Source organism: Paramisgurnus dabryanus, chromosome 18 (assembly GCF_030506205.2).
Source record: "Paramisgurnus dabryanus chromosome 18, PD_genome_1.1, whole genome shotgun sequence".
NCBI lineage: Eukaryota > Metazoa > Chordata > Actinopteri > Cypriniformes > Cobitidae > Paramisgurnus > Paramisgurnus dabryanus.
The window spans coordinates 6448868-6520956 of record NC_133354.1 but is presented as its reverse complement, the minus strand read 5'-3'; the positions used below and the strand labels follow the sequence as shown (position 1 = coordinate 6520956).

The following is a 72089-nucleotide window of genomic DNA, read 5'->3' as shown; positions in this document are numbered from 1 at the left end:
ATATGAAAATAAAAACAGAGATTGTTAAAATGATCTTCAGGTATGCATATTATAGATTGTATAAAAATAAAACATAGAAAATGTTAAAATAACCTTCAGGTATGCATATATTGGGTCATGTGAAAATAAAAAATTACAAACCAAAAGGTGTTAAAATAACATTCAGGTATTGGGTCAAGTGAAAATAAAAAACTGAAAATGTAAAATTTGGTTATGCATACTATAGGGTGTATCTATAACAGTGATAGTATTATACTGCTATAATAGATTTAGGTATGGACATTGTAGTCCATATATAATAATAATAATAATAATAATAGTAGACACATAGAGTTGTAATCATAACCTGCACACATCTATAATTAATTTTTTCAAAAATACTCTCAATTTTCTCACATAAACAACTTGTAGGCCTAAGATAAACTTAGAATATGTTCAGAACATGTTGAGTTCATGAGTACAAGTGAAGATTCAGAATCTGTTAGATTTCTATGTGTATGTGTACAGGTATGTGCCTTTGTGTAGATGTATATGTATGCGTGTAATGTATAGGCATGTGTATGAGTATGTGTAGTCCATAAATTTAAAGATTCAGAATCTCGGACTTCTATGTGTTTGTGTATGGGCAGGTGTAGAGATATGTAAATATGTGTATAGGTGTATGTGATCTGTTGACTAAGTCACATTTAAATATTTAGGAGTGGAGTAAATTGTTTGATTGATCAGTAGAAATGCCCGCACTTCAAGTTCAATCATTTTGACAATGTTTGTGCTGTTGTTAGTGATAGGTTGAAAATCATGGGCCCTGATTTACAAGTATCCCAACAACAGTAAGATTATTGTTTAGGTATTTGATGTTTTAATAGTAAGTATGTGTTGTGTGGTGTGTTGCATGGTGTTTAGGTCTGGATAGTCTTTACGTCTATACCAGATATGTTGCAAGATTGCGTTGGAAAATGTGTGTGTGTGTATATACGTATGCATGTATGTATGTGTGTGACTGTGTGACTGGGAGATGGGTGGATTTTATCTCTAACAATTAGTGTTGCAAATTTCGAGGCCATCGCTATTCATGATGGTATAGTGTAGTGAGGTGTAAAATGGCCTTTGAATTTTCTTCACACCCAGATCCCAGACTTTTAGGTTGTGTTTCTGCAAAGTTTGTTGTCCTTGATGTGGCCAGACATCTCTGGCCAGGATTTACAGCTTTCAACCTGATAAAGGACAAACAGAGAAGCAATTTAGTTTTTAACCCTTTATGCAATTTGCATTAAGACATGTGGTACAATTTCTTCTTTTGGTGATCAGTCATTAGGGAATAGATGTACCATTGTCATATTACTTTGCAAATTTATTTTCAGAGATTAAATTAGTTTTAAATCCTTTGGTCAGAGTTTTTTTTTTATTGACTACTGCTATTGCAGTGTAGTCCGACAGCATATTACTTTAAGCTGTGATAGCATTTAAACCCTTGCTGTCTGCTGTGAGCATTCAAACTCCATTTCTGCTGGAGAACTTCCATAAGCTCAAATGGCTTCATTTTAAGTTGCTCAGTTCAGTCAGACCTGTGGGCAATTCATCAGCTCATCACACCTTTGACTGCTTCAGATCTCTGACCCAAAAGGACTCTTTTGTTTGATGTGTTCAGCATTTATCATAGGTTTAGTTACCAAATGATTAAAATAGACCTCTGTATCGGATTAAAAAATGGGTTAAAGATTTCCAGTGAAGGAGATTTGGTTCACTATCATGAGTGTCACATTAATTTTTTGTGTTAAAACATGGCAGCACGTGACAGCGTACCCCGCTCCTTGACAAACTGGGTGGTGGACCAATTCTGTGAGTTTGGCCTGTGCAAGTTACTCCATATAGTACATGTAATACACCACATTTTACCATCTGAGGCCTGTTTGGCCATGACAATATAATGGATATTGCAACTTGATCACAATGTAGATTATATTATATTAAAAACAGTATTAATTAAAAATACATTCGTTACTGATCTCTTAAGGATTACCAGACTGATGTTTGTGTGTCTGAATTTGCAAGATGTTCCTGTATCAATATATTTGAATGTGAAAAGGTGTCAGCCCTGGACAGACTGGTGTGAGGCACAGATTTTCATTGGTCCATGCTAATGTATTCCTTCAACAGTTTCAAGACTAAAAATTGTGTGGCCTTTCACATCTCTATAAAGCTGTACAAAACTGTCTTTAAACAATTTTCACAGACTCATAGGGAAAGACTAAACCAAGAACTTTTAACAGTCCTGGTGTTTATCAAGTTCTTAAATAACACTGAGATTGATTTACAGAAGGAAAAATATGGTTACAGACAATTGTCTCTCTTAAAAACAATGTGCTCTCTTGGGAACAATGGATAGCCCGTTATCTGAGTGGGGGTAAGCCCTTTCATCTCAGTTGGGTGTCTCACAGTGAGAGATAAGACCATTTGTGTTGGCCTAGAAAAACATTATATTTTCCTGCAACAATTTTAGGTTTTGCTTAATTGTATCTCATCAATGGAGAACTACATTGAATTAGAGGTTTGTAATTGTAATATGACCTACTGAGTCCATTCTATTCTCATTCAATCCAGAGTGATCTTTTAGAAGGCTCACTCACAACAACTCATTTAAAATAATTTCCCTACTTGCTTAATGTCCAGCATTCAGTTACATTTCTCTATGCATTGGGGATTTTTAAATCCAACAACGCTGCCTTCAATCATTCATACATTTCCTTCATTTCCTTCATTCTCCAGCTTGATTACAATATTACCTTAATTCATCAAATATAGATTGTACACTGATGTTTGCAGCATTTAAAAATCTTACTATCTGTGTGCTTTTCACATATCAATTGTCCAAGTCCTCCCTTCACATGCAAACACATTCATTGCATTGTAGTTTAAATCATCCAACATCATTTCCCAATTGTTAAAAGTTATTTTGGCACTCTTTCCAGGTTGTGCATTAACTGTCACAACATAAACAATTGTGTAGAATTTGGTGATTTAAATTTAGATTCTAGATGTTTTCCTTGTTTGAGAATCAGAACAAATTTTGGATGATTTAACTCCAATGTGAGACGATCTTTTGTTTTCCGTAGGCACGTAAACAAAAGATCTTAACAGAGCAAAGCAATTCATTCTTCATATAGCGTTACACAGCATTTCCTAATAATGTGGTTTCATTTCATTCTTAAAGCCCCACCGGATTTGATTTCCAGTCTAACATTAGGTATATTTACAACCTATTTTATAAATGTGGGATGTTTAAAACATTCCCTCAAACATTTTAAAAGGCAAAGAAAAGATTGACTTACCACATCAGCTGAAGAAATAGAAGAAGTTCAAACCTTTAGCTCCATGAAAAGACTCTTATTCTCCAGGGATCAAATCAGTCGTACTTTGTACATTTTGATAAGATTTTCTCACTGGTTGAATATCACGTCGGGATCACCACTTTGTAAGGGGGTCTAAATTTTATCCCCCATCCATCCGTTTGGCCCAATGGCGAAGTCCAAACCGCATGGGAAGGATTAATAGCGCGTTCGGTCTTTTCCGGAGCTTTGCAGATGACGTTTTGGCGTTACGTAATTTAGGTATATTTATCTCTAATCTGACTCCAAAGACAAAGATTTAGTTTATATTATATTACAAATCGGATTATTACTTTTAAAACTTACAGAATTTAGATGGATGTTTGTTTGTTTATTCTGATAAAGCTCTGGTATTACACTCGTTCATTCGGTTCTCACAGTCGCACATGATCCTAGTACGGGCCTCATAATTAATATACTGGTCAACGGTCGTAAGCGAATCAGTGTTGGTCGCTGCCAGAGGTTGGACTATACGCTTAAGCGGCCGCTTTCTGCGTGCTCAACTTTAAACATACTTTATTTAGTCCCCTTAGAGGTGACACTTAATTATTACAATTATTATTTCTAATCAAGATTAATGAATAGAATAACATTGAAATAAACAGAGGTTGAGGCTGACCCTATTTAGAGTAATCAGAAATGTTACTCTAAACGGAAACACAGCCTCCACGCTTCTAAGTACACTTAAACTAACGCCAATTGCTATTCGTATCTCACAAATCCTCAGCTGATGTATTATTCACTATCTAGCTGGGATTGGGCCGATCCTAGCCTGATTTCAGTCCTTACGGTAACTACGGATACAACGATATTACTTGCAGTGTCAACATTTACCGAGCAACACAGAATAAAATCAAATATAACAATTTATTAACCAGGTAGGTAAAACATAATTCAGAAGCCAATTCACATTCCAATTCAAATACGAGAAAACAAATATAATCAAATGAGAATAATGCATACCTGGCAAGTGATGAATATCTGGTTACAGATTTCTCAAAGTAAAATAAAATACATGATGCTGTATCAAAGATACAGCATCATGGGGGTGAATTTCCATGAACAGAAAGACCCGCCGAACCATTTTACATCATTCCCTTAAATATCCAGAGAGACAAAGCATATAGGAGTTTGCTTCTGATTGGTTGTTGTAAAATTCAGGGGTGTTGCCTAATATACATACAGTGGGTGATTGGTCAACATCTCTAAGGTAGGAGTTGTCTCCCAACATTAGGTTACGTTTACTTGTTTATTGTCACAGATTAACATTGAATCCTGTTGTTGTATGGAGATGTGGTGTTTGAAAATCAAGTGTAACTCTCCAGGGAGTCTCCTGTATTCGAGATAAAGTTCTGGTTCCCGAGAGGGGTGTTTTGGGGGTCTTGGTCCCCTGCCGTGAGTCCTGGAGGAAAACTTGTTGTGTTGCAAAAAAGTTCTCTTTTGATGTCCTTGCTGCCTCAGGCACCTACAGGGCACACACACTGCACTCTCGGGCATCCATGCTGTGTTCCCAGGAAGGGCTGACCTTTTGGTCAGGATCAATCAAAATTCTTACAAGTTCATATCATACACCATATGACTTCTGTAACTTTCACCAGCAAAATAAAGAAAATATAAAAAAGTGCGGTGATGACGATGATGAACTCAGCACCGCGGTTGGCATCTCATTACTGCGGTGATGCGGTGACGCGGTTATCGTCACAGCCCTACATATTAGTACTTCAAAGGTACATATTTGTACCTAAATGATTCACAAGGACATTTTTTTATAAGGTACTGCCCCAGTGACAGCTTTTGTATCTGTATTTTTGATAGTGAAGATTCAAAGTGAAATTTCCGTTTGTTGTTACTGTGATTAGAAGTGAAAAAAGGTCCTAAAATTAACTAACCCTAGTAGATCTTTTGTTCTTGCAGTGTGTGTATATAGTGGGTGAGGCATTAAACCTAGTGATGCTCCGATCGATCGGCCGCCGATCGTAATCGGCCGATAACGGCATTAAATGACGCGATCGGCACTTGCTAAATTTGCCGATCTCATGAGCCGATTTTTCTGTTTACTTTTGTCATCATAGCGTTCCTGATGCGGCTGCAATTAGAGACCATTTTACACAGTGCAAGCATTTTGTAACCCGTTGCTCATGTGTGACGTGCAGATTTGGATTTCCCTCTCTGCCTTTACAGAGATATGCGTATTTTCTATGAGGACTCGCAACACACACATCTCTGCTACAAATGAGCAGCGTATACAACACATATCTATCGCGGACAATTGCATCCTCGTGCCGAAAGTTTATTACTTGCATTCGTTTTAAAGTTTTGAAGGTTTAAACATCCCTTTTCCTCACAGCTGCTCTTGTTTGCGGACTATGAGGACGCGCTCTGGTCCTCAGCGCAATGCGTCTTCACATCCCTATCAAACAGCGTATACAACACATATCTATCGCAGACAATTGCATCCTCATGCCGAAAGTTTATTACTTGCATTCGTTTTAAAGTTTTGAAGGTTTAAACTTCCATTTTCCTCACAGCTGCTCTTGTTTGCGGACACCCGCCGCACGCATACACAGTAGTGATATTAGGTTCTCGAATGAATCGTTCTTTTGAGCCGGTTCTCAGGAAGTAACCGGTCGAGCCGGTTCACAAATCGAACTGAATCGAACTTTAGTTTTGGGCATAGGTTCCGGGTTGATGACGCAGGACGCACAGCCGAAATAGCACGTCGAACTAAAAAAGAACCGAACGAAGATTGTCGATGATTGCCGAGGCGAGGATTGCCGATGATTCTGACGGATGAGTTGCTGACACTGCGTGTGAATCACAGAGGATTTGAACGAGCCATTCTTGTTTTATTAGTTTCTTGATATGCTTGTTTTATTAAAAAGCTTTAGTTTTAGTACGATTTATTGTGCATGCAAATCATATTGTAGTTGTTTAAGGAAGACCAATGAGTTTAAAAGACAAGTTTATTTATTCTTTATACTTACACATCCGCAATTGTGCACAAGTGTCTTTTTCTTATTCAAGTTGTAGGCTAGTCAAAACTGGTATCTGGCATTTACAATCCGCGATTGAAACTGTGAACACAAACATTACTAACTTATGAATGAAAGGCAATAAATCAGCTATGCCTTCACAAAAAACTACTTTTTATTTGAATGCTTTAATGTGTTGACACAAACGACTTTATTTGAATGTTTCATTGATACAAGTAATTAGAAAATAAATGCGTAGCAATGTCATTTCTTGATGACATCAGCAACCGTTGAATCGGCTTTTAAAACCGGTTCAATGAGCCGAACTGTCCGAAAAGAGCCGGTTCGCGGAAATGAATCGGACTTTGCATCACTAATACACAGCAGCCTGTCATCAGTGCACGTGAAGAGAACGATCTCTCCCACGTCTTAAAGCTACAGTATCCTAATTCATTTCTCAATAAAATGACTCTCTGCTCATCAGTGAAAAACTGTTGTACTTCATACGAATGCGTGTGTATTTAATTCATACAGTAAAGACTGTGAAGTGTTTTATTTTAATTACTTTTAACAGACATAAACCTTTTTAAAGGCATATTACATTTCTCTTTGCAAGAAGAAATATTTGTTCTGCTTATTTATTTGATTCTCTATTAAAACAATAATATACCTAATTTATAGTTAGTTTCATTTCTACAAATGGTGTAAACTCTGTTAGATTATAGATAAAAGATTCCCATTCCACTGCCATTCTGTGATCGGCACTGATCGGCGATCGGCAGATCATGATCTTGGTGATCGGTAATCAGTGATCGGCCCCAAAAATGCTGATCGGAGCATCTCTAATTAAACCTATTAACTTTATTATAACTATTGTTTATATTTATTGTCAAACAGCTCAAATGTCAAGCTATGCCTATGGACTTGAGAGTAAATTATTAAACCCAAAGGTTTTAAGGCAGCTGAACACACCAAGTTGTACTCTAAAATAGAGTCACCAATTTAAATACGACTTGAGTTTAAGTCTTAACGTAACCCATTTTAAAAGTACTTAAGGATTTTACTCGTACTGAATGTTGGCTCAAAGGTGCACTAATTCTCAACACAAAGAGATATTGTAGGTCAGTAAAAAACAAGAACGTTTATTTATGAGGTTTTACTTCCTAATATAGAAAAGAAATTAAACACCTCAATATTTCGACATGGCAGAACAAACACAGATTAAACATAGTCATAGTCTTTTGACTAAAATTTAATTTAGTTTCATTCATATTTTAGTCATATGAATTGATTTAGTTTTAGTCTTGTTTTAGTCAACTAAATATCCCGAGAGATTTTAGTTGACGAAATCTACATTAAATTTAATTTAAACCCATTTAATTTTAGTCTAGTCAGGCTGATTTAAGATCTAGAGGAACGGTGATGTAATGTAGTCCAATGCAGTTTTAGCAATGCATTAACAGGCGTCATATTAAACGCTTTTTTCCTATCGTTATCCATAAAGGTGCATCAATGATATGTTTTAATATAATTTTATTGCCCAGTCCTACACACAAGAATCAGAGTATGAATCTCAACAATGGTGGTAAATAAAATGGTAAAATGTTCATTATTTATCCATGCAGCAGTGCATGCTGGGAGTCATGGATGAGATTTGTAATTTGGTAATACCCAGAAATTTTTCATTTAATTGTCACAATTGTTGTTCAAGTCAATATTTCAACTAAAACAAACACTGATCACCATAATGGTGACTTTTAAATGGAACAAAACATCAACATCTAAGCCTAATAAGTGAATTGTGTTTTCTACAGTAATAGTTTTACTGAACATCCTCTGTATTCAGGAGAGAGTATCAGCGTGTACGCACTTTTCTTAGTGACGCATGACAAAAATATGGAGGGCGGGAGCATCTAAGGATGGATGCACATTTTTTGGACTTGAAGGAGCAGACCCTGTAACTTTACATTTAACACCTGAAAGATCTAAGACATGTTCTAAAATAAATGAAAATATTTGTCTAAAAAAATGGAGATGATGATGGACATCTCGGATGGCTTGGGAATGAGTAAATCATGGGTTTAATATAATTTTTGGCCGAACTTTCACTTTAAAGAAAAAAATTTTCTGGAAGGCATTAAACTTTTGTGAAAATAATAAAAAATGCTGCCGCTGGCGGGAAACTTTTAAAAAAAAAGGCTGGCGGGGAAAGAGTTAACATTTATCAAAACTACTTAAATGTCCTCAAATAATTAAGAGCTGGTCCTTGATGAATCTAAACCTAGTCTCAGACATCCGCTACGCTTAGATGGTAAAACAGATGTAAATTCTACGTCTAGACAAATCTTATGACCAGGTGTACAGAAACTTTAACTGGTACAGTAAATGAATTGACTCTCCTGATGTAAGATGTTTTTATTATTGTGTTCCTTACAGATGAGAGGAATGATTCATGTTCTGGAGGAGAAATAACGTCCTCAACATCAAAAGAAAGAAAACACACAGAACAGAAACTCTTCACCTGCAGGACATCTGAGATCAACTTTACTACCTTACAAGAGGAGAAACTTCCTTCAGAAGATCACAGAGAGAAGAAGAAGAGAAAGAAAAAGAAAAAGTTTGACTGTCAGCAGTGTGGGAAGAATTTTGACTTCTTATCTCAGCTAAAAATTCACATGAGGACACACAGTGGTGAAAAGTCTTTCCACTGCAGTGAATGTGGCAAATATTTCGGCAGCAAACAAACTCTTGATACTCATCAGAGAATTCACACTGGAGAGAAACCTTATCACTGTAGTGTTTGTGGAAAGAGTTTCAGTCGACATGATAGTTTAGTGTTACACCAGAGAACTCATACAGGTGAAAAACCTTACAAATGCTCTCGGTGTGAGAGGACGTTTACTAAGTCAGGCAACTTAAATGCCCATGAGAGAATTCATAATGGAGAGAAACCTAATCTCTGTAGTGTTTGTGGGAAGAGTTTCAGTCGACATGATAGTTTAGTGTCACACCAGAGAATTCATACAGGGGAAAAACCTTACAAATGCTCTCAGTGTGAGAAGATGTTTACTAAGTCAGGCAACTTAAAAGCCCATGAGAGAGTTCATACTGGAGAGAAACCTTACAAATGCTCTCAGTGTGAGAAGAGGTTTCCTAAGTCAGGTCCCTTAAAAATCCATCAAAGAATTCACACCGGAGAGAAACCTTATCACTGTAGTGTTTGTGGCAAGAGTTTCAGTCGACATGATGGTTTAATAACACACCAGAGAACTCATACAGGTGAAAAACCTTACAAATGCTCTCGGTGTGAGAAGACGTTTACTCGTTTACGTTCCTTAAAATCCCATGAGGGTGGTAAGAGATTTTGTGGTAAGAGCTCCTCTGATCCATTTCATGTCAGAGTTCATACTGGAGAGATATCTCATCACTCTAGTGTTTGTGAGAAGAGTTTAAAAGGCAGGGTGCACGATCTCTGAAAGTCAATGTTGACATTTGAAATCCCCTAAACAATTACCCCAATAGAATCTGGACCTTCTTTTGACAGACCCGCCCCACACATACGCAACCCAGGCAACAATGTCGGTTAGTAGACACGCTAACTGCAGCTTGGCTACAAGTGTGCTGTGCTTTGGTACTCGCCCAAATCCTTTTTCTTTTTATTGTGCACCCTGCCTTTCAACTACACTCACCTAAAGGATTTTAAGGAACACTGTTTGACCCCCTTTTGCCTTCAGAACTGCCTTAATTCTACGTGGCACTGATTCAACAAGGTGCTGAAAGCACTCTTTACAAATGTTGGCCCATATTGATAGGATAGAATCTTGCAGTTGATGGAGATTTGTGGGATGCACATCCAGGGCACGAAGCTCCCGTTCCACCACATCCCAAAGATGCTCTATTGGGTTGAGATCTGTTGACTGTGGGGGTCATTGTGATGTACAAGAAACCAATTTGAAATAATTCAAGCTTTGTGACATGGTGCATTATCCTGCTGAAGTAGCCATCAGAGGGTACATGGTGGTCATAAAGGCATGGACATGGTCAGAAACAATGCTCAGGTAGGCCGTGGCATTTAAACGATGCTCAATTGGCACTAAGGGGCCTAAAGTGTGCCAAGAAAACCATCTGAATGTCTCAACAGAAATCGAGACTCATCAGACTAGGCAATATTTTTCCAGTCTTCAACTGTCCAATTTTGATGATCTTGTGCAAATGTAGCCTCTTTTTCCTATTTTTAGTGGAGATGAGTGGTACCCGGTGGGGTCTTCTGCTTTTGTAGCTCATCCGCCTCAAGGTTGTGCGTGTTGTGGCTTCACAAATGCTTTGCTGCATACCTCGGTTGTAACGAGTGGTTATTTCAGTCAAAGTTGCTCTTCTATCAGCTTGCTGTTCTATCAGCTTGAATCAGTCGGCCCATTCTCCTCTGACCTCTAGCATCAACAAGGCATTTTCGCCCACATGACTGCCGCATACTGGATGTTTTTCCCTTTTCACACCATTCTTTGTAAACCCTAGAAATGGTTGTGCGTGAAAATCGCAGTAGTGAGAAGATTGTGAAATACTCAGACCGGCCCGTCTGGCACCAACAACCATGCCACGCTCAAAATTGCTTAAATCACCTTCAGTTTGAAGTTCAGGAGATTGTCTTGACCAGGACCACACCCCTAAATGCATTGAAGCAACTGCCATGTGATTGGTTGATTAGATAATTGCATTAATGAGAAATTAAACCGGTGTTCCTAATAATCTTTTAGGTACCTGGATGTCAGTTTAGTGTCACACCAGAGAACTTATAAAGGGGAAAACCTTATGCTTCGATATGATTACAACTGATTGATTATGAACTTTATTTATGCTTATCGTTTTGAATTGGCTTTTGTATTATGATGCTCTTAACTTGCTAATGAATTTTTATTTTGGATTTATTCTGCATAAATCTGAATTATTGACTACAAATACATTTGATGTATCCTTTGTTACAGCAAATCTATGACCAGGATTAAGTTGGTGGTGACAAACCTCTTGATCAAAAGGGTTAAGTTTGGGGCATCATCTGCCTTTATCAGTTCACATGGTCTGACGAACCACTTTTTTCTAAAAATCCTTTCTTTCTATTGGTATTAAGTAATATTCTTATTTTCTGAGATACAGAATTTTGGATTTCCCTTAGTTGTCAATTGTAATCATCAAACTTAAAAAAATAAACACTTGAAATTAGGGGTGTAACGGTTCGTGTATTCGAACCGGACCGTTTCGGTTCAGGGCTTTCGGCACGGTGCGCACGTGCACCGAAAGTATTAAGAGTTTAAGAGAAGGTTAAGATAAGAGTTACCTTCTGTTATAAAATAATGTAAAAAATAACTTTGCAGTAGTATTTTATTTATTATTTTTTTCATTTTATATATATTTTATACTTTAATAAAGTGTTTAAAAAAGTGTAAACAAATTGTAAAAAAAAAGTTTAAAGTAATAAACAACCTGCAGTTTAATGTTTGCATTTCTCCCTTACTGTACCGAAAATGAACCGAACCGTGGCTTCAAAACCGGGGTTCGCACCGAACCGTGATTTTTGCGTACCGTTACACCCCTACTTGAAATATATCAGTGTGTGAAATGAATGACTGCACGTCTATTAGTACATCCCATGCTGTGTTTTTATCTATCATATCTATCTAAAATAAGTAAAACACATTTCCATATAAGGAGGAATAAAATAATGTATTTAATAAAAAATCTATAATAATTAAATTATGCTATTACTGAAAAAAAATGTCTATTAAAATATTATACCATTATATAACACAGGTTATTTTATATAAAAATACCTCAACACATCACATATTATGTATTTAGATAACATTCTATTTTATCAAATATATAAATAACCAGTGACTTCAACACAATAAAGAAGACTTAAAACAGATATTTATTGAAAATATATAAACATTTAATTCACTTTAGTTTAACAGACCTTACAGCAGCCGCCTCTCCATTATTAAGTAACAACAATCAGCATCTCTCTCTTAGTTTTTATAATAATCAAAAGCTTCTAACTTCATATTCTCTTCATAGAAATAATTAAAATATATTTTCGTTTTCACATATTTAAGCTACTAATGAAGAAACAAAAAAGAAATCGCTAGAATGTTATACTCTGAAGTTAAAAAGCAATGACAAATAAATCAGTCACTTTAGGTTAAAAGATCTTACCACAGTTAGTCGGCTATCCGTTTTTACAACAATAAAAAGTTTCTAACATTATATTCTCCTCAAATTCTCCTCAAATCGATTGGAAATCACTCGTATATATATATATTTATTCTCACATATTTAAGTTACTAAATCAAGAAAAAGACAAAAGAACCGCTAAAATTATGTTAGTCTCTGAGGTAAAAACGAAAGGACCGTTTTTTTTAAATTAACGACTATTTCTGAGCACAAAATAAAGCGGGTACTCGTGAAGAAGGCGGTAAGCTCGTGCAGACTAAAGGAATAATGGGTTTAATCAGATGCTGAGTCCCAATTCGCATACTATCCGTCCTAAATAGTATTCGAAACTAGAATTAGTACGTCCCAAAACGTAGTATGTTGAAATGAGTATCCCAAAGATACCCGGATGGTCTACTATTTCCGGTTAGATTTCGAAGTGCAGATCGATCCCAGGGGGGCAGGGTTTCATATTTTATTGAAGCTTCCCTGGACGCCGCCATTGCTTAGCGAACACCCATCTGCTGTTAGCATCCCATTGACTCCCATTCATTTTGGCGTCACTTTGACAGCGAATAACTTTACATCTGAGGCGTTTAAAGACTCCATTTGTCCATTAATTATTTCTAAAGAAACACGAAAATGTATAAAAGGCTCCATTACCATGTATCTTACGTTAGGTCCCAGTAGAAGCAGTTTTTGTAAAAATAGGCTAACGATTGCGTCATAACCTGCGACTTTCTGTCGCACAGTAGAGAAATTACTGTATGGACTGGTAGAGAAGCTCACAGGCAATCTTTTACTGACTATGAGGCAATCGGGTGGACGTGAAGGCATAAAGTCAAGGGAGATTATTAATCAGAATACTAACCAAAATGTGCTCCTGTTCACGCTCGCCGTCTCTGCAAGATTCAGTAGGTGATTCAGATTTCCCGTGGCACGGCTATTAGAAGACTTACAATTGCCAGACAGGTTGCTCACGTGACATCCACGTCATTGAGCTCAGTTTGAGTCTGCGCAGTACGCTCGACACCCAGGAAGTGCGTGCTTCTAATTGTCTTCACTTGTCTCCGTTGAATCCAATGGGGTCGCTGTGTCCATTTCTTTTACTGTCTATGATCGATCCACACTCTAACGGCTAATATTGCCCACAACCCATTGCGTGCGGGAGGGAGGAGCTTTGTGGTGATGTAAACATAGATATGTATATAAAGGCTAGATGGCTCGTCCGCGCTGATGGCCAATTGAGTGGAACGTCCGCATTTTGGCGGCCATCTTAGGACAGGGCGCTCGCTCACTCGTAGCATTGAGTTTTAATGATGCAGGTACTTTTAAATGACCATAACTTGCTTAATTTTTTACCGATTTTCAAACGGATTGGTTTGTTATAAACGTCAAAGATGTACCTATGACACTGAATACGTATACTAAAAATAAATAAAAAATTCATGAAACATGTTAAAGCATCCAGAATTATAGCCACGTTAATAACGTTTGTAAAAAACCAAACCGTTTGTAAATCCGTCAAGAATTCAGCAAGTTACGAGCATTTTAGTTGGCGTATGTCACTCACCTTCCGTCCACAGCAGCAGGGAGCAGCACTATGGCAGCACTGACCTAAGATGGCCGCCAAGTGACGACACAGCTGACTCCGCCTTGAGCCATCTAGCCTTTATATACATATCTATGGATGTAAATATGGCAGCCAGACGCAGCAGCGGAGATGCGCCCTCAGCTTTTAAGTGTAAGAATGTAAATGTTTAACCCTAATTAAAGTTATCTTTCATTGTCTCGTAATATTCGGTTGATGTTGTGAAAATAAAGTACCATGGCTGTAGTACTGTGTCATGCATGTGTCTTTTTTTATGTATTTCTTTTTATGTTTCTGTCTTAGATTTATACCTTACTATAAACCCTTATGAAAAAAACACCTTTTACTACACTAATCATAGTTTAACCACACTGACTTATTTGTAGTAATACTGTGGCTGTACAAATGTTAACTTTATTAAGAAATATGGTTACTAAACTTTTACTATAGTAAAAGCATGGTTCATTTTCATCGCGGTATTTCTGATTTGCAAACATAAGTATAAAATAAGCCTAAAATACGTTAAACAATAGTTATACTATAAACTTTAACTATTTTGACTTTAAAATAAGACGCTTTCATTACACACATTGTTGCACATGAACATCATAACCAGCCGCCTCACAAACTACCTGCGTTTGGTGTGCGTAACTAGGCAACCACGTTGTCGTTCACTTTGCATGACGTCATCGAAGTACGTCCCAGAACGTGCATACTCTTTTGCTACACACTCAAAAGTACGTACATTTTCCTCACAAAAACAGTACATACTTTTAGGTCGTAGTATAAGTAGGCGAATTGGGACCCAGCAAGAGTCGTATAATAACAGAGTTACGAAACGCTTTGATCTCGCCGCCGCGCGGTCACGTGATTCATGTAACGTTCTACAGTTCCAAACCAAGCAGGGCTGTCAATCTGTTTGCATAGGTTTTCAGCTATTTTAGGTAAATATTTGCTTGTAATGGGAACTGATCACTATACTTACTATGTTTATAAGGTTTTTTTTTTACTAGGGAGTGATGGAAATACAGTAAATCAGTTAATAAAGATAAACAGTTAATTGTGACCCAAAGATAACTGTGGTTATCTATACCAACTACAGCAACACAGTTTATCTTTTATTTTTGTAGCAAAATATGGCTATATAAATGGCTATCAATCTGCTAAAAACATAATTCCTACACTTTTACTATATTAAAATCACAAAAAAAAAAAGATCGCCAACGTGGTTATTTGTAACAGTGAAGCATAACAGAAACACACTAAATTCATATTTAATTGTATTTATAGTACACACTAAATGTTAATCATACGTGATTTTCGAGGATACATCACTCGTATTACTTACCAAACACAATGAAACACACAGCAGCATTGTGAAGCAGTGTGACTTTCTTATAAGGCATTTAGCTTGTCGCTGTTGCCCCCTAGTGTTACTCGTAATATATAAAAAAAGATAAGTATAAAGTAGATGGCCACCAGTAATAAAATATTAAACCATTAAATCTATATTATTCACACATTATACACAACTCATTAAAATATACAATTTTTACTAGTTATTATTAACGATAATCATTACCTACAGCAGAGTTCATAAAATATCACTGTTGACTATATTAAAGAAATGTCCGAAAATGTAAAGAGAAACGGTAATTTCATCGATTTACCAGCAGGTGCCATTGAAATGAATGGGCTTCAGTGCTGCGTTTGGAACTATGCGTCACTACCGGTCACTACATGAAACCATAGACATCATATAGGTAGACGCCCTATCGACCGCTACTGCCTACTGGCGCGGCGAGACATGGGGCCGCCATCTTAGATCGGTCACCCGCTCCACTCAGTGTAATCTGTATGACTGGTGGAATGAGCTATCCGCGCATTTAATTAATCATATCTCAGTGAATACCGAACTGATTTTCACGCGGGTTTTTTTGCTGCAAAGGTCATTCATGGAGCTATGATACAGTACACATGGTTCGGCGTATTTTAACCCCTTATGTGCCGCAAATCCCGTTTGAGTGGAGGGTGACAATGTGATGTACATCTTTAAATGAATATTTCTCTGGGATTCTTTGGGCTAGAAACCTAATCTTGGTCTGGTTTTAAAGAAGAGAATTTAGGGTTTTTCACAAAAGAGTTAGAAAGTAAAAAATATTAAATATAAATATTTTTATAGCCGTTTACCTTTATTTTAATATATAAAATAATGCAGTAACATATTAATTTATAAATAAAATTACATAAAAGTTAATGTTTCACACAATAAATAATGTTAACATTAAGCAATATGTCTCAAGTAGTTGTGATCCAAATTTCAAGTTAAAATCACAAAAAATTATGTTTGTGTCACAATTTTAATGGTTTTACCAACAACTGCCACTATTTGCCACATACTCTTGTACTCTTGTATACTCACAAACTAATAAATTACTGTCACCGCATTATTATTCATGCAAAAAGGTTTTGAAATATTAAAACTACATTCTGAGAGCTTTCAGATGATATATAGCTTGTCATGATTTTTTAGGTTTAGAGTAGGGTTTTAGTGTTATATGCAAAAACAAATTTGGCCTACCTGTGGGCCCGTAACATTTTGGAAACTGACTCTCACTATGTCATAATTTTCCCCAAATTGTAATAAAATATGAAAATTATACTCTTTGAGCTTTCCAACAATATATAGTTTGTCAAGATTTAGGTTTAGAATCTTAGTGTTACAAACACTAATGTGGACAGCGCCACTTAATGTTCATAGTAGGAATGAATGAATATTCACTAAACAGTAATAAAATATTCTAATATAAGATATGAAGTGAGCAGACGTCAAAATATGTGATGTAGGATATAAGATATTTTATAAATCACACACTATAAATATGACAAAGATGCAGAAACAGTTAGTTGCAGTACAATAAGACTTTTTAATAAGGTGAAGAAACAATTTAAAATGATTTGTAACCTCCCTCCCTCTCCCCCCACACACACGCACATACACACACACACCCCTGAAAGAGGACTGTTTTGCAGAGCTTCTTTCCCGTGCTCCCTTTCTGTAGTTCAAGAGAGGTGAGTTTGGCAACATGGTGGAGCCTTATCTTTAAAAACACAGACACAACCAATGACAACGAGTCAGACTGATAGTTGTCGATTCCAAACCGAGTCTCCTCAATGTCCTCCCTACGAAGGAAAACATCCTCTGTTCCAGATCCTCCCGCACAACGTGCATGTCTGTTGACATCTTAGCTTTTTAAAGCTCGGCGGATCACGCAGCTCACAGCACCTTATAATAATAATACACATGTATATAGCGCCTTACACAATACTCACAACAGAGAAACTCTTGTAATTATTACTTTACTTTACCCCACCTCTCCTTGCAGGGTGAACAACGGCTGGTGCAGTAAACATAGCCTAGCGAACGTTAGCTGGCTGCGATTTCAGTACAGTAAAATCAATAATCTTTGCTCTTTCTCAATTTTCTGGTAATATTCTATTCACAAAATACAACCAGTAGTACCGCAATGTTAAAAAGTACTTGTGAAAATAATCCTCCGGGCTCTATTTGCGATGGTCTGCCGATTAGAACAGGAAAATGCTCCACGGTGCTCTGGCATCTTATCTGCTGCCATTCAACGAAACTAGGAGTACGACCGGTTTAAGATGGCGGCCGTATTTCTCAGTCCCCAGCAGCCAATAGGGCATCTAGTCTTCTATATGATATCTATGCATGAAACCATAGATATGTATATAAAGGCTAGATGGCTCAAGGCGGAGTCAGCTGTGTCGTCACTTGGCGGCCATCTTAGGTCAGTGCTGCCATAGTGCTGCTCCCTGCTGCTGTGGACGGAAGGTGAGTGACATACGCCAACTAAAATGCTCGTAACTTGCTGAATTCTTGACGGATTTACAAACGGTTTGGTTTTTTACAAACGTTATTAACGTGGCTATAATTCTGGATGCTTTAACATGTTTCATGAATTTTTTATTTATTTTTAGTATACGTATTCAGTGTCATAGGTACATCTTTGACGTTTATAACAAACCAATCCGTTTGAAAATCGGTAAAAAATTAACCCACCCAGCAAAATCTGGTTGAAAAGACGTCGAAACGACGACTTCTCCAGACGTCTTAATGACGTGAAATTCTGGTTGAAAAGTGAAAGGTGAAAAGACGTCTTTTCATGGTCGTTGAAAAGACGTCTATAAATCGACGTCTAGAAAAAGGCTAAATTTGGTTGAAAAGTGAAAGGCTAAAAGACGTCTTTTCATGGTCGTTGAAAAGACGTCTATAAATCGACGTCTAGAAAAAGGCTAAATTTGGTTGAAAAGTGAAAGGCTAAAAGACGTCTTTTCATGGTCGTTGAAAAGACGTCTATAAATGGGCTAAATTTCGATATTATTTCCTATGTCTTTCCAAGGGTTTAACCTCGTTTCAAGAATGTATTATATAATATTAATTATACTATTATTATTATTAGGCTAATAATTATCTCAAAATAGGACAGCTAACAAAAAGGTAATACGAATTTATATGTCAAACACACATATGACATGAATATTTCATTAATTGGTTTATTGTTTTTTCAGCCATAATATATCCCTCACCTGGCATGGTTAAGATTCTTACCTTCATGATCTATTTATACCAGAAACTGCCTTTCACATGCATATGATCTGAGATAGCCATACATACATGGAATTGTTTTAAAATTCAAATTACTATCACAAATTCAGATATCACAAATACAAAATACTGTGTGGAAAAATTTATTTAAATACAAATACGTGGGAAAAATGTGGGCATACTGCGGGAAAATTGTGGGACACCACTGGGCATTCTATGGGCAAACTGTGAGCATATATCTGTGTCTTAAAACCCATAAAAGCTGTTAATTTCTTAAAGTACAAAATAAGCTTGGCTGAATAATTAGTCTTGTTAAAAGTAGCAGTAACAAAAAAAGACAAACTAAAAATGTTTAACATACATTTCTTTTACCCCTGGGTAGGGATGTGACCGAAGCCGAATACGTTATTCGGAAGGGCACGGATAATAGCTTCAAAACGAACAACGAATTCATCCGAATAACAGAGAAAATATTCGGCCAGACATAATCACATGTTTACTGGAACAGCTCTAAATTATAAACCCCTTAAAGCAAGAATAATATGTGTGTAAAGTGAATGAGTGCAATCTATAAAATGACATTTTCGGCGCAACCCTTCCCACTGAGCAAAAGTATGTCCAAAAGACGTCTTTTCAACATCTTTGTCGGACGTTGAAAAGACGTCCCCATCAGGGTGCAGAATGAAAGGTTTTCCGACGTCTTTTTCTGACGTCTTTTGGACGTCCAATAAAGACGTTGAAAAGACGTCCCCATCAGGGTGCAGAATGAAAGGTTTTCCGACGTCTTTTTCTGACGTCTTTTGGACGTCCAATAAAGACGTTGAAAAGACGTCCCCATCAGGGTGCAGAATGAAAGGTTTTCCGACGTCTTTTTCTGACGTCTTTTGGACGTCCAATAATGACATCCATAGGACGTCTTTTTAAGGTCCAAATTTAGTTGAAATGTGGTCATTGTGGACATATTTTCAACGTCTTATAACGTCAACTGCAGACTCATTGTAGACATCATTTAGCTAAATAAAGACTCACACTTTGCACTCCATTAAACGTATTTATTCAAAACTTATTTTGTATAAATGTGGTTGTGTGTTTGTGTGTGTTCAAATGCATAAAAGCTAAATACAACAAATAAAAACAATACAATTATAACATTTAAAAACAACATAAATAAACAATATATATACTTTAAAAAAAAATTTAAAAAGTGCATCTATTCAAAAAGTAATGTTAAAAATTTTTTTTATTGTGTACCCCTCCCTTTCTTGATGGTGCACGTTTAAGATGGTCTTAAGCATGTTTTCTTATCAGCTGCTCCGTTGCATCTTTACTCCATTACTCCACCTGTAAAAATGGAAAGACAAAAAATATAAATATGCAAAAGCAGCCTGTAGTCATACACCAAGTACACATACATGTTATAAGAAAACAGCAAGGTTTAAATCCTTTGTACACCCTTACTTCATAGCTTTTGCAGCACTGTACCAACTGTCCTCTAGGTGTAAATTTTCACCTCATGATTTATCATCTTTAACAATTTCCCTGTATTTTTACAGTACTGGCAGCACGTCTATTTCTTGTTTATTTTTAGTGTATTTTACTGTAATGCCTATATTGACAGATTAATTTTTTTACTTATTACAGTAATTACAAATAATATTACATACTATATAGCTAATTTAGATATAAATCTATAGTTATTAATATTGTAAAACGCTATTCTTGACATGACATTATGAATTAAAAGGCAATTCAAGCCATGTTTGTATTAAAAATATTTTTTTTGAATCATTTCATTGAAACAAAAAATATTTAAAACATTTTAAACATTAAGTAAAGAGCCAGTAAGATGACAATTTTAAGCGTCCTATCACTGTTTATTAGTCCCGGACAACAGGTTTAAACGCATGCAAGGTCAAAACACACTGTAATTTTCTCAAAATATACATTTAAAATTAACCCATTTCTCAGAGATCCCCCAACTATTCGTGTGAAGCCATTCAACGACTTAGTCTGCTTACACCCCACCTTTCAGTAGCCTACACTGCTTTGATTGGACAACTGACAGAGTCTCCGCGCAGACCACAGATCAGTGGCACAGACCAACAATAGTGCAACATGTATTGACCTAGTGCTAACATGATTTACTGAGAAGACATTATCGACATTAGGGATGCAGCGATTATAGATTTTGATGGTGCGGTTATAGTCTGATAAATAATCACGGTTTTACGGTTATTAAGAATTCATTTCTTTTACAACATTAATGTATAAAATCACATGAATAAATTTTTTAACAATTGCTAAATTCTTCTGTATTTTCAGTTTGTGTATTTTTCTACAATTCTTGGACAAATGATAATAATAATAACTTAGCTGGCTTTGACTTAAACATTATAGGTGTCTTTTGAAACCTATAGGCTATTCATTTTAATGATCTTTTGAATAAATGTAATTTTACATTTGGACTGAATAAATGTATATTATTTTGGTTTGTTTGAAGTAAAACGAATTCATTAAGTCGTTCTCAAAACGAATAATAACACAGGGTCATCCTGGACCAGGTACTGCGAGTCATTTTGACAGGTGTAGCTTTATATTACACAAAAATAAAATATAAATATTAGGGGTGGCAAGATTAACATGTTAACTCAAGCTATTCATTAATTAATCATAAACGCGTTAAAAGAATTCAACCTAAGGAAATGCAGTCAGACCACCAGGAGCCCCGCCCAAGGTTTGATCCACGAGCAGGAGGTTTTTAATGCTGTACAGACATGGAGTGTGGCTCTTTCACGTACTCATGTAGGTGCGCGCACGCACGCACGCACGCACGCACGCACGCACGCACACTCACACACACACACACACACACAAACCAGATGCACGAACAACCAAGAGACACGTCACGCGGCCACATATTCTTTTGAACGCGGAGCTTTGTCATACAGTGCATCATGATGCATGTGCCTCTTGGTGGTTCGTGGATCTGGTTTGTCTGTGCGTGCCTGAAACAAAAACACGCAGTGTAGTGAAAACTTTACGGTTACTTAACCCTGACATTTTAAAGTGCGGTTAATAGTGAAACCGGTTAATCGCTGCATCCCTAATCGACATTAATACACATCATTCATCATTAATCCAAGCAATAAAAACGACAACAAAAACTAACATTTTACACCCATTTAAGCATTTATGTTAGCTAACCGGGTCATATCAAAACCTAAGTGAGCATGCGCTAGCCGCTTGCTAACGTGACTCTCTGACAGTATATATGGGCAGTTTCCCGGACCAGGGTTGGCTTAATCCAGGACTAGGCCTTAGTTTAATTTGGAAATATAACTAGTTTTAACAAACATGCCTTAATAAAAACATTACCTGTGTGCATTTTGAGGTAAAACAAAGGGCACTGATGTATTTTAAGATACGTCAGTGCAAGATGTTTTCAGTTTGGAGAGCTCTTAAAAGTGTTTAAGTCTAGGACTAGTCTAATCCCTGTCCGGAAAACCGCCCCATAGAGTTTAAACAACTCCATCATTCATCATTAATCCAAGCAGTAAAAACAACGATAGAAACTAACAATTTTACACTCATTTAAGCATTTATGTAAACTAACCGTGTCATAGCAAAACAATAAGTGAGCATGCGTTAACTGCTTGCTAACGTGACTCTCTGACAGTTTATTAAGAGTTTAAACAACTCCATCATTCATCATTAATCCAAGCAGTAAAAACGACGATAGAAACTAACAATTTTACACTCATTTAAGCATTTATGTAAACTAACCGGGTCATAGCAAAACAATAAGTGAGCATGCGTTAACTGCTTGCTAACATGACTCTCCGAGTTTAAACAACGAAGCAATAAAAACGATGATAGACATTTTACACTCATTTAAGCAAGTATGTAGCTATACTCATACTTACAGGTTGTGGTTAGGAGACGCATGTTGTTTCAAATAAAGTGGGTACTGAACAATCTTTCATTGCCAAACGTCTAAGTTAATAAATCCCTCTGTGAAAAATTTATTTTAACTAGAGGTCAACCGATATGTGTTTTTCAGAGCCAATGCCGATACCGATTATTACTGATCAAGTAGACCGACAACTGATATTCTGAACTGATATGGCTGGTGTAAAAATGAAAATTAATGTCAAAATTAAGACTCAGGGTCTGACAAAAACTCTCAATGCTTTGAAACATTTTTAATTCTTCTGACTCTAAGAAATGTTAATTATAACAATCATATTAATAATAACAACATTTGAGCGTTTAAACGTTCATTTTCCTCACAGCTGCTCTTGTCTGCGTTCAGCCGCCGCACGCACACACAGCAGCCTGTCATCAGTGCAAGTGAACAGAGCGATCTCTCTCACGTCTTAAAGCTACAGTATCATAATTCATCTCTCAATACAATCACTCTCTGCTCTTGACTAAGGAACTGTTATACTTCATACGAATGTGTGTATATTTAATACATACAGTAAAGACTGTGAAGTGTTTTATTTTCAGTACTCTTAGGAGACAAACGTTTTTAAAGAGATATTAAATAACTCTTTGGAGAAGAGTGCTAATTTATTTGATTCTCTATTAAAACAATAACATACCCAATTACTGTAAGTAATATAACAAAGGCAACATCTGTGGTATTACGTTATCTAGAAAAAAATGTAACAGTTACAGTCATCAAATAGCTTGCATATCAGCTAAAAAAATTGGAATTGGTATCGGCCGATCGCGAAGATAAAAGATCGGTAATTTGTATTGGCTGCAAAAATCCTGATCGGAGCATCCCTAATCATATGGATATAATGATTAACTAAACAATTTGTATTATGTAATAGGTGTAATTAATTTAATTGCCTTCATAGCTTCATTCTGTATGTTTTTAAAAAGACTACAAATGTTTTCATAAAACTATAACATTAATACCATATCATAGGCACAATTAGTTGGTTCAACAGCCTATTCCTTAAGTATATACAGTTGCAATCAGAAATATTCAACCCCCAAAGAGTTTTAAGGATTTATAAATAAAAATCTTTTCAAAGTGCGGGATTCTGCTTTGGATGAGTTTTTATGAGTTAAGTGAGGCATAAAATCAAAACAGAAAATGTTTGATGTAGTATTTGTGTGTAATAGTATATTTTGTTAAGATAGCCATGTCACAATTATTCAACCCCTATATAATATTGTTATTTTTAAAGCTTTCTGACAGTTTTTATGGCCTGAAGTGCAGCTGAAACCTCATTAAGCCTTTAGGAACTCTATAACGATCCATTTTGCTTCAGCTGTGATGCATATATAAACTCCAACCATCAAGGTCTTCAAGGTGAGTTGCAATCATGGGAAAGACAAAGGAGCTTCCACAAAAGCTAAGAGAGGAGATTATTTCATCACATCTGAAGGGCCTTGGGTATAAGAAGATTTCCAAAATATTTAACATTCCAAGAGATTTTTATTATTTTTTTATCAACATCACTATAATGTTTTTTGAGGTGAGGGGGTTGAATATTTCTGATTGCAACTGTATGTCCTCAAAACAGGCATTTAAGCATACCCGTGTGTATATGAACATTTCTGTGTAATAAATAAGTCGCAAAAAATAACTTGATCTGTTACTTGTTGCAAGCAGGCGGCTGTGTGCGCGTGCATAAGAGCACACTGAGTGAAGACCAAAGTGGTCAAGTTCTTTATGCTTTAAAGTGGCTTGTATTTTTAAAATGACATGACTTACATTGACGTGCAAATGCCAGCTCGGTCAACTGCCTGAAACGCGTGCTAAACTCTTGTATTGCAGTGTCAACTCACAGAGCGAAATCATTGCAAAGCAGCTCGAGTTAGCAAGCGCTTTCTGCGGTGTCTTCAGCCTCCTGCGCTGATTGGCCGGACTCATGACTCCCAACAAATCAGATGGGCGAGGGGCAGGCATTGCTGTAGGCAACTGAATAGAGTGCCCTGTTCCGTGTTCCGACGGCTCTCACTAAATCCATGGCTGCGTCAGAGCCGAAATAGTGCATTTCAAATCAAATTACATTATCGGCAAATAGGCTTTTAAAATGTCCGATGTTGATAGTCGGCAAAATGCTTAATATCGACGTCTATAATCGGCCAGATTGATAATCGATCGACCCCTAATTTTAACCACAGATTCTTCACAGCCAAACATTTAGTATACCCTCCTTGAAAATGTCTCCTTTGGTAGTGAAAACAGCACAAACTGAAAACACAGCATGATGTTTACACACTAACTAGCTTTGGGCAGGTCATAGTTTTCGTTTCTCCCGCAGGCAAGGCTGTAGGCGGAGATTAGTATCTCGTGTGACGTGGAAGTGTTCGTGTGACGTGGAAAATGTCAGGCAGGAGAATCAGTCCATATAACGACTCGTTTCAGTGAGTAAGAGTCGACCTACTTTAGAAGCCAATAACTTGTATTAAAGTTTTTGGTTCAACTACTTTGCACATTGTTTACATTGATGGGCAGCTACATGACACACTGCAATACAGGTCAGTTTCGATTTTGGATCTGTGTGGCTCTTCAATAATAACTGAATGATGACTATGTATATCAGGGTTCCCCAAATCTTATCCTGGAGTTAAGGAACACTACAGAGTTTACGTCCAACCCTAATCAAACTTACCCACCTGTGATTTTCTAGTGATCATGAAGACCTTGATTAGCTTGCTCAGGCGTGTTTGATCAGCGTTGGAGCTAAACTCTGCAGTCCTCCGGCCCTCCAGGGTAAGATTTGGGGAACCCTGATGTATATATAACATCTGTAAAAAAACTCTACTTGTGTGTTTGTGTGTGCTTAAGAAAGTATGTATGTTTGTTCTCTAGAACCGGGGATTTGTACATGTATATTATTTTCACATTAATATTGGATGCATTTCTTTTTTCGACAAATTAAACTATTAAAAAATTGTAACTTGTCTTATTCACATTGTAGGGTCATTTAGACCCAGAGGATCAAAAACAGTAAATCTTTTAAACACCTTCAGAAAAACCAAATCAAACCCAGATTTTTGTATTCAAATTTAGACTATTTAGGAAGTCAGGGTTGAGACGAATGGCACTGAAAACAAAAAAAAAATGACTAACCTTAAAACCAGGAATTACTGGAGGCAGTGGAGGACGAGGTAAAATCTAATATATTAAAGAAAGAACATTAATATGTTATTTGCAATTGTTGACACACAATATTACAGTACAGTCATTACCAAGTGTTGAGAATTATGTTATTATTAAAGTCAAACTCCAAGAATGTCACAGGCAGTTATATAATATCTTAGGATGCCAATAATCAAGACAAGCAAATTAAAAGTTATTACATGCGTGTGTATAGATATGCAGTCTTAAACATGGGACATTATGGGGTGGTTTCCCAGACAGGGATTAGCTTAAGCTAAGACTAGGCCTTAGTTTAATTAGGAAATATAACTAGTTTCAACAAACATTCCTTACTAAAAACATTACGGCGTGGTTTCCCGGACAGGGATTAGATTAGTCCTCCTAGACTAAAATAAATATAAGAGCTGTCCAAACTGAAAACAACTTGCACTGATATATCTTAAAATACATTAGTGTCCTTTGTTTAGCCTCAAAATGGACACCAGTAATGTTTTTAGTAAGGCATGTTTGTTGAAAACTAGTTATAATTCCTAATTATACTAAGGCCTAATCCCGGCATAAAATAATACCCGTTCGGGAAACCACCCCTACTTGTGTGCATTTTGAACCAAAGCAAAGAGCACTGATGTGTTTTAAGATGTCACTGCAAGTTGTTTTCAGTTTGGACAGCTCTGTCTAATCCCTGTTCGGGAAACCGCCCCTATAAATAACAAAGAATCAACCAATCAAAATGATTCGTAGGCTACATAGTTCTGAAAGGTTCAGATGTTCATAGTGCTTTTCAGCATCCTTGCATGTTAACATACAGGCAATTATTGTTGTGCATTTAACGTTAAAAGTTAGCCTATACGATCTCTAGCTCTTACTCACACACCTGTTTATAAGGAGTATAATACAGGTATATTATTATTAATAATATAAATAGATAAAATCAGACATTGTTGAATTTATTAATAACGAATTAGATATTTGTTTTATCCCAAAACTATCTAAATATACACTGTAAATGTGCATTTTGCATGTGGTGAGGGGCATAGCTGTATGTAAACGAGTTATGTTGTCATTTTACTATTGTGATTCTGTAGCTGCTGGGGTTTAATTGCTAGCTATAGTAGGCTATAGTGCAATAACTGTGGTAGTTAAAGAACTAAATGCTGATCAAATTGAATCAAAATGTTGATTAAATGTTTTGGGCATTTTTTGTGCCTTTGGGTGGGTTTTGGACAGTTTTTGGGGTAGAAACCATCAATTCTATCTGGCAACACTGCATTTGAGCTTAGCTGGTGACTGATATATTCCTGTGGGTAGAGGTTAGGAAAAAACACCTCTAATATTGACATCATTCAACCAGGAAGTAGAGGACTGTAGTACAAACCGGCAGGTCACTGAAGGCTTTGAAAGGTGAATTGTATTAGAGAAAATATACCTTTATCATTTTGCAGGTATTATTTATGCTCTAACAGCAACATTAAATGCTAACTAAAGTTTGGAATATGGGATCCGGAAAACGGGACCTTTACATGGAATTGAACAAAATGGTTAATTAAAAAGATCTTAAATTACCTTAGGAAAACTGGCACTACTGAAGGAAAACCGGCACTATTGAAACATAATTGAAAAAGAGCAAGATATTACAAACGTCAGCATATATTAAAATGTATTTTGTTTTCTTTGAGGTTAATCAAAACAAATACTTACTGTACAAAGATGCTTGGTCAAATGGCTCTGAAAAGAGCCTTTGGAGTGTATGTAGGTCATGTTTACAAAAACAGAAAGGAGAAAAAGAAGTCAAATATATTGCAAATGCCTTTGTAAATTAATATGCATTCAGTATTCATTCATCTTTATTGACTAAACAGTATGTTAAGAACATGACAGAAAAGACAATTATTCTATTTTGTTTAAATTCCAAGGTTAATAAAGGCTCTTAATTTTATGAATAGATTGCAAGGCAAAGGGGGTCATTATCAAGTTATCATGTTAGTTTCCTTACTTAATCACTTCTTTGTCTGGCTGTCTACTACAGTGCCTGTGCGCTTGTATTGAACGGAGCTCTTTGATTGACAGGTGAACTTTTACCATAGAAGCCCACTTTCAAGCATGTCACTTAGACAAAATCATTAAAAATGCATTCAAATGGTTAATATTATAAAAGGACGGATGTCATTTTTTGTGTGGGAAGAAAAAGTCATTTTTACGACCGTGTATTTAGTTTCACATGGCTGTTATTAAGGAACGAGTCCCCCTCGGACTGAAAGAGATAATAGAGTTCCCCAAGACGGTCTAAAATAACTCACTGAAAAATATTAAATACGCGAACATATTAACAGTCAGTTAATAACAACTAACCAAGGCATCAGTTCGTTAATAACAACTAACCAAGTCTAAAAATAGCCTACGGAACGTTATCCTCCGCGGTGTCAAATTCTGTCATCAGTTTATCGAAAACAATTCTCGAAAAACTCGACGTTTTCTAACAAAAATATTTTTGACAATAAAATAAGTACACAAAACAAAATAAACACACACTGTTTGGAATGGATAAACATAACTTACCTGTTCACAGCAGGTTGTGTCCGTTGAGTACGTTTACGCTGGCGATGCTTAATTACGTCTGTTGATCACGTGCAAAAAAAGATCACGCGCCACCTCGCCACCTAAGCTTTTACACACCCTTGTGGTTAAACTTAAAATTGCAATGTTGATTATTTTTGTAAATCACACTTGAATTTGGTTTAATTTGCAAATTACACAAAAGAAATGCAGTAGATTTTGGCACGCGTCGTGAATTCATTCATAAAAATATAACATATTTTATCACCTTAAAGAATTTTCACAAAAAAAAAACGTCATGTTACATTGTTTTGAATCAGAACTCATTTGTCGTTTTTATTGCATAAGTTTTTATATTTTTTTTCTGAACCTGTTTTGAACGTCTAAATGACGTCCAAGAACGGACCCTCAAATATTGAACTGCATATCAACGTCCAAAAGACGTCGTAGTCAGACGTCCAAATACTGTACTGGATCTGCACGTCGTTTAGACGTGCAGATTAGGTGCAGATTAGGTTCTGGACCGACCGACCCGATATGGACATAATCTGAACGTCCTTTGGACGTCTCATGTTTGTTGGGTTATTTAGAAACGCGAGCTGTTTTGGAATTAGTTTAAAATCTTAAAAACGCTGCTAATATCAAACTTCTTTTAACCCAACTTTAAAAAAAAAAAATTCCGTTTTATTTAATTAGGACAGAAAACCTTGATAAAATGCTGCACTCTGATAATAAAATATTCGTTAATAACTCTGTATCTCTGTGGCACCGGTAGATGATATTTTAATTACTTCTAGTCGAAGCAAGCTTTATTGTCAATCTAGGTGAATATAAAATAAATAAGTAAATAGATAAAAATATGAAAATGTAACATTTTAAAAGCAAAATTTAAACTGAAGAATACTATGACATGAATTGCAATTAACATAAAAATAAAGTAAGCAAATAACAACTGAAACATTTGAATTAAATATTTCTAATTACATTATTGTTTTAAATCATGTTGCTGGTTTTGAACTAAGTCAAAACTGATTTTTAATAGAGCATACTGTTATTTAAAAATTTAAACAACTATCTGATTATATATTTATTTAGATGAAGATTAATAAGAAAGTTTTTTTTAAACAATTCGTTATATTCGCGCAAACGCTATATGGACATAGATAAAAATGAGCTCAGCAAGTTTGTTCTAATGCTTATTATGCTTTCGTAAATTCTTAACAAAACAGATGTTTTTGAACTATTCTGTGCATATACTGCGCCACTTGCGTGTCCCTGCGTTGCATTTCGGATCTGTCAGTCAGCGCGAGTTTGTCGATCTTAATAACTTATTCACATAAATCAGTTCCCGAACTTTATCTCCCTTAATAACTCTTTAAGCATCAAGCAAGTCCTGCATTTTATTTTCAAATTCCTGCATGTTTTTAAACTGAAACCAAGATGTCAGACATGGATATGAGTAGTATTAGGTTATATTTCACTCTTTTAGAAAACTTACAAATAACGATAATTTTAGATGTTTAATTACTATATTTAAATCGCTAGACTAGGGATTAATGTAGGCTACTTATTTTTTTCTGAAAACATCGCACTCATTTAGAAAGAATGGGTCTCATGGAACTGTGCTGACAGGCACAATAAACATTTAAAGGTGATCTAGCCTACAGTTTTGTCAACGTGCTTTCAAGTTTGTTATTTTAATGCTACAATACAATGATGCATAGCACAAGCTGTATGAGGCTTTAAAAATGAGTTGTTTGCTTTCCATGAGTATTACTAACAAGAATAAAGTTATTTGTCTTTTTGATTAAAATTTTGTATTATTATTTTGAATAAATATTTACAGTTATTTAAGTTATAATTATAATAAAAAGCAAAAATGCATTTAAAATGCCATTTTAATGTAATATGAGTTGTCAACCCACCCACTTCCGGTTTAATCCGAATACAAATACAGATACAAATAATTTTGAGACTGTTAGAGATACAAATACTGACTCCGCTGCACACCCCTACCCCTGTGTATAAAAATGTTAAAGGGGTACTTCACCCAAAAATGAAAATTATTTCATTTACACACTCTCATGTTGTTACAAACCCGCATACATTTCTTTGTTCTGATAAACAGGAAGGCAGATATTGTGAGAAATGTTTGTAACCAAACAGTTTGTGTAAATGACAGAATTTTCCTTTTTGGGTCAACTACCCTTTTAAGAAAATGTAGGAAATTTAGCTTGTGGATTGAATATTAAATTACTTTTATGTAACCACATAAAACCACTTATTACTAAACAGAAAAAGCAGGTCCAAGAACAATATGTCTCCTCATGGGCACCAGTTGATATTTTCTCGTCCGATTCTTTCTTCATCCTGCTCTCGGTCACTCCAGGTGTGTTGTCCTGGTTGCTTTATGGTTACAGCATCTAAGTGAGAACATAAAAAAAATTAAATGTTAACATTAAAAACAGGGGTTGTCTTAACAAAAAGTAAAGCATGATCAATCCAATTAGGTACACTAATATTAAAAGGAATTTATATTTTATTTTACCTTTGTTATTTAGTCCCAATTATGTATTGCTATACTCCATTTAAATATTTAAAGCAATGCTTCAGACAGATTTTAAAATTACCCCGTGATGTACTCACACTCAGTAACTCGACATACACATGTTCAGACGAACACATTGAGTTATTTTAGTAAATGTCCTTGCTTTTCCGAGCTTAATATGGGAAAAAACATGGATCAGGGTACATTTTCCCAAAGAAGTGCAGCCTTTAAAGAAGTAATCCACACCGCTCCAAGGGGTTAATAAAGTTCTTCTGTGGGTAATCGATGCTATATAGTAAGAAAAGATAATGTTTTAAACTTTATAAACTATAATAACTAGTTTGCGGTAAACATTTGAATATGGATTACCTCTGTGAAGGATGAATGCACTTTATTGAGGTTTGAAGTCAGAAGTTGTTCCCTAATTTATATTTTCTACCATTATAAAGCTTGGAAGCGCAAGTAAAAAAGGGGCTATTTTCACTGGGTATTAAGATGTGCTGTTGTCGATCGGATCACAAGTGGACGATGCTAAAGACATGTGTAAATGATGTTCAAAACATCTTGAGGTTGTCCACTTTTGACCACATTCAGAGGTAGTTGAAAACACTTTTAATCGGATTGCTTATGTAGTGTAAGCGTGCATGTGGTAGAATGTGTTCCAACACCCACAAGAGAATATCAAAGAAATATCAAAGAAAGCTTTTACATATAAATGTACAAAACACTGTGCCGCATGTTTACTTACAAGCAGCGGACTCTGGCATAATATTAGCTTCGTCCATTTAAATCCCGTCATTACTCCTGCTCATGTTTAAATGACAGCAGAAGGAATCGCCCACAGTCTCCACAGACCATCCCCTAAAAGTATTCAGAACAGAAGAGGTTGAAAGGGGACAAAACTGACGGATTTAAATACCAGGTGTAACAGAATGTGTCCTTCTCATCCGCTTATGATCCGATCGACAAAAAAAAACACACACATCTTAAAGACACACTATGCAGTTATTTTACCTTAATGTAACAACTTCAAAGTTATTTCGGTGGTAAACAAAGTCATAGTAGGGCGAATCATCCTCCTGTTGAAGCTCGGGGAGGACGGCGCTACCAAAACCAGCAATGCAAGCTTGAGAGAACCACCCCTGACAAATCTCGCGAGATCACGACTTGCTTTATGGCAACGACGTCACACACGTTAGGCTTGTTCGACGTTGTGTGGCGCTACAAGAACCGACCGCTGGATGACGTCAAAGTACCGCGAGAATGATCCGAGACGGCACTTTGACGTCATCCGGCTGTCGGTTCTTGCAGCGCCGCATAAAGTTGATCAAGCCTATGACAACAACTGCACGCGCGAATTTGAGACGTGAGGCTAAACAATTTAAAAGTTAAGAAAGCGCGTTCGGAAGAGAGTTGGAAAAGGAAAAGAGAATCTGACCGCATTAGTAACCGGACAAGTAGGGCTGCAACAACGAATCGATTAAATCGACAAAAATCGATTACTAAAAGTGTTGGCAACGAATTTCATAATCGATTCATTGTGTTGCGTGACGCAGAGACGTTTAATTAAAAAAAAAGGAAAAACTTCAGTTAAGCGCGGAGCGGAGTGAACACACTCGCACTGCGTCCCAAACCGCCTAATTTCATACTATATAGTAGGCAAAGAGTATGAGAAGTAGTGCTTTTCGCCTACTATATAGTATGGAAGTATGCGGTTTGGGACGGAGCGTCGGTCTCTCTTGCGCACTGTTGCTTGCAGAGTTCGGCGCCTCATTGACAGGGCGGAGAAAAGACAGGGCAGCGGAGAAAAGATAAAAACACAGCAAAGGTAGAGGAAAACCACATGTCAGTGTTTTACTCCTTCAAAACGTAAGCGCGTCACCTGGAAGTAATAGCCGGCAAAGAGGTAAACAAACAAAGACGACACGCTTATGCTTTATGGAGCGACGACAACGAGTTAAAAAAGTTTCTAGAACGAATAAAAAACTCCAATGATATTAAACAAAGAAATAAAACGTTGAGAGAGAGTTGTATGAACGCTTTTCCCCGTCATGGACCTGTATGTTAAATCATCGCGCTGTCACTCTCCTGCTGTTCTGTACTGCGCGCTCCAGCTCATGCCGATCAAGGAGACACGCGTGCCCGGCCCAACATACAGTACAACATACCTTAAGTGCAATAAACATCGTCTTACATTTTTTAGGGTGAAGTAATGAATGGTGTATTTGCATTTTGCGCGGGAGTAGAAGACGCATTTTCCGTTTTCACAATACGCATTTATGTTGCTCATTAACAAATGAGATAGCTATCCGATCAGAGAAAACACATAAAGTCAAATGTAAGGTACAAAGCTGTCACTGGGGCAGTACCCTTTATAAAAGGTCCTAATATGTGCCATTTAGGTACACATATGTATCTTTGAACTGCCAATATGTACTTTTGAAGTACTATGCACTTTTTGGGTACAAAGGTGTACCTTTTTGAAAGGGTACTGTCCAGTGACAACTTTTGTACTTTTATTTCTGAGAGTGTACTCATATACTATCTTTTTGATCCCATCAAGAGAGGCTTCTTGATGGGAAATGCATCATAAAAAGTCTATATATTTGGCAGATGTAAAGCATGCATGTGTATTTTTTTGTGTTGGTCCATTTTTATTTTATTTTATTATTATTGTAACAGCTCAGGTGTGTTCAAGGAGCAACATGTTTGTGCAATTTCTAAAGATTATAGTTCTGTTTTGAATAAGGGGTTGTAAATGAATGCTTTTCTTGGTTTTTTGTTTTTTATCCGATTCATCGATTAATCGAACAAATAATCGACAGATTAATCGATTAATAAATAATCGTTAGTTGCAGCCCTACGGACAAGAGTCCCACTCGGTCAGGTTTTTACTCGTTGGCGTGAGCTAAAAGACAGCACTGGATGGGTTGCTGATTTGGCGATCTTGTTGATGGACTAGTAAGTAAATCTCTTATTTGTAAACTTGTTTGCGGTCTATGTTGTATGTTGTTGCGCTTGCTTGTAGTATGTCATGCGATTATCATGACAACAGTTGTCAATATCTCACATAATTATCAGGACATAAATAAGCCTAGAGGTTGTAAATAGTGTGAACATGCACAATTTGCAAACTATTATGATAGATAGCAATAATCATGTATAGTGACATTATAGCGAACAATGTTATGAAATAATGCAACGTACACAATTAACTTTGTCATGGCATTTTGTAATGTTTACTTGTGATTTAGCTGCAATCATGTAAAACGTTACAAGCTAGCAAACGCGGTACTTTATTATTATATGCACTCTACACTTGGAATAAACTTCTTATTATCCTATTACCATCATCTGTAGTTAAGTAGACTATGCAGTAGCCCAGGGGTAGGCAACGTCGGTCCTGGAGTGCCGACGTCCTGCAGAGTTTACCTCCAACTCTAATCAAGCACACCTGAACAACTAATCAAGGTCTAAAGAGTCACCTGAAAACTACAGGCAGGTGAGATTTTATCAGGGTTGGAGGTAAAATCTGCAGGACATCGGCACTCCAGGACCGACGTTGCCTACCCCTGCAGTAGCCTAATATTTGTATGAAATTGTGAAACATTACCTGGTCATTACCTTTGGAGTACTAGAGTGGAAAATTACGACAGTTGCAAGTATTCTCCAGCGACTCTAGGGGTTGCTGTTTGACAAAAACGCCGAAATGCATAGAGCGGCTTTAATACCAAGTTTAAACAGCCCCAAAAACACAATCACTTCACCAAAGTGTGTCATTCTGCTTATAAAAGAAATGTGTATGCAGTGAGCAAAGACGTTTCTCATGATGATGACGACTCACCTTTATGGATTCAGTCTTGCATAAGCCATTTGACACGGAACAGGAATTTTCAGAAATACTGATAGGAAAGGAAAGAAACTGAAGTTAGTTTTAAGTTGGACTACTGTTCCCATATTTATCAAGCTTCTGAAAGTGCCATTTTTGTCTTAAGTACTAAGAATTCATGAAATATACTCCTACTTTCAATCTTAAGTATAAAAGCAAGTTGTCAAATTTCTTAAAGCTAAGAATCACTCTTAGTGGCCAATCACACCAAACGCATTTATGGCAGTTGCAGGCGCCTTTTTTAATTATATTCTATGGGCAGGGAGTATTTGCGCACTGTTTATGCGTGCCGAACGCCTTGCGTTTTTTGTCACCAGCCGCAGCACACGCTTTTCAAGGAGCGCTGAGAGCGGAAAACCAGCCGACGTCATTCGCATCTTTCTATTGTCCAATCGAATGGGGGGAGAGGCGGGCCTTACGGTGTGGTGAGGGAAGTTTACAGTTGCTTTGAAGAACCGGACTCCACTCGCTCACTCTCCTACGTGTTTGTGCACCTCTCACCCTCAAACAAGGTCAGAGCAAGCGTCCTCTTTATAAAGTTTCTGCTAATATGACAGTTTATAGCAAAATAATATCACGCTTCAATATTTGATTGACAAGACAGCTGACTCGTTGGTTGCTAGCAATATGAAAAGTCGCGTCACACTGCTCTTTTTTAAAAAGCGTTTGGTGTGGTTATTTGAGAAAAATAAAACTGAATTCGGGACAAAAATGTAATGGATTTCATAGGGTCCTGCTAGATGCCGCTCCTCCATGACTTTAAAGAATGATTCTACAGCCCTAGAAATATGACATCAAACACGGAACAGGAAAGGAGATTCCTGTGGCAGACACCCTCTCCAGAAAGACCATAGCAACAAAACATGACAATCTCATCAAAGATATGGACATGTAGATTCACTTAATTATAAAAACTTACCAGTCAGTGACACAAAGCTCCAACAGATCCGTACCGAGGCAGTTTTCAGCAGCTCAGATAGATGATCTTGGATGGATGGCCTGCAAAGAGGAGACAATTTCCCACATACATTATTGACTTTTAAGACAAACTTTTATTGACCAGTGAAGATAAGAAAATAGTCATAATATCTGACCTGAGATATGCGCACACGCTGAGAAGTCTAAGCTAAAAGCACGAAATGTTATTCTGGCTAGAAATGTGTAAGCAGATAGAACACATGATCGAAAGATGGAGTACTTGCCTGGTTCAACATAATTCAAATACCAAGGAACCCGTGATTCCTAATGAAATACCAATCAGACAGTGGCAGGTATTAGCTTCAGACCTCTTCACCTCGAACAATGAATAAATGGTTAATGTAGATTACTATAACCATTTCTTCCAATTAGACAAACTCAACACTACTATGGCTGCCACTGTCATCAGCAAGCTTAGTCACTTTCGCGAGACATGGCATACCAGTGAAATTAAAAGGTCCACAATATCAACACAAAGAGTTTGAAGACTTTGCAAAAACATTAAGTTTCACACACATTGGCCCACATGACTAATCCCTATCTCATTTTGGTAGAGAGAGTACAGGAACACACCTGTTAACAACCTCTTCATGTCTCCAGCCCAGCTCCTCATGAGTCGCAGACTGTGATCCATACTGCCAACCACAAACCAGCAGCTCCTACCTGAGATTGTCAGTTTCACAGAGACATGCTACAATGGAGTAAACAGCAGCATCAGAAAAAGTATTATTATCGTAGTTATACGCGCAAGTTTGGTGGTACAAAATAAAACGTAGCGCTTTTCTAAGCAGATTTAAAAGAGGAACTATATTTTATGGCGGAATAGCACTTTTGGGAGTACTTTGACTCGGCGCAGTAACACCCTCCCTCTCCCATTATGAGAGAGAGAAGGGGAGCAGATTTTTCAGGCGAGTCCAAGTACTCCCAAAAGTGCTATTCCGCCATAAAATATAGTTCATCTTTTAAATCTGCTTAGAAAAGCGCTACGTTTTATTTTGTGCCACCAAACTGGCTCGTATAACTACTCGTCTTAAATAGGAAAACCGTTTATGTGTTTGGTCTCTTCTAACTTTATCTCTGTTTGGTACCATTGAATGAATGAGGCTAAGCTAAATGTCATCGAAGTGTCGCAGCGCGCCCCAGCGATTACGTGCACGCACTAAGATGATACAGGGATGTATCAACTCTTCTTAGTTAAGGTAATAACATAGTTTAATATGGAAAATGGATAGACTATTCCTTTAAGTATTCATACCACTTTCATTCAAAGTGTCTGTTATTTCTTTCAAACGAATGGCGATGTAATATTCACGTCAGTACTAAAAGCTCAATTTGTACTTACTCTAAGTCTCCTTATTTGCACTACAAAAAATGAAGAACAAGACAGAAGCAATAATAAGAGAAGTGCTTAGGATACCATAGTTCATATCTACACTGTACTAGTTTTTCTTACCCCATAACAAGTATGTTTACTGCTGTAACTGTAGATGTTTTACTGGCTCCTAAAGGATTATCTTATAGTTGTCTTTGCTTTATATATGTCTATGCTTTTATTGCTATAAAAAAGAAAGCAGACATATAGCCAGTGTCACTGTTTGATTTGTATGAATGAGCTGTGTTTTGACCTCGAGCAAACTGTACATAAAGTCAAAGTGAGATATGACTATTTAATTAGTTATAACTATTTTATTTATCATTGCATTGAAGAGACCAACATGCTATTTCACTTTTGAGCACTTGACTTGAGTCTGATTCTGGTGGCTGTAAAAATATGAACAAAGTAATACTTACTCTTTAGCCAATAGAAAACATCAAGACACACCAAGAAAAGGATCTGAAAGAAGTAACAATAAACATACAACAGTTATTTATTCAGAATGGCCTTTAACATTTAAAGTAGAGTAGTTAATGTAATTTTGATAGGGAGCTGAACAAAGCACACATATATTGCAATACATGGAGTAAACTTGCGATATAATTTGTTTAATACACTTAAGAAAAAACGTTTCAAAACACGTTTTTATAAAAGATATAAAACAAATATCCACTAACGTTAACTGTTAGCTCACCGCTGTGCCACGGGCTCAATCAGGCTAGCCGTAAACTGAAAAAAAGCCCACACTACATACTTGGAGTAAACTTATTATAATTAACTAAACAATTTAAATAAAAGATGTCCATTAGCTCACACCTGCGCGACGAGCTCAGTCAAGCTGACAGCGCTCGAGCTAACATTACTAACAAACGATAAACATTCAAATTGATCATTTATTAGTCGTATCGACATATACTGACAACTGAATTAACATCCCTGTTAGTGCTGCCGCGAATAGTCGACGTAGTCGACGTAATCGACGATGAAAATTTGTCGACGGCAATTTTTTTAGTCGAGGAGTCGCATATTTATTTATTTCCGTCTCAAACGGCCCACTGTAATTCTGTCTCCTGTCTCAAATGGCTCAATGTAATTCACCTCCACACCAGTCTGTGCGCTGTGCGCGCCCTGCTGGTTCATCTGCTACGCTATCATCTTTCTTCCCTCTCACCCTGCCTTCACTGCTTTAATTTTGAAAAAATGGCGGTGGCAGGTGAGTCTATGGAATTATGAGTCGGAAAGCTTCCGAAGTATGAAAGTATTTTAAGCCAAGTTGTGATAAAAGAGTGGTCTGTTACACCGTGTCAAACGTCGCCGGCTTATCACGGGAGCACAACGACAATGCACGAGCATCTCAAACGAAAACACTCGGGAGTTATTGACGATACACCCACAGAGAATAGGACAACGTAAGTAACTGTTATATGATTATTAATGAAACGGCGAGCTAGTCAGTACTGTTTAATTAACTCTTTTGAGAAGTACAATGACTCTGTATTTGGATGTTAAAGGCTATCAGTGTTTGCTCGTGATTCCGCCACGGAATCAACACTGGACGCAACAAATAGATTTTTCATGATTCCCATTTACATTTTTATTTTACTATTTTAAACGGCTCAATTCATTGTTGCGAGTGTTCTCTCTCTCTCTCTCTCTCTCGCTCTCTCTCTCTCTCTCTCACTCATGTTGCTTGCAGCGCCTCAACAGCGCGCGCCTCTCTCTTACGTGACAGTGAAAAGGTGGCAGTGTTTTTAATGTACTTTCTTTTTTGCGTAAACGTCAACATTCACAGATGTCTCTGACAAAGACGACTGATCGAGTTAACATGACTTGAAGAAAGATTAGCAGTAGTGTGAGTCTGTGTGCGAGCTTTCTCCCTCCCTATGATGCTGTATGCCGTGTTCTGTAGTCTATGTAACAACAACAGTGTATTCTCTTATATTTCTGAATTTGCACCGAATTGTCTGCGCTATATCACTCGCATTTAAAATCAAGAAATGGCTCAAAACACAACAACAATTATGAGAAGAGCAACAGCAGTAAAGCTACAATGTAAATGTATGGTGATTTTTGCATATCTAAATCAGGATTTTAGCAGCAGTTAAAGGAACAGCTGGTTGGATAAAAAACGAGGTGATGGGTCATGTTTAGGCACTATTTTATAGGCTACAACAGAACAGATAATATGTAAAATAGCATTCAGTTGTGTTAAAATGCAATATAAGATCAAAGAGTAGAAGTGAAACATTTCATATTTCTGTTATGCATCTACTTTGCACTGGAAGTTTTTATTATTATTTATATTGTTTACATTGTAATTTTTTATTTGGTAACATTTAAGTTATTCATATTGTTTATGACACCGGTGAGTTCAAAATAAAATGGACAATGAAATAACAAACACTTGAGTTTTTTTTAATTAGTCGTTTAGAATAGTCGACTATTCGAAAAATTAGTCGAAAGATTAGTCGTTAGAAAATTAGTCGTTAGTGGCAGCACTAATCCCTGTGAACTCATTTCAATAAAGTAACAACGAATTTAAGGAAACTTACCCCAGAATCGACCACAAAACAGAAACACTGGTCTGAGGAGAAAATCCCTAACGCGCGTCTCCGGTTGAATAATCACGTGACCACAAAGCATGAGATGGTCGCGCGCCTCTGCCAATAATATCATATTAAAAGAAAATAAAGATATTTGTTAAAAGATGAAAATGAAGTGCTTCTATCAGTGCTGTAGTGGACCAAAATGACCTGTTTAGAGCACATTTAACATATTTATTTAATTAAAATAAACAGAAATATTAATAGACTTTAAACAAAGCATTTCATTATCGTTCAATGTGCTCAGTATTTATTTTTTCTGCGTATACATTCATGCATATTTTGTCTGGATTATTATTGAATGGAGACACGTTGAAAAGTGGTCCGAAAAAGACGTCTAATTTTAGGCTAAATTTGGACTGAATTAGACGGACCAAACAAAGACCAGTTTTCAACGTCTTTTTTTGGACTAAATGAAGGTCATGACGGGCCGACGTGATTTAGCCCAAAAAACAACGTCTAAATGACGTCTTGTGCTGGGTGGGAAGCAAGTTATGGTCATTTAAAAGTACCTGCATCATTAAAACTCAATGCTACGAGTGAGCGAGCGCCCTGTCCTAAGATGGCCGCCAAAATGCGGACGTTCCACTCAATTGGCCATCAGCGCGGACGAGCCATCTAGCCTTTATATACATATCTATGCATGAAACGCTGTTACTTCCGCATTCCATTCTTAAAACGGACGTCTATGTGAGTGTCGTAACTCTATTATTATACGACTCTGGGTTTAATTATGCATTCACTTCATTTCCTAAAAAAAACCTAACCAAAAATTAACCATTAGAGAACGTTATGTATAAGTTATTTTTAGGTTATTTTATGGTTCCAGAAAATAACCAAAAAAGAACCAGAAATAATGTTCTGTATAAGTTATTTTTAGGTTATTTTAAACATAACCACCCTGCAACGTTATGGGAACGTTATTTTATGGTTCCAAAAAAATAACCAAAAAATAAAATTCTGTATAAGTTATTTTTAGGTTATTTAAAAATAACCACCCTACAACGTTATGGGAACGTTATTTTATGGTTGCAAAAAAAATAAAACCTAAAAATAACGTTCCCAGAACGTTATTTTTTGGTTCCCAAAAAAATAACCAAAATATAACAAAAAACTAACGTTAGGGGAACGTTCTGTGTTTGCTAAGCTAATAGTAGAAAAATCATGGTAGTCAAAAATGTGTCATTACACCTGAACTGATATACAGAGATTATTACTTTCAGAGCTTTAAATATAAAACACAGAAATGTTGATGTTTGTGATGTTTACAGCCAGTAGGAGGTGACATTGCATCAACACATAAAGCTTTAATAATCAACTCTTTAACATAACATAGCAGCACATTTATAAAGCCCAATAATTAATATAATCGTAATAAAAAAAAATCATCACAATACATTATACATTATAATATTGACATGCATGTTTTTACCCTTAAAATACATTTTTATAAAGACAAATGAGAAACAGAGCAGTGTCTTCTCTCTCCAGTACAGCAGGAGGCGCTGCAGCTCTTTAGTCCGCCGATAAACCCACTAAAGAAAGAAAGAAAGAGCTCGCGAGTGATGTGTTTGTGTATCCTCAGTGTTTTTCTGTCATTAGTGTTTTATTGAGTGTTTAAACAGAGTCTTGTCTCTGTGTATTTTAGTGTTGATGATGAGAGATGAGATGTGCTGTAAATCAGTAGGAACTGATCTGTCCATGCTGGATATTGATGATTTCATCACAGAAATCTCTCAGCTGAAGAAAGAGGTGGCGTTACTGGAGACAAAGCTGAGGTTAAGAGGAGATGAAGGACTGAAGAGAGAGGTTTGTACAGCTTAAACATCATTTACCTGTTTGACAACATCAAATCATTTATTATTACTCTCTTATTATTATTATTATTACTCTGCGTGCGTGCGTTGTTGATGTGGTTTGTTGTGAATCTTCCACACAGGACTCAGATCTCAGTCTGTCTTTACTCTGTTATACGGAGTCAAAGTCCACAGACACTCAGGACACAACAGTGTGTGACAGTAATGAGGACTTACAGGATCATCAAACCTCCACAGAGTCTCTGGATTCTGTCTGTAACGCTGGAGAACAGCAGCAGATCGACTACACGAACCTCACGATGAAGATCGAAACTGAACCCACAGAAATAAAAACTGAAGCCACAGAAATGAAAACTGAACCCACAGAAATAATAACTGAAGCCACAGAAGAGGAAGATCATGATGATGAAAATGAGGGCTGTGGTGGTGATGATTTTATTCCTTCAGGTATGTTTCTTTTGTGTTGTCTTTTCACTGAACACTCTCAGAAATAAAGGTTCACAAGTTGTCACTGGGACAGAACCCTTTCAAAAACTACACTTTTCTACCCAAAGAGTTCATATTAGTACTTCAAAGGCACACATTGGCAGTTCAAAGATACATATTTGTAGTTAAATGTATTTACAGGGTACTGCCCCAGTGACAGCTTTTGTACCTGTATTTTTGACAGTGAAGGTAATGTTCACTGCCTTGGAATTTTCCATTTGTTGTTACTGTGATTTATAAAAGTGAAAAAAAGTCCTAAAATTAACACACTGTAGATCTTTTTTCTTGCAGTGTATATAGTGGGTTAAGGATTAAACCTCTTAACTTTAATATAACTATTGTTTATATTTATTGTCAAACAGCTCAAATGCCAAGCTATGCCTAATGGACATAAGAGTAAATTATTAAACCCAAAGGTTTTTAGGCAGTTGAACACACCAGGCGGTACTCTTAAAAACAGGGGCGGGGCCAGGGGGGGCACGGGCCACCCCCACAATTTGATTGGCCACCCCAAGTGCCCCCCCTCCCACACCATCAGTCTCGTCAGTATTAATTATGTACTAGTGGTTTTGCTTTTCTTAAAATAAAACTTCATATTTTACAGGGCTTTGATTTATTTATATTACATTTTTTTTATTAGCTTAAAATATTAAAATATAAATTTTTGTGGAGGCTCCGCCTATGAAAAATTGTCTAGACCCGAGGAACCACTCTACCGTGACATGTTGTTATCGGAGTCAATTAGTAGGCGCACACTTATAGTAACGAACGGTGGTGGCACCAATAAAAAGCAAGGAAAAACAAGGAAAAACACAGAGGACGGAGAAAGGAGTTTTATGCAGATAGTGAAAAAGGACAACAAAGTCATAGGTGAGTGAGCTGAGTTTTGATATGTTTCCTTAAATGTGGAAACCTGCGATTAGTAAGAGCTAGCTCCTCTCTGTTACTGTCGAGAATGCTCATTACTAAAGTTGAAGACAACCTAACGGTACATTAAAAGAATATATAAAGTCACGTTTGCCTTTGCGTTTGTAATAAATAGTGGTGTGTTAGATCGCAGTTTATCCATACGGATCAGAACCCACGTTTCAACCCGCATGCGATTCGATCGCGGATTAAACAGGGATAGTTTATAATTTACACGTGTTTTAAAATGTTAACCTTCAAGTGCTTTTAAGCAATTTAACACTAAAAAGGCACTAAGTGAGTAGCTGTATGCAAAGACAGGTTGAATGTGTCCGGTCCCGTTCCAATCAGACGTAATCCTCCCTATATCCTTCAAATATTGATGTGTAAACTTTAAGGAGAGTTGCGCTATTGTATCTCATAGTGTATGGAATAGATCAATGAAAAACAACGTAACGTTTTTATGTGGAGTGACTGTTTAAGCTGCGCCGTCTGTGTGTGCATGGGTTTATTTAAGACGACAAGTGCCCTCAATAGTCGACACACGGAGAGAGCTTTGCGTTGATTCGGCGCATGCAAAAACATTAACATGTCATACGACTATGAATAAACGTCTAGAATTTCCTCAGCCTCTAAACTTTCATTGCTATTAACTGTTTTCCTTTTGTTAAGTACATTTTCTGTTGCATGAAGCAGGTTTCACTTTCAGGTGCACAGGCTTTGCAAACTCTAGATAAAACACAAAGTTTAAACCAAGCATTGTCCAACATCTGATCCTGATCTAAACCAGTTTGGATTTATCTGGATTTGTCGACTCCAAACTTACTCTGAATTTTGAAAATTAAGAGTTTGTAGTTCAAATAGCTTCATGCAACAGACCACAGCCTCAGAAGCATATTTAAAGAAAACAACATAAACATTATTTTTTTCTATACATTAACTCACTGGGGCTCTGTGCAATATGCCATTTAATACAACCAAATGTAATATCTTTATTAAGATGATATGCGGACAACATTCAACTTTAGGAAATAAATTAGTTTATGACTTGACAAAGTAACTGAGAAAAATGCATTATTATTTCTTTAGGGACAGACAGACAATCAGATACAGGCAATAGGACCAATGAAAAGGTCTCAAAAAATTCAGAATTTCTTCATTTTGAAGAAAAAAAGAGAGATAGAAGCAGAAAGGCATGAGGAGAGGGAGAATAGAGGAAGACGCAGCAGTAGTCCACTGACTTTTCTGCAAACCAAGGTATGTGTATTACATGCAGAGACCAGAGGGAGGTTAAAACAAAAACACATCAGGAGGTTTAAATGTACTGAATGTATCAGGATACAGTATACAGTATTATTACCTTCAATGTAGGGCAAGTTACACTAATTCACTGTTTATATGTATTTAAATGTGCCACCCCTCTCTAAGTCTGTGCCCCAGTCCGGCCCCCCCATGAAAAATTCTCTAGACCCGCCCCTGCTTAAAAATGAGAGCTTGAGGACTCTTTGTATGCGCAGATGTGCTTGGGTTGCTATACAAAGATCTCCAGTATTACTGCCTTATAAGTATCTGATTTTGCAGATAATAGGCTTGTTTGAGATGCGACTCGCCTTGCCTTAAATTTAGACGAGAGCAGGCAGCTGCAGTGAGGGAAGGAGAGAATAAAGAGTAACTAAACCCTAAACCAACTTTTTTTAGTTAATGATCCGTAAGAATGATGCTTTATTAGTGCTGTTCATTGATTTTAGTAAGTTTTTTTGACATTTGGATATAAAGTGTTTCAATACTACAATATATGGTGTAAAAATGTCTGAGTGCTGCCCTCTTCAGGTAGAACGGTGGCTACTGCAGTTGAATTTTCCTATTGGATGTTGGGTCCAAAAAATAACTCACGACATAAACAGGTTCAAGCTCACCACGGCCTTGTTAAGATCTCACCACACACTTGGTACGAGCTCAGTTTGTCCCCTCTATCTCCGTTGGGATCTGCTCACTTTTCTTGCTCTTTTCAAATATTGCCAGTGGGTGGAGTCAGGCTCTGACCAGGGGTTTAGTTACGCTTTAAGTCGGACACCAATCTCACAGTCCAGTCGACCAAAAACAGCAGCAGAGTTAAAAGATTGTGTTTGTGTGTTTTATTGTGGATTTAGGGATGGGCATAATTAATCGATGATCGATAATCGATTGTTAAGAATTTCGTCGATCACGTTCATTTGTTATCAATTAATCTAATGCTTTTTTTTTTATCTAACTCCTGTTTCACAAATACTGCGTATGCAGTGCGTTTGCGTATGTGTGCGGCGAATCCGTCAAGCACCCGTTGCAGTGCGCTGCTGACCGCTATTCTGCATATAAAACGTTCATGTGATTGACACTTTCTGTGAACACTTTTCCGCATAAACAATATAACAAAGCATAATTTTTTTTTCACAAGATGTTAGATATTTTAGATATTATTTGACAGACTAGTAAGTGTGTGGATTAAGGATGTTTAAAATCTCTAGCCTGGTGGTCAGGATTTGATTTCCGCATAAACAATATAACAAAGCATAATTTTTTTTCACAAGATGTTAGATATTTTAGATATTATTTGACAGACTAGTAAGTGTGTGGATTAAGGATGTTTAAAATCTCTAGCCTGGTGGTCAGGATCTGAATGGATCAAATCAGCAGTTTTGCAATGGTTTATTTAACTCCACATATATCATAAATAAAAATAAGCAGAGTGACTTTGCAAGTCTACCCTTCCACATTATATATTTTCTACTATGTATGTATGTATATGATTTCCAAATAATAAACGAGAGTATTCAACGACAAAAAGCGTCTCATATGGAAATAAATCCTCGCAATATTATTATTTCTCAAAACTTTATGACAAAAATAAGCAACTGTATTCCTACAGTTATTCAAAGACACACATTATTCCGCATATAATTTGAATATTATACAAAAGTATTCATATAACGGCACGTTTCATATGGCAAATAAATATCCTCACATTAACATAACAGCATAATGAAATTAATAAACAGACAATGAAACAGGATTGAAATATAAATTGTATTATTATTACCGGAAAAAAGCAATATTGCTAAAATAATCTCTGAGGTAAATGCGTCAAAAACGCTGTTACCCGCACAATAAGTCTAAATGAGCAATTAAAGTGAAAAAAGCATTATTAGACCATGTCTCAAAACTTTATATGACAAAAATATATTTAAAAGAAATGTATGCTTACAGTTATTCAAAGATGCACACATTATTCCGCATATAATTAGAATATTATACAAAAGTATTCATATAACGGCACGTTTCATATGGGAAATAAATATCCTCACATTAACATAACAGCATAATTAAATTAATAAACAGACAATGAAACAGGATTGAAATATAAATTGTATTATTATTACCGGAAAAAAGCAATATTGCTAAAATAATCTCTGAGGTAAATGCGTCAAAAACGCTGTTACCCGCACAATAAGTCTAAATGAGCAATTAAAGTGAAAAAAGCATTATTAGGCCATGTCTCAAAACTTTATATGACAAAAATATATTTAAAAGAAATTTATACTTACAGTTATTCAAAGATGCACACATTATTCCATATTACTCCCGTTTATGAGTACGTTTGTCTCTGGCCTCGCTCTGTTATGGTGCGCATCTCCGTCTTTCAAAAATATATAATTTTGTAATTACTACCTTAGGAAAATTAGCCATGATTTTATCATTGTGAAAATGTTTTTTTTTTTCAGATTAAAACGATTTGTATTTCCGCAATTTTACTACAAATACCATGGTATATTGTGGAGTTGGGAGACCATAGTAAATTTGTGTCTACTGTTGTTTTACAACAAATAAAAACTAAAAGACTATTGGCGCTTTTCCATTGCATAGTACCCCACGGTTTAGTTTAGTTTGGGTCGGGTCAGCTCACCTCACTTTGGTGTGGTTAGCTTTTCCATCGAGTTTAGTATCACTTCGTAGTGGGAGGGATTATAGGCGTGTCGTTATATTTACGCTGCCTACTGCTGTGACATCATACACGTGAGAGCGTTGTTGTACATTCCCATACATTCATTTATTTCTCAGTCTGCCACAAAATTAAAATTGGCCACCACAAATAGATGTTTGCACATCGCGTTTATAACTACCTCTGTCTCACATGACAGTTTCTGTTCAAACACCCGACCCGTGGCGTCAGTCGACGGCGCTCCGCTGAGCCTCATTCAAGTTGCATTTATGCATTTATAATGCAGACGTGCACGTCGCGAATGTGCCGCCACAAACTGCAAGTCTGGAAAAAACTGTTATTGTGTCCCGGATTCTCAACCTGCGGATGTTTTTCATCGCTAAAAGGGTGTTTGGAAACTTATAGCAGAACACAGATAACAACATGTTTGCTTGAGACAGCGCAAGCTAGCAGTAAGCTAAAGCTAATATTTACATTATAGCGATGACGCTTCTCTCAGACCAATCAGTGACCTATAGTGTTTTCGCGTCACGTTTGGTATCAGCTCGGGTTGCTTGGAACCCCAACCGAGGTGGTACGAAAAAAAGTATCGGGTACTGCGTACTGCACCTAATGGAAAAGCTCCCAAAAGTAAGCTGACCCGACCCAAACTGAACTAAACCGTGGGGTACTATGCAATGGAAAAGCGCCATATGTTAGTATAATTAAACAATGGTGAATGGGGCTCACAAAACGCACGCTGTTTCACACATACTCTGTATGCGGAATAAGCCAAGTTAGCGCTGAGGTACCTGTGCATCCCGGTCAGTCTCCTCGGAGCGGGTGTTTTCGGCGGCGGCTGGATTGACGGTCACCATGGGTTGCGGTCGCGTCTGACCCCAAAAATGTCAGTAGACTGGTGCAGAAGTTTTATGCGAGTTACTAAAGTTAGTTATTTTTCACGAGGCTTTAAGTAGCCTAATTTGTTATAGCCTAATGTTAGGAAGGCTTATATCTTACACTTTCTTCTGGCTTGAATAATTTTGAGTTACATTTTGACAAAACCTTTCAGATCTAAGTATTATGTTTTTTGTTTAATTTAATGTTAAACATGAATCTGTTTTTTTTTATTTTGGAACTAATGAGGTCTCTGTTTAAGAATGCTGGATCGCAGCTGCAGGTTCCGCTGCTTTAGAGCACCGCACATGCACGCACATAAATTATATGTTTGAAACATAGTTTAACTGTCTGCCACAAGTTGATCTTGTAATAAAGGTCTCATCGAGGAAAAACACGCTGTATATTTGTATTCATTGCATTTTTAAGTATAAAAGTTAAATAACAAATTTTATTATAAAAATATTAATGATTAATCGACAGTCGATCGTTAATTCTCCCGACGATCGACAAAGAAAACCAAGGGCGTAGGTTTGATTCTGGCATAGGTGGGGACATAAATAAAATGGTCGCATTGCAAAAACTGTTTATCACCGTTTACTTGACATAAACAACAGACAACTCAGTATGCACTTTACTCAGTGACATCTGACTCGCCACCCCCGGTGCCATCCCAAATTTAATGTACTATAATAAACAATTCGTTATGTCCTAGAGCCTAATAAACAGTAACTGTTTAAGTCTGTCAAAAAAAAAAAAAATCACATTGTAACATATATGAATCCATATTTACTTTATAACATTGAAGAATATGCAATTAATATTTAATTTTGCCAAAAAAATCCCAGTGTTGAATTAGGTATGTATATCATGCTGTTTCCTGAACAACATTTACCGGTATTAACGTTTCTGTAGTTCACATTAAATCTTCTTTTCATTAACAGACAGTTAATCAGTCTGAAAAAAATAGTTTATGTTTAAAATGCTACCTTACATTATGTCTACATCTGTGCAAGTAATGCAGTAATGTAAAGTATTCAGCAATCATGACATGAATCCATGTTTTTACCATGTTGGGGTTATTTTCTTTCATGGATTAGCGACCCCCTAAATAACCTTGCCACCCCATTTCTAAAAGGTTGACACAAGTTTGCAACTCCTCAGGTTAACATGGGATTGTCGTGTATTGGTGAAAACACTGTCCTTGAATCATTATGTGACACCACTTTTTTTGTGCACGAAACAGTTACAGTGGGTATACTGTAATAATACTTTCTTCCTCACTTACCTGTAGCCCGAATAATCACGCGGGTCTTGTTGAGTGAACTTTGGCGCTGTACAAAGTGAAACCATCCTATCACACGTAGCGAGTAAAGACAAGCCCATCATAAATTGATGTGAGTTAGAGAGGCGGGACTCAATAAATACTAATCCAATCATATTAGCAATGTGAGTTAGAGAGGCGGGACTAAAGAAATGCAAAGCCAATCATATTAGCGATGTGAGTTACGGAGGCGGGCATTGCAGTGAACGAAAGCTGTTAACCGTTTGTGTACCACAGGGCGTTATTTTTACAGAACGGGATTTCAAAAGATTTCTAATCTCATTTAAATGATTCCTGAAAAAATATATAATAAGTAAAAAATATAAAACACAAGAATAAGACGGACATCAGTGGTTATATATAAATAAAGATTAATTGTTTGGTCGAAATTATAGGGAATGTTAATGTACGTCACCGCAGTGTTGCATTATGGGACGTGGGCGCCATGTTTAGAGGCACCGCCGACCGCTATGCCATTTAATTGTGGTTGTGTTAAGCTAAAACTAGGTAAACTTGAAGAAGGAGGAGAAATCGAGGAGTTTGAAAGAAAAAGAGAAGGGACCCTATCGGGAGAAACTAAGTGCTACTGCCAAAAAACTTTATTTGGACAAATAAACAACAGATCCATATGATTTAGCAGCCCATGACTGGATTACGGATCCAGACGCACTACCTCCGCTCACATATCTGTTATTATTACCTTGTTTTTGGATTGAGTGCATACACTTTGCAGGAGTTTAAGAGCTACAAATCCCTTCAAGCTCATAGTAAGATGACATTCTTCTTTCGGAGTTTTAAGACGGTTGGCAAAGCAGCTAAGAAATATGCCATTTACTTACAATGTATTAATTAGGGATGGGTATCGTTAAGGTTTTAACGGTATTACTACTCTTACCGGTACTGCTTAACGGTCCGGTGCTTTAACGGTATTCTTATCGGTACTTTGGCCAATGTTAACATTTGATCACGCACCTATGTTCACATGATTAAGTTAATTATGTGTCTGCATTTCATTATTACAAATTAATTTCTGGATATCATTTCTAAATATTATACATATATTTATTAATGCACCAGCGTGAAAGCTGCAGAAAAAATACTCTAAATAGGATATTTAGTCTAAATAAATGTTAACATGCTGATTTTTCTTCATTTGGGATTTTAAAAAGAAGTAGAAAATATATTCTCCCAAAAGAAATCAACAGAATTTCAACGTAAGGTAAGCAAACCAATTAGGGAGATTGTACATTTATTTTAAATGACGTGAACAATGTTGATTCAACATGATTTTAGCATACATGCCTGACGTTGATGCGGCAACCACCAGAGATGATGGTTGAATTTTGCAGGCTGCGACCTTCTAAGGACGTATTTTAAGAACGATTGCGTCACAGCAGCGCGACTTGAGGCTGTGACTTGTGTTAATATTATTCTGTTTATGTTGCGTATTTCTAAGGTTGATTAATTTTATATACTGTTGAATAGTTTAATCTACATCAACGTGTCATATTTTCTAAAATAAATGAATATTTTTCTGATTCCATATTTATTTAAATAAGTCAGAAACGTCTCCGCTGTGTCCTGCTGACAGGCGCGGTGGGCGCGTGCAACAGGTGACGCAAATTATAGGTCCTCCGAGGGTTAGACTGTCTCATTTCAGTTCTCTTCGCGGACTTCTGAGGCTGCCACCTTGAAAGACAGAGTGCTCCCCTTTTAAGGTTGTATGCTTAGAAGGTCGCAGCCCTTGAATTGGGACACAGCTTCTTTCTGCACGTAATACACTTTTGAAAGATGCTTTGACAGATTGCTTGTGTTTCCGCCCTTGCATGCAAACATCTTGTTGCACTTACCTGTATGACAACGAGCGTTGTCTGCATCAACTCTAGTGAAGTATAACCACACTTTTGAATGTTTTGCTCTATCCGCCATCGTCACTCTTTGTATTAAGCGGTAGTTTTCGTGCTGTTATGCGTGTGCGTGCGCCGCGCTCGTTGTTGTGTTGTGTTTGACAGACAGCCAGCCTCCGCGGCGCGCATGAGAGATCTCGCAGGTCTCACAGACAAACGTCTTAATCGCAAATTAGAAATGTTTGGTGAGATAAAATGTGCACGAAAACATTATTAAGCAAGAATACATAGTACATTTATTTTTATTTTTTTCTCCAGGACCGATAGCAGAACCGATAGCGTCAGATCTTACTGATACTACGGTCTTTCATAATTTAGCCCCGGGGCCAGTTTAATACCGGGTTTCGGTACCCATCCCTAGTATTAATACCCAAGTATCTTAATGATTCTATAAAAGAAAATATCCGTTGTATTCTGTGCAATGAATCAACACATGTTCATAAGATGGCACTTCTGTTCTTGGCCAAGTTATTAAAACAAACAAAATGCTAAATATTTAGCTAACGTTATGTCATTTTAAAGAGTCACAAGCAGTGGGTTTGAGCAGTTGCATTTAATAAAAAATATTTGTTATAATCGTCAAAATTGTCTAAAGATTTATTTTTATAACTCATGTGGTGAGGTTGATCAGAAATGAATAAATAACGTTACATAATTTACATTTACAAGTTGTTTTTATGCTAACACTGTCAAACTAAGACAATTTAAGTGGTTCTGCTTTTATTTATCACAAATTACTGAATGACTGAAAATGCAGCAAACACACTCTCGCTGATGCAGGGATTTTTTTTGAAAAGTAAAAGTTTTTCTCCTGATTGCGGCAGTCAAAACACGTGATCCGGCATCTTTTCGTCAGCTCCTCCACCGGCTTACCCCAAATAAAAGCTGAAAAAACGTATTCCGTTGTTCAGTTTCCTCCCTGAACGATCGTGTGACCTGCTGTGGCAGTTGATCATCGAGCAGTACAGACCAAACATATCGAAGTTTATTCTCTACAGAAAATACAAAAACAACCTCCAACACACTAACTCAAATACAGCGGGATGGGAGGCGATCCTGCAAATATGGCGGATTACTCATAATACCACACGGCGTGACGTCAACTCCACATTCCCTATTGCTAGGGACAATTCAGTCTTCACTGAATATTGGTAGGGACATGTCCCTAGCGTCCCACCCTAAATCTACGCCCATGAAGAAAACTTAATCGAATGCCCATCCATAGATGAAAAAGATGCCACTGAAATACCAATAAATGCATTTACATGAAGATGTTTATTAGGAGAATCAGCAAAAGTGAACTGTTCGTTACTGAAAAAAGGCTACTTAGTACATTTACATTTAGCAGACGCTTTTGTCCAAAGCGACTTACAAATGAGGGTAAAAAATAGAAGCAATTATAGCAACACAAGAACAGCAATACATAAGTGCACCGGAAATAGTCTCATCAAGTCCAACACAGTATACATAGACAAGGGTTGTTAGGAGATTTTTTTTTTAAGAAATGTAAAGATAAAGAGAAAGGAAAAATATAGAAAGATAGTAAGTCCTATATTAGGAAGTGAGATAATGGCGTAAGAGATGGGTTTTTAGCTGAGTCTTAAGACAGCTACAGAGTCAGCAGATCGTGTCACGACCGGCAGATCATTCCACAGTTGTGGAACAGCTCCTGAGAAGGTACATGCTAGTGTTTTTTTCCCATTTTGAGATAGCACCACAAACCGTCGCTCTTTGGCAGAGCGCAGGGATTGAGAGGGTACATAAGGCTCTATAAGTAAGTGAAGGTAAGGGGGTGCTGACCCAGTGGTGGTTTTAAAGGCCAGGAGCATACCACACAAATTTAATGCGAGCTGCTATAGGAAGCCAGTGTAACTTGACAAAGAGAGGAGTGATGTGCGCCCTCTTTGGCTCATTGTAGACCACTCTTGCCACTGCGTGTTGAATCATCTGTAGGGGTTTGGTTTTACAGACTGGAAGCTCAGCCAGTAGCGCATTGCAGTAGTCCAACCTGGACAGGACAAGAGCTTGGACTATGACCTGCGTAGCGGGCTCATTTAGGAAAGGTCTAATTTTCCTAATATTGTAGAGGAGGAATCTACAAGTGCGAGCAGTGCTGGCAACATGCTCTGTGAAGCTATAACCCCATTCACACAGACCTCTGGTCCCAGAAAATACCCGTAAAATTGCCAGACAAGCATCTGTGTGAACAAAAACTCGTTCCATTAATCTTCTGGGTACGTTGCCGGAAAGAGGACCTAGTAAGATACACGGGTAACCCTCTGTGTGAACAAGAAGCCGCAAGAATGCCGTAATGGGCGTGTCGAAGTGAGGACGCGCGCGTCATCATCACAACACAACACAAGTTATGGTTCAGCTCCTTAAAACGAGAGATTACATGCATATAAACATTCACCACGATAAATGTTGCAAACTAGATTGAAGCAGTTATCAGGAAACTTGGCGCAGTAACACCCTCCCTCTCCCATTATGAGAGGGAGAAGGGGAGCGGATTTTTCAGGCGAGTTGAAGTACTCCCAAAAGTGCTGTTCCGCCATACAATATAGTTCCTCTATTAAATCCGCTTAGAAAAGCGCTACGTTTTATTTTGTACCACCAAACTTGCTCGTATAACTACTCGTCTTAAATAGGAAAAATGTTGATGTGTTTTGTCACTTCTAACTTTATCTCTGAGTGGTACCATTGAATGAATGGGGCTAAGCTAAATGCTATCGAAGTGTTGCAGCGCGCTCCAGCGCTTACGTGCACGCACACAGATGATAGTGGGATGTATAAACTCTTCTTAGTTAAGGTAATAACATATTTTAATATTGAAAATGAGTAGACTATTCCTTTAAGTAATCTAAGTATGCTTGCACACGCAGTGACGAGGACAGCTCAATGGTAGTTTTCTCAGTGGTAGTGTGGGAGGGGCATGAAAATTGTAAACATTCAAAATCATCTCAATTCTCAAGAGTTGCTGACTGTAGCTTTAATAGTACAATTCTGTGGTGGGTGGTACTAATGGTAAAGATCATCATCTAATTAATTAAATAACTCATCAAAGTTTATTTTTCTCTATATGAGAGCCAGCAGTCTCTCAGCAGTTGGTCATTAAAGGAATATTCCACTTTCATAAAAAAGTCCCGACAATTTACCCACCCAAGTCATCTAAAATGTTGATGTCTTTCTTTGTTCAGTCAAGAAATATAAAGTTTTTTGAGAAAAACATTCCATCAGAAACTAACCACAACCATCATACTAAATTACCAGCTGCTGTTTGCCATAACACATGTGATTTTAACACACAAATTTATAGCAGACAGGGAAAAACTAGTATGCTAGTTTAAGTCAATGGTCAAGAGTCCAACGAAAACAAACACTGATCACCACAATGGTGACTTTAAATGAAACAAAACATCAACATCTAAGCCTAATAAGTGAATTGTGTTTTATTCAGTAATAGTTTTACCAAACATTCAGAAACAATGTTTTATCATTTCCCTATCATTTAAATGAAAAATGATTCTTAAAATATTCTTAAAACTTTATAAACTAATATAACTAGCTTCCGGTAGTGCCGCCATCTTGACCTTCTCTGTATTCAGGAGAGAGTATCAGCGTCGTGTACGTACTTTTCTTGGTGACGTATGACAAATGCGGAAGGAGGCGTAGAGCAGCAGCAGCGAACCCTCCGCAAACTGCGCACACTTTCATCTTGAATGCAGACACGACTAAGATGGTGGCATTACCAGAAGCTAGTTATTTTCATTGATAAAGTTTTGAATATAGATATGCACACCACACGATTACCCTCAGAAGGCCATTTTCATCCCCATGAAACCATTGGGATTACATTTGTGAAGGATGGATGCACATTTTTTTGTATTTGGAGCGGACCCCGTAACTTTACATTGAACAACTGAAAGATCTAAGACATTTTCTAAAATAACTGAAAATGTGTTTGTCTAAAAAGTGATGGACATATGCATCTCGGACGGCTTGGGGATGAGTAAATCATGGGTTTAATATTATTTTTAGCTGAACAATATCTTTACAAAAGAACATTTTCTGGAAGGCATTAAACTTTTATACAAATCGCTGGAGTGGCAACTTTTTTAAAAGGCATAGGAGTTAACATTTGTCAAAACTACTTAAATGTCCTCAAATAACTAAGGGCTGGTCCTTGATGAATATTAACCCAGTCTCAGACGTTCGCTAGGCTTAGATTTTTACATCTAGACAAGTCTTATCACCAGGTGTACATCTAGCTTATGCAACCCACCGCTGTTTTTTTTATGTGTTCCTTCCAGATGAGAGGAATGATTCATGTTCTGAAGGAGAAATAACGTCCTCAACATCAAAAGAGAGACATTTAGAGAGCAAACACACAGAACAGAAACTCTTCACCTGCAGGACATCTGAGATCAACTTTACTACCTTACTAGAGGAGAAACTTCATTCAGAAGATCACAGAGGGAAGAAGTTTGACTGTCAGCAGTGTGGGAAGAATTTTGAATTCTTATGTCAGCTACAAATTCACATGAGGACACACAGTGGTGAAAAGTCTTTCCACTGCAGTGAATGTGGCAAATATTTCGGCAGCAAACAAAATCTTGATGCTCATCAGAGAATTCACACTGGAGAGAAACCTTATCACTGTAATGTTTGTGGAAAGAGTTTCAGTCGACATGATAGATTAGTGTCACACCAGAAAACTCATACAGGTGAAAAACCTTACAAATGCTCTCAGTGTGAGAGGACATTTACTAAGTCAGGCAACTTAAAAGCCCATGAGATAATTCATACTGGAGAGAAACCTTATCTCTGTAGTGTTTGTGGAAAGGGTTTTAATCAACATAACCGTTTAGTTATACACCAGAGAACTCATACAGGTGAGAAACCCTACAAATGCTCTTGGTGTGACAAGAGGTTTAATCAGTCAGGCAACTTACAAGCCCATGAGAGAGTTCACAAGGGAGAGAAACCTTATCTCTGTAATGTTTGTGGAAAGAATTTTACACAACAATACAGTTTAGTGACACACCAGAGAATTCATACAGGGGAAAAACCTTACAAATGCTCTCGGTGTGGGAAGATGTTTGCTTTATTAAGTACCTTAAAAACCCATGAGAGAGTTCACACTGGAGAGAAACCTTATGTCTGCTTGATCTGTGGTAAGACCTTCCTAAGTTTCCCTTCTTTCAGCTATCATCACAGACTTCACACTGGAGAAAGACCTTACAAATGCTCTTATTGTGAGAAGACATTTACTCAGTCAGGCAACTTAAAAGCCCATGAAAGAATTCATACTGGAGAGAAAGCTCATCACTGTGGTGTTTGTGGAAAGAGTTTCAATCGACATGATCGTTTAGTATCGCACCAGAGAACTCATACAGGTGAAAAATCCTACAAATGCTCTCAGTGTGAAGAGACGTTTACTGCTTTACGTTCTTTAAAAGCCCATGAGGGAGTTCATACTCCCATGCATGATCTGTGGTAACAGCTTCTCTTATTCATTTCATGTCGGAGTTTGTACTGGAGAAAAACCTTATCATTGTTGTGTTTGTGGGAGGAGTTTCAGTCAACATAATAGTTTAGTGATACAGAATTCATATCTTATGATTACAACTGATTGATTATGAACTGTATTTATGCTTTGCGTTTGAATTGGCTTTTGTATTATGAGGCTCTTACCTTGCTAATAAATTGTTATTTTGGATTTATTCTGCATAACTCTGAATTATTGACTACAAGTACATTTGATGTATCCTTTGTTACCGCAAATCTATGACCAAGATTAAGTTGGTGTATCATCTGCTTTTGGTTAATTATTTTGGTCTGACAAACCTCTTTACCAAAAGGGTTAAGTTTGCTTCATCATCTGCCTTTATCAGTTCACATGTTCTGCCAAACCACTTAATTTTTACTACTTGGTTAAGTATTGGGTTATCAACTTCCTTTAATTATTTGGTTTGACGACTCTCAACTAGTTGCATGATTGTGGCAGAGACCCTGCAGTGGCCGACGCATTGACTCTATACAACACTGCAACCAATTGAATGAGTCAATATAATAATGAGTTATTCACTAGTTCGCCTGCGCATTCAGTCTATTAAATGATGGTAAAATAAAACGTGGCTTGCTGTCCTCAGAGGGAGCTTAAACCTCGGCTCGGGCCCCAAGTTCAACCCCCCCATGGTAAGACTGTGTGAAGAGAAGAATGGGCAAAATGGAGGAGGAGATTGGGGAGAAGGAGGGATGCCGGATGATTTGTCACCGGGAAGGCACAGAGACTGACTGGCTTAAATGAGCTTTTAGGATGATTGACAGGACTGAATGTTTAGGCACCTCACAAACCTATGTTTAAAACTTAATTTCGCTTGTTTGCCTGGGCATTCAGTCGAATGATGGTAAAATAAAACTTGGCTTACTGTCCTTAGAAAGATGCAGATTTCATTGTCCAACAGGACTTAGCACCTGCACACAATGCCAAAAAGCTACCAGGACTCGGTTTAAGGACCATGGTATCCCTGTTCTTTATTGGCCAGCAAACTCGCCTTACCTTAACCCCATAGATTTTCTCTATTTTTTCATATTGTGAAGAGGAAGATGTGATATGCCAGACCCAACAATGCAGAAGAGCTGAAGGCCACTATCAGAGCAACCTGAGCTCTCATAACACCTGAGCACTGCCACAGACTGATCAACTCCATGCCACGCCGCATTGCTGCAGTAATTCAGACAAAACTTGCTTTACGGCAGACGTACAATCCAATCAGAGACAGCTTTGCTGCAGTAGGCTAAATTATTTACGACAGTGGTAATGGAAAAATCCGCTTACAGCCTTTAGGGGGAGCAAAGAGCAAAAATATATAATATCTTTAATATCTGTCTGTCATTTGTTAATCTGATGACAGAAACACTGCAGATATAACAGTCAGATGATTTTCTAGTTTAAATATGACACAGACATGAAAACATTGGGATATCTCACATCATGTTTATTTGTATAATACAGTGTTTTTATATCAGTCTGTGTAACTCCATGTGTTTCTTTATACACGACTGCATTCAATATCAGCGGCGTCAATTAACAATATCAAGTATAACACAGTGAACAAAAACAACACCTTAATGAACTTTATCACCAAAAAACCTCAAACTGTTTTATAAACAAAATCAATCTTAAGTTTTTAAGAGGATTTTACCGGTAAGATCACCAGAGGAGAAATATCACAGCCAACACTGAGCCATGGATAAACTCTTTCAGTAAATGTGTGTGTGAAAGTGTGTATGTGTGTGTTAGTGAGAGGATCAGAGAATGACAGTTTTCCTCTGTCACAATCCAACTCAACTCTGATTCTCTCCAGTTTCACTTTCACAGGGACATGGAGAACCGTTTTCACTGGGAGATCAAGAAATGTTTGTGATGTAATGACTGCAAAGTATTCACCAGAGTAATACCTCACACACCAGATTCTACTCCTGGAGTATATGCTCTTCTTCCTCTCTGCAGATTGTGACATCACACCCAGATGCCAGTATGTGTTGTCTCCAACCTGAACATCCCAGCAGTGAATCCCTGAGTTAAAGCTCTCTGAACCCAAAACACATGAACACTCATCAAATCTCTCTGGATTATCAGGAAGCAGCGCTGCATCTTTACGGAGTCTAATGGTGCGTTCCAGGCAGGTTTTTAAACCCGTGAGTTACGACTTCAAAACCACGACTCACGACCCTATGCGTTTCAGGCAGCCTGTAACTCGTGTTTTTACAACCTTCTACCGGTGAAAGTGCTCTGGAACGGCAGTCAAACCCGTGACTTCCCACCCGTGAACTCGTACTAGATCGATGTACTCCCAGTTCAAAGTCGTGAGTCGTGGTTTTGAAGTCGTGAGTTACGGGTTACAGGTTGCCTGGAACGCAGCATAACACTGGTCAGATCATCAGAGAGAAAGAGACGACAGTCAGCAGTGTTTGGGTCCAAAATCACTGGAACTGAGAGAGAGAAAATTATGATTTTCCAGAAAAAAGCAAGATTACAAGATAACAGATACACATTTACTCTAGGAAACACTGCACTAGAACACACCTTACACTACGACTATCTTGGGTTAAAAATCAGCGCATCAGGCGGTTTTGGTCTCGCGGTAAATGCACTTAAAGAGAAAGCTAGACGAGCATTCTATGCCATCAAAGGCAAATTTAAACAAATAGACATTCCTGCTACAGTTTGGTGTAAAATATTTGATAGTGTAATAATGCCCATAGCTCTGTATGGTTGTGAGGTTTGGGGTCCACAATGCCTAACGGATTACTCCAAATGGGACAAACATCCAATGGAATCCCTGCATGCTGAATTCTGTAGAAATATTTTAAGAGTTCAGAGAAGAACACCTACTAATGCATGCAGGGCTGAATTAGGCAGATATCCCCTAATAATACACATCCAAAAACGCTCCCTTAAATTCTGGTCACACTTAAACTCAAGTCCCCCGAACACACTTCAGTATGAAGCCCTTAAAACTCAAGAGAACAGACCTAAAACCAGTCCCATCTGTCAACTGGCTCTAAAACTCCAGACCAGCACAAATGAACGCAAACAAACCACGATAAACCAATCATTAAAGAAAGTCAAACTTTATATTTGGATCATTGGGATAATGAAAGTAAAAACCAAAGTAAACTAGAATGTTATCGGGCACTAAACAGAAAATACAGTCTGTCAGAATATCTCTCCACTGTTAGAGATGTAAAGCAGAGACGAATCCTCACTAAATACAGACTCAGTGATCACAGTCTGGCAATAGAGAAAGGCCGACATAGACAAACATGGCTCCCAAAAGAAGAGCGAATCTGTGTCCATTGTGACAGTGGTGAGGTCGAGACAGAGACACACTTTCTCCTTTACTGTGGTAAATATAAAGAGCTTAGAGAAAAACACTTTGACAAAATCTCAAAGCTCATACCAGAGTTTCATAGCTCTTCAGATTCAGATCAAATGAAGATGTTACTGGGGGAAGACAGACACCCATCAGTTGCTGCTAAATTCATTTATCAGTTACACACCATCAGAAATAATCTACAGCCCTGATCTTGTACAGTACTTTTATTTTACATCTCATCTGCCTCCATAAATGTACATTTGTATACTTCATATGTTTATATTTCAAAGTCAACTTTATATTGTAAATATCCTCTGATTCTATTTTATTGTACTTCATCCATCACCCAGCACCGTAGCTTAATTGCACCTTAATGTTAGTTAATATTGTGTTATTGTATGTTTCTCGTTTTATGTATAATGCTTTGGCAATATTGTAAGTGACACAATCATGCCAATAAAGTTCTTTAAATTGAAAATTGAAATTGAAATTGAGAGAGAGAGAGAGAGAGAGAGAGAGAGAGAGAGAGAGAGAGAGAGAGAGAGAGAGAGAATTTGAATTTTGAAAAAATACTTTATTACAATATATTTCACCTAAAACACCAACAAAAACACAAATTAACATTTACCCTTACAAAAACCAAAACCAAATTCTTACATTAACAGAAAAGAAAAATGTATATTTCCATCAATAATGTAGCACAAAGCCCCATTCTGACACCATTTTGTCTCAAAAGTTAGAATATCATTTCTGGATGAATAAAAATGAAAATCAATAAGTATTCTGGATTTAATTGTAGCCAAGAACAAAGTAATGATGTCCTGATCTACACCCAAGTCTATCTTATTCTTTCTGCTCATATATATTGCTAGTTTTGCTTGGCCTATGATAAAATTCAAGCACTGACAAATAAACCTCTTTTTTCCAGCATATTTAAAACCAACAATAAATACTTTTACAGAAAAAGATTCATTAAAACTCTCAAACAAACCATGTAATAAATTAAACAACCTTTCCAGCCTAGGACAATCCATAAAAGCATGAAAAATGGTTTCTCTCTTTAAACAGAAAGGGCATCCTGCAGCGACATCAGAATTTAAGACACATATAAAAGCATTGACTGCCAGAGCACCATGTAAAAGTCTCCATTGTATGTCCCCAACTCTTTTACCCAATGGTGGCTTATACAAAGATCTCCACTCTGGTTTTTCATCATCACTCAATTTTAAAACACTACGCCATGGTGTGTCAACTCTTTCGTTAAGCATTTTCTTATTAAACACAAGAACACAAGCTTTATAAAAAGACTTTCCAACACTTGAAAAAAAATCAAGACATAGGGACTCCCCAGAACTTAAAAACATTCCCGAAACATCATTTAAAACAGGTAAAAGACAAAAAACAGGTAAAACATCATCTTCATTAGGCACAATCTTCCTTTCACAGTAAGCAGATAAAAGATTAAGTTCATCGAACAGGAGTCTTTTTTTCCATTTTTCTAGTAAATGAGAAACAAAACGTCTTGATTTAACGTTTAGACTCATAGCAACTTTTTCTGTATTTTCAAAGTCCGTGCCTATCAAGTTAACTAGGCTCCCCAATGTACATAATTTGGAGGTCACAAGCATTTCAGTATACCCAGGAATTGCACAGTCATCATTCAAGTCAAAACGTGCTCCATGAACCAATGGTTCTTCAAGGAGCCAGTAAAGAGATTTAAAATGTCCTTCCCTTTGCACTTTGAACATGCCCCATACTTTAAAGACATTCCGATAAAAAATAGGCATTCCACTGATGTTCAGTTTTGACAAGTCCAAGAAAAAAAGATTTCTGTCCAACTTCAGATTTCCAAAATTTTGTAGAATTTTACACGCCACTACTTTCCAACTTGAGGTTATCGAACCACTTAAAAGTCTTTGCAAGAATTGTAAACGGAAAGCTGCTGTCCTACTTTGAAGATGTATCAATCCTTGTCCTCCTTCTTCTTTAGGTAAAAACAATATGCTCTGAGGAACCCAATGTAACTTATCCCAGAAAAAGTTGACTAAAATAGCTTGAATCTCTGCTAACAAACACAAAGGAGGATCCAAACAAGTTAGTTTATGCCATAAGGAAGAAGCTATTAAATTATTTATCACTAATGTTCGACCTCTATATGACATGTTTGGGATTAGCCACTTCCACTTCTCAAGTCGACCTTTAACCTTTTCAATAATTCCCTCCCAGTTTTTTTGTACAGTTACTTCGTCTCCTAGAAAAACCCCCAAATATTTAAAGCCTCCTTTTTTCCATACTAACCCAGGAGGAAGGGGAAAACACCCCCTTTTCCAATCTCCTATTTGTATTGCCTCACTTTTTTCTAAATTAACTTTAGCAGAAGACAATTTTCTAAAATCATCAAGTATACTCATTAAAACTTTTACATCATTTGGTTGATTAACAAAAACTAAGACATCATCCGCATAAGCAGAGAGACTTATACTTTTTCCAAACATTGGCACACTAAACCCTTGTACATTTTTCCGTACTTGCTCCAAAAAAGGTTCAATTGCCAATGAATATAGCATTCCCGAGAGTGGGCAGCCCTGTCTCACACCTCTAAACACTTTAAAAGGAGTGCATAAGCCACCATTGATTTTGAGTATGCTCTCAACATCACTATACAACACTTTAATTATATCTATAAATTTTTTACTAAAACCGAAAGCTTTTAGTGTTTCCCATAAATATACATGTTCCACTCTGTCGAATGCTTTTTCTTGATCTAATGAAATCAATCCAGCGTCAATATTTAAAGACTTAGAGACATCATAAATATCCCTAATAAGGGAAATGTTATCGAAAATTGACCTTTTGGGTACACAATAGGTTTGGTCCGGATGGATCACCTCATTCATAATTTTTGATAACCTGTTCGCCAAAACCTTTGAGAGAATTTTATAGTCACTGCACAGAAGTGAAACGGGTCTCCAGTTTTTAATCTCCGTGAGATCTCCTTTTTTGGGAAGAAGGGTAAGGATTGCTCTACGGCAACTCAACGGCAGAAGACCTCCGTCTAAGCTACCATTGAGTACTTCTAAGAGATCCTCCCCTAAAACATCCCAAAAACATTTATAGAAATCAATTGGTATGCCATCAATTCCAGGCACTCTTCCGGATTCCATGCTCTGAACGGCCTTATGCAGCTCTCCCAGGCTACACACACCTGAAATCTCCACATTAGCTTCATCAGACACCTGTGGTAATTCCTGGAAGAAGACACTCTCATTCATATTGACTGATCCTAGTTCACTTCTGTATAGTTTTTCATAAAACCCAATTGCCCTCCTTCTAATTGCTACAGGATTGGACAACAAAAACCCTTCTTCAGATCGTAAAGCGTGAATAATTCTTTTTTGTCCATTTTTCTTTTCGAGATTAAAAAAATACTTTGACGGTGCATCCATCTGATCAAGACTTATAAATCTTGACCGGATCAAAGCCCCCTGTGTTTTAACCCCTAATAAGTCTGCTAATTGATTCTTTTTCTTTGACAGAATTTTCAAATAACTTTGTTGTTTTGTTGACTCTACCAATTCCTGAATCTTCATTATGTCAGTCTCTAAGTCCTTCATTGACTGATTTAAAGCTTTGGTGCTATTGTGAGCATACTGCTGACAATACTGTTTAATCTGCACTTTCCCAAAGTCCCACCATTTTTGTAGTGATTGAAAAGATGCTTTTTTTGTTCTGTAATCAGCCCAAAACAGTTTAAAAGTACATATAAAATCCTTGTTATCCAATAATGTTAGATTAAAATGCCAATATGCACTACTAGGTTTGACAGAGTTCAAAAAGAAGGAACATTGTACCATACAATGGTCTGAAAAAGCAACAGGAAAAATACAACAATTTTTAAAAATACCAACGTGATGCTTGAAACCATAAAATCTGTCCAATCTTGCTAGTGATAAAACATTATCATGTGCATGAGACCATGTATACTGTCTTTTATCTTCATGAATAAACTTCCATACATCAATTAGCTCATATTTACTAATTATTTGAATAAGACGCTTTCTTGAAGGCATATGGGGTTCAACATGATTTCTATCACAATTACTCACTGTACAATTAAAATCACCTCCCAAAAATAAATAGTCATCATTAGAAACATCTTTTAAAACAGAACATAATGTATCTAAAAACAACATTCTTTCAACAGTTGAGTTGGGGACATATACACAAATAAAAACAAAATTATAATTTTCAACTTGTGCTCTCACTTTTAAAAGTCTGCCCTTCAAAAACTCATCAACTTGATACGAGACCGGATTAAAGGTTTTTGCAAACAAGATTGCTACTCCTCCACTTAAAGTGGTGTTGTGACTATGAAATGATAACCCTTCCCACTCTTTCATCCAATCATTTACATTATTCACATCACTGTGTGTTTCTTGAATCAGAGTAACATCAATTTTTTTCTGGTTGATAATTTCAAACAGGTCAGCTCTTTTTCTAAAATCTCTAGCACCATTAACATTCAGTGTAGCAATCTGCACTTCAGCCATGCTGAAAAAAATAAAAGACCAAAAAAACAGAAATAAATCCAGAATCTTAGTCTTCTTAATCATCATTTTCATTTAAATCAATGCCAACTTTCCTCACAATCTTTTTCAAACGATAAATTTCTTTGTTTGAAAGACACCCTTCTGTTAGTAAGCTTTTGGCTTTGTCATAAAACTGCTTTAAATCAGGAAAATACTCCTTCACAATCACACCTCTCTTATTTTTTGTGATACTAAGAAAACGTCTTATGTCATCACCATCATAGCTTCTACTTACACCCTCGGTCTGCGACAACACTGTGCTTGCATCAGACATTTCGCTTTCACTTTCTGTCTCGTTCTGTTCCTCACACCCTTCTTCTTTTTTGAAACACTTTAAACTACTGATCTTTTCCACATTTTTCCTTTTTTTCGGTACCTTGAACATCCTTTTCTCAGCCTCTATTTCAGACACATCCTCTTCCCTCACGTTTTCAACATCACTGTTAGACACTCCCGTTTCAACATTTAAAGATGTTACTGAAATATTCCTACCTACATCCGTTGAGGTCGGTCCGGCTTCCACAGGCTCCGCGACAGTCATTCCTTCCCCAGCAGTTTTATCCGCGGTCGGCGCTGCTTCGGCCAGACCGATCTCAAACGGTCTAACAGCGGGCATGCTTTCTTTATTTGCAGTACTGTCATTACTGCCTCCAGCTGCGTTCATTTTGTCAGGGCATGAGCGGATTAAATGGCCCGATTTACCGCATCCAAAGCATTTCATTTTGTCCGTAGTTACAAATACAACATATTCAAAATCATCCACACGAAACTTTAGTGCCAAGTCCAGTTGAGCGTCGTCTTTGATTATCATAAATGCAAATCTCCTAAATGAAACAATATGTTTCAACAAAGGAGACTCACATCCGATCGCGATCTTTTTGATCGGTGAAACTAATTTACCATAACGTGAAAGCGCTTGTATCAAAACTTCATCACTAAGGAAAGGAGGGATATTTGATATTGTGACTTTTTTAGATGGTAGCATCAGAGGTAACACAGGTGTAAGCATTTCATCGATGATTATTCCTCTCGCAACCACCTCGTTTGCTCTTTCCACCGTGTTCAAAAAAATCACGGTCGCGTTATTCATTCTAGATGCAGAGAGAATGTTTTGATGACCAACAACTTCCCCTACACCCAGACAGCAAGCCTCTACACTCGCCACAGATACAATTTTGACTCCGTGGCGGCGTGAAAGGGAGTCAAGCCCCGTCCCATTCTGAGCTGCCATGCTTTCAAAGAAAGCAGGCAGCACCAAACGAAAACCAAACAAAATATGAAAACTAAGCAAATAAAAAATAAAGAGAAATGAAAAAAATAAACTAAAGAATAAACCCCAAAAAAGAGCAAATACACGCGCTCGCACTCACGAACCCCTCACACACGCTCAAACGCCAACACATGCGCAGAGAGAGAGAGAGAGAAAGAAAGAAAGAGAGAGACTCTTCAGATAAATGTTGATGTTGAGAGTAAATCTGAAGTCAGTGTTGTATTTTGTACTCACTGTATTCAACTTTCTCCTTTATCTTGTGTATGACAGTAAACTTCAGGTTGCTGAGATGTTTTGCTACATTGATCATCATTCCTGAGATGTCCTCTGGATCTGACGTTCTACACTGAACTCTGGAAGAACATTCAGGAGTCTGAGATTCTGCTGTGAGTTTAGATTCACAATCACTGAGAGAAACAGCAAACACAATACAAACCTCTCCATTGTGCTCTTAAAGTCCTGTTAAAAACACACACATGCAGATTATTCATTACATTTCACTTGAATGTTTGAAAATGACAATCATAGATTTGTAGAATGAAGATTGAAGTTCTTTCTTCTCACCTGTAGGAATGAAACATCTTCAGCTGTCATCTGCTTCTCTATGACTCTGATTGTGTGTGAAAGAGATGAAATCTCACTGCTCATCTTCTCAATCTTCTCCTTCATCATCTGACTCTTCTGCTCCTCTTCCTCTCTCAGTGCTGTTATTCTGACTGATTCTTCATCATGTAGAAGTTGGTGAAGTTTCTTAAACTCTTCATGAATCTGCTTCTCTGTGCATTCAGCCTGAATCTGATACAAAACACATTTCACACAGAAACATATAATGACTGAATCAGATCTGGATCAATAAATACATTTACAAAATACTTTATTCACATTATGTTTCATTCAAACCTTTATATGTTCTGCAGTTTTATCCAACTTCTGTTTATTCTTCTCAAATATTCTCAGTTTCTCCTGTAAGGATTTTAATTCAGTTTTGAGTTTCTCCTAAAAGAAATCAAAATTATTGTTATTTATTTGTCATTGTGAAGATGTCTATCAGTTCTTGATGTTATTAATGTGATGAAATGTTTTGAATATTATTGATCAGACCTTATTATCAATGACAGCTTCATCGACAGGACAGAATTTGTGGTTGTTGTGAGTTCTGGAGTCTCGACACACCAAACACACCGGCTGTTGATCATCCAGACAGAAGAGTTTGAGTTTCTCATCGTGAAGATGACAAACTGATGAAGATCTCTGACTTCTCTCCTGTAAGAAAGTCTCACACAGGTTCTTCAAAGCTAAATTTATTGGAGGTTCATCCCTTAAAGATCTTTTTCTGCAAACTGGACATTCTTGAAATCCTTTACTTTCCCAGAATCTCTGAATACAGTCTTTACAGATACTGTGACTACAAGACAACATAACAGGATTTGTAAAAATATTACAGCACACAGGACAAGACAAATCCTTCTCAGAAAAAGATTTAGACGCCATTTTTAAGCTTTGCATCAAAATCTTTCAAAGTTTCACGTTCAGTTTACTACATTTGTAAATCAAACAAATCGCAGATAAACCTTAACACCATTAAAAGACTGCAGAAAAACACAAACGCTGCCTAATCAAAACTTCTTCTTCTTCAGTTTAATGGCGGCTGGCAAACCAACTTCTGGTGCACTACCGCCACCTACTGAACTGGAGTGAGGAGCACAGATATGCAAGAAACAAAATTATCGCGTATAGTCGTATTTCTTTAATAAATGTTATAATGACTCTATACTTCCCTCAATGTTCTTAATTAACTTCCAAAAGGCTTTGTACATTATAAGTTTATATGCTCAATTTGTTTAAACCAAACCTAGAGCAATTTAAAAAAATTCCAAATCTTGCTCCTGATTGGATGATTCGCTGGAGTGGCTGCTACCTGATTGGTCAATATTCTCAAATTAAGCATCCACACTGAACCATAGTATAAAAATCACGGTAGTCGGAAATGTGTCATTACACCTGAACTGATATTCAGATAGTCATCAGACTATTACTTTCATAAATATAAAACACAGAAATGTTGAATGAAGTCGAGCTGAACATCTTTATTTAGTCTCCAGACTCTGAATTTGTGAATATAAATAATTGTGGTTACAGGTTTGTTTTAAATCATTAATAATTTATGATAAATACAGAAATAATAATAATCTTATGAACACAATAAGTATTCATGTACAGTTTGTGATGTTTACAGCCAGTAGGAGACGCCATTACATCATAAACACAGCTTTAATAAACATAAGTTATGACTTTAATATAACAGCAGCACATTTATAAAGCCCAATAATTAATGTAATCATAATAAAAAATAATCACAATACATTAATCATTATAATATTGACATGCATGTTTATACCCTTAAAATACGATTTATTTAAAAGACAATTGAGAAACAGAGCAGTGTCGTCTCTCTCCAGTACAGCAGGAGGCGCTGCAGCTCTTTAGTCCGCAAATAAACCCCCTAAAGAAAGAAAGAGCTCACGTGTGATGTGTTTGTGTCTCATTCGTGTTTTTCTCTCTTGAGTGTTTAAACAGAGTCTTGTCTCTGTGTATTTTAGTGTTGATGATGGATGAGATGTGCTGTAAATCAGTAGGAACTGATCTGTCCATGCTGGATATTGATGATTTCATCACAGAAATCTCTCAGCTGAAGAAAGAGGTGGCGTTACTGGAGACAAAGCTGAGGTTAAGAGGAGATGAAGGACTGAAGAGAGAGGTTTGTACAGCTTAAACATCCTTTACCTGTTTGACAACATCAAATCATTTCTAATCTTACTCTGTGTGTGTTTGTTGTGAATCTTCCACACAGGATCTCAGTCTGTCTTTACTCTGTTATACTGAGTCAAAGTCCACAGACACTCAGGACACAACAGTGTGTGACAGTAATGAGGACTTACAGGAGGATCAAACCTCCACAGAGTCTCTGGATTCTGTCTGTAACGCTGGAGAACAGCAGCAGATCCTGCAGACCAAACTCAAGATGTGTTCAGTCAAACTCATCGACTTCAGGAACCTCATGATGAAGATCAAAACTGAACCCACACAAGAGGAAGATCATGATGATGAAAATGAGGGCTGTGGTGATGATTTTATTCCTTCAGGTATGTTTTTTTTGTGTCTTCACTGAACACTCTCAGAAATAAAGGTACAAAAGTTGTCACTGGGAAAGAACCGTTTCAAAAAGTTCACTTTTCTACCCAAAGAGTGCATATTAATCATAGACTGGAAAAAAGATGGACGATGCGACGTTACTTAATGAATTGAAGCCAAAAATGTCAGACCAGGCCGCTTTGATCATTTGTAAGCGCTGATGTGCTTGGGTTGCTATACAAACATCTGGAGAATTACTGCCTTATAAGTATCTGATTTTGCAGATAATAGGCTTGTTTGAGATGCTACTCACAGGCGGCTGCAGTGAGGGGAGGAGAGAATAAAGAGCTTTTAAGTTAAACACCAATCTCACAGTCCAGTCGACCACAAACGGCAGCAGAGTTAAAAGATTGTGTTTGTGTGTTTTATCGTGGATGAAATAGATGCCACAGAAATACCAATAAATGCATTTACATGAAGATGTTTATTAGGAGAATCAACAAAGGTTAACTGTTCGTTATTGGAAAACGCTACTTAGTAAATGTTGAGTGGTAAAAAATGTATTTTCTGTTGTGTGAAATATAAACACTACAAATAATTCCAATAAAAATAAAACCAATAGAAAAGTAAAAAAAATTTGAAAATATAAATGTCATAAGTCATAAAAAATATATAAAAACTACTACAGGAAGTGGTGTTTTTAGAATTCATCAGTCATCAGCTGACATCCTCAGGCCATCTCAAATGATTCTCAAAATTACCAGATTAACTATTGTTTTACAAAGTATCTTTACAAGTAACGTTTTAAAATGTATAAATCCATTTACATTTAGTCATTTGGCAGATGTAGGGGTGGGCGATATTGGAAAATATCATATCACGATTGATTTAGGCAAAAATCACGATTTCAAGATTTGATCAAGGCTCTTTTTTCATGGTGTTTTTTTAAAGACTATTTTGCCATTATTGAGCCTTAATACAGCCAAACTAATGCCCCCATTTAAAAAATGCAGTTCTACAAGTTAACAAATATATGCACAGAAAGTGCACGGACAGTCCGTGTACAACAGTGCATGCACGAGAAAATATTGAGACAGGACACACTACGAACAATTACACATAGGAAATAGACAGCATTTGCACAAACAAAAAAAAGCTGTGAAGCATTTTTGTACCATAATGTTTGATTCCTGAAACAGATGTCAATTTTATGTCTAGACGAGTATTACGAACAGGTGTACATCTAGATTATGCAACACACCTCTAACTGGTACAGAACTGAATTTACTCTCCTGATGTAAGATGTTTTTATTATTGTGTTCCTTCCAGATAAGAAGAGTGATTCATGTTCTGAAAGAGAAATAACGTCCGCAACATCAAAAGAGAGAAAACACACAGAACAGAAACTCTTCACCTGCAGGACATCTGAGAGCAACTTTACTACCTTACAAGAGGAGAAACTTCATTCAGAAGATCACAGAGAGAAGAAGAAGAGAAAGAAAAAGAAAAAGTTTGACTGTCAGCAGTGTGGGAAGAATTTTGACTTCTTATCTCAGCTACAAATTCACATGAGGAGACACAGTGGTGAAAAGCCTTTCCACTGCAGTGAATGTGGCAAATATTTAAGCAGCAAACAATATCTTGATACTCATCAGAGAATTCACACTGGAGAAAAACCTTATCACTGTAGTGTTTGTGGAAAGAGTTTCAGTCGACATGATAGTTTAGTGAGACACCAGAGAACTCATACAGGTGAAAAACCTTACAAATGCTCTCAGTGTGAGAAGACCTTTGCTTTATTATGTAGTTTAAAAACCCATAAGAAAGTTCATACTGGAGAGAAACCTCATCACTGTAGTGTTTGTGGGAAGAGTTTCAGACGTCATTACAGTTTAGTGTCACACCAGAGAGTTCATACAGGGGAAAAACCTTACAAATGCTCTCAGTGTGAGAAGACGTTTACTAAGTCAGATACCTTAAAAGCCCATGAGAGAGTTCATACTGGAGAGAAACCTCATCACTGTTTCACTTGAAGACGCTTGTGTTAAAGTTGATGTTTTGAATTATAATGCTGTCCACCTCACAGATCTTTCATAAACTGAGGCACCACAGGCTCTTAAATAGGGATGTCACGGTACCAAAAATCTAGTAGTCGGTACCAATACCACAAAAAGTACACGGTACCTAAGTCGGTACCACAGTGTGTAAAAAAAGAACAATCATACTTAAATATTTTTATTTTTTTATTAAAACATTTCAACTTTATAGAAAACCTTTTAAGAGCTTCTGTTTAGGTTGTCTGTGTTAATGTTTGTTGACTTTTCTCCTGACTCTCTTGGTGTACATCCTCCTCTGGCTGATACTGTTAAAAAGATAGAGAATAAGAAATATATTTTATTTATTTAACATACTGTCCGACAATGACTAATAAATCAGCTAAAGCTACAGGTGCTAAGGTGCACTTATAAACACACGCACGTGTACATACACATACTCTGAATGCAAGCATTAGTTTAATATCACTCACATTGTTGCAGGATGAAAATAGTTATTAAAAACCCTTAACATTTTAATACTTCATCCAGTGACATTAGGCTACATTTTGCTGACAGGATGACTAAATGGCGATGCATGGTCGCCCATTTAGTTTATAAAGTTGCAAATGCAGCGTCATTAACAAATAACTGACTTTCACAAAGCATTAACATCTAGCATAAAGTTAGCTGGTTACACGGCATTAATGACAGCTGCCTCAAACAAACATAATATAGGGTCTGGGTTTCAGTATAAAATTAAAGTTTTACAGTTTGTATATAATGTTAATGTGAATTTAAACTTACCTCGAATTCTTTAAAGAGATCGGGGGGTCTGTCTTTCAAGAGCTTTGCCAAATTCTATGCTTGATAGCGACAAACTACTTTAGAGAGATTCCCGTGAGCTCGTCTGAGGCGTTCTTCCTCATCTTTAACTCTTGTGGAGCGTCAAATACACACGCGCGTATATGCTGCCCCCATCAGTCCCGGAAGAGTATTGCAGCCTCGGTACCTCCGGACCCGGTAC

The 72089-nt window shown here is 37.0% G+C and overlaps 4 protein-coding genes and 1 long non-coding RNA gene across 9 annotated transcripts in view; 3 read left to right on the top strand and 2 right to left on the bottom strand.

Moving 5' to 3' along the window:
- The window catches only part of LOC135721439 (uncharacterized), a 16079-nt gene extending 4506 nt beyond the window's left edge, over positions 1-11573 (top strand). The window contains exon 3 of the mRNA XM_065243685.2: positions 8795-11573. Coding sequence (XP_065099757.1) covers positions 8795-9834 — 1040 coding nt within the window. The 3' untranslated portion in view covers positions 9835-11573. The remainder of the gene's footprint in view (positions 1-8794) is intronic.
- Positions 11574-30216: 18643 nt separating this feature from the next.
- Positions 30217-40304, bottom strand: LOC135721449 (uncharacterized). Of its 4 annotated transcripts, none has more exons than XR_010521491.2 (8): positions 39811-40304; positions 37675-37717; positions 36457-36574; positions 36108-36199; positions 35825-35904; positions 34861-34918; positions 31765-31877; positions 30217-30891 (listed from the first exon to the last, which is right to left on the bottom strand). It is a non-coding gene; the product is annotated as an uncharacterized lncRNA (long non-coding RNA). The 4 variants fall into 4 exon arrangements; XR_010521492.2 differs by having other exon boundaries at positions 36108-36193; positions 39811-40303; XR_010521490.2 differs by having other exon boundaries at positions 30620-30891; positions 36108-36147; positions 39811-40298.
- Positions 40305-41400: 1096 nt separating this feature from the next.
- Positions 41401-58805, top strand: LOC135721437 (uncharacterized). Of its 2 annotated transcripts, none has more exons than XM_065243682.2 (3): positions 41401-41670; positions 41801-42125; positions 58670-58805. In XM_065243682.2, the coding sequence occupies exons 1-3, from the start codon at positions 41515-41517 to the stop codon at positions 58714-58716; spliced, it is 528 nt and encodes a 175-aa protein (XP_065099754.1). In that variant the 5' UTR covers positions 41401-41514; the 3' UTR covers positions 58717-58805. The 2 variants fall into 2 exon arrangements, with proteins under 2 accessions (XP_065099754.1, XP_065099753.1); XM_065243681.2 differs by lacking the exon at positions 58670-58805 and adding an exon at positions 55464-56870.
- Positions 58148-67826, bottom strand: LOC135721446 (E3 ubiquitin-protein ligase TRIM35-like). The gene is made up of 7 exons (XM_065243692.2): positions 66999-67826; positions 66798-66893; positions 66462-66692; positions 66334-66356; positions 66132-66250; positions 59056-59151; positions 58148-58807 (listed from the first exon to the last, which is right to left on the bottom strand). The coding sequence occupies exons 1-7, from the start codon at positions 67401-67403 to the stop codon at positions 58347-58349; spliced, it is 1431 nt and encodes a 476-aa protein (XP_065099764.1). The 5' UTR covers positions 67404-67826; the 3' UTR covers positions 58148-58346.
- A 582-nt stretch (positions 67827-68408) lies between these two features.
- LOC135721444 (uncharacterized) lies at positions 68409-71837 on the top strand. The gene is made up of 3 exons (XM_065243690.2): positions 68409-68655; positions 68749-69040; positions 70359-71837. Exons 1-3 carry the CDS (start codon positions 68503-68505, stop codon positions 71060-71062), a joined length of 1149 nt encoding a protein of 382 aa, XP_065099762.1. The 5' UTR covers positions 68409-68502; the 3' UTR covers positions 71063-71837.
- The last annotated feature ends 252 nt before the right edge of the window (positions 71838-72089 follow it).

Bases quoted from the DNA above. Each gene is read 5' to 3' on its own strand.
- LOC135721444 (XM_065243690.2), top strand. From the start codon at position 68,503: ATGATGGATGAGATGTGCTGTAAATCAGTAGGAACTGATCTGTCCATG. The intron at 68,656-68,748 runs GTTTGTACAGCT...TCTTCCACACAG, and splicing joins ATGAAGGACTGAAGAGAGAG to GATCTCAGTCTGTCTTTACT. The intron at 69,041-70,358 runs GTATGTTTTTTT...TGTTCCTTCCAG, and splicing joins TGATGATTTTATTCCTTCAG to ATAAGAAGAGTGATTCATGT.
- LOC135721437 (XM_065243681.2), top strand. From the start codon at position 41,515: ATGATGAGAGATGAGATGTGCTGTAAATCAGTAGGAACTGATCTGTCC. The intron at 41,671-41,800 runs GTTTGTACAGCT...TCTTCCACACAG, and splicing joins ATGAAGGACTGAAGAGAGAG to GACTCAGATCTCAGTCTGTC. The intron at 42,126-55,463 runs GTATGTTTCTTT...TGTTCCTTCCAG, and splicing joins TGATGATTTTATTCCTTCAG to ATGAGAGGAATGATTCATGT.
- LOC135721446 (XM_065243692.2), bottom strand. From the start codon at position 67,403: ATGCAAAGCTTAAAAATGGCGTCTAAATCTTTTTCTGAGAAGGATTTG. The intron at 66,894-66,998 runs GTCTGATCAATA...GATTTCTTTTAG, and splicing joins AAGCTGTCATTGATAATAAG to GAGAAACTCAAAACTGAATT. The intron at 58,808-59,055 runs GTAACTCACGAC...GTAAAGATGCAG, and splicing joins TTCCAGGCAACCTGTAACCC to CGCTGCTTCCTGATAATCCA.